Source organism: Nicotiana attenuata, unplaced genomic scaffold, assembly GCF_001879085.1.
Source record: "Nicotiana attenuata strain UT unplaced genomic scaffold, NIATTr2, whole genome shotgun sequence".
Classification (NCBI taxonomy): Eukaryota; Viridiplantae; Streptophyta; class Magnoliopsida; order Solanales; family Solanaceae; genus Nicotiana; species Nicotiana attenuata.
The window spans coordinates 97037-159569 of NW_017672659.1; the positions used below are offsets into that span (position 1 = coordinate 97037).

The following is a 62533-nucleotide window of genomic DNA, read 5'->3' on the forward strand; positions in this document are numbered from 1 at the left end:
CAAATTAGAGGGTCAAAAATCAGACTTCCATTCAAAAGCATATTGATTGTTTCAACTGAATCAATGTTTATTTCCAGTGGTACTAGGTCGTTCTGCTCCGCCAGTTGTAGACCCCATATGAGGGCCTGAACTTCTGCCCTTGTGTTTGTTGTTTGGGGGATATTGTCCATGTAGCCCAATATCCAATCGCCATTGTGGTTTCTGAATACTCCCGAACCTCCTATTTCTGGGTTTCCCCTTGCTGCTCCATCTGTATTCAGTTTGTAGGAACCTCTGGATGGAGGTTCCCATTTTAACATGATCTGGTGAGTTACCTTTGTTGAGTCATTCTTTGTAAGCATAAGGTACTCAGTTGCTTTCGAGATTGTGTTATTGGCATTGATGTGCTCTTTCTTATTATTGAATACATTATTGTTTCTGGTTAGCCAGATGTGCCACAGACAAAAGGAAATGAGGTTGTCCCAGCAGATGTAGTTGTTGAAAGGGACATTTTTGAGAGAGTTCCATGTTAATTGCCACTGGAGGCTATTGAAGACATGGTGATTATTTGAACTATTCCCTGTAGATTTGGATAGAATGTCATTCCAGAAGTGGACAGCATTAGGACATTCAAAGAAAATATGGGCAATGTTTTCCTGCTCATTGTCACAGTAGTGGCATTGAAGGACACAGGTGATTCCAATAGAGTGGAGGAAGCTCCTAGTTGAAAGTCTCTTATGTGTTAGGAGCCAGATGAAGTATTTTATTTTGTTGGGGGCTTGAAGCTTCCAGATCCATTTGAAGAAGCCTTCCTCCCCAGAATGGAGGCTGGTTGAAGTCCTGCTTAGGAAAGAGTAAGCAGAAATATTTGAGAACTGGCCATTAGGGGTCAAGTCCCATATAAGATTATCCTCCTTAGTTGTAACATGGGGGATGAACACAGAGTTCAATAGGTTCAGAATACTTGGGGGATGTTAATGGACACGGCTGATGTGTCCCAATTGCCCGTGTTGTGGATTGAGCTAACCTTAGCCTCAAGGTCATTTTGGGTTAATGGGCCTTCAATCATTTGTCTGATTGCTGGCTGATTAGGGATCCAAGTGTTATCTAAGAAACTGACCCTATTTCCTTTGTGGACTACCCATCTGCTTGCTTTGTTGCATATCTCCCAGCCCTTTAGAATACCCTTCCAGGGTGGAGATTTTGGGTGTTTAGGGTGTCTGAATGCTCTAACTGGTCTAGACATGTTGCAATGTTTGTGAATGAGAACTCTAGCCCATAGGTTGTTAGTATTCTTATAGGTTCTCCATGCCAGATTTGTGAGTGAAGCTTTATTCTTGATACTGGCCTTTTGGAGCCCTAGCCCTCCCTCAGCCTTGGTCTTAGTGACTACCTCCCACTTGATCAGGTGTAACTTCTTCCTTTCAGTGGTGGTGCCCCAAAGGAAGTTTCTCTGAATTCTATCAATCTAATTGGTGATTTTGGTGGGTAGATTTATGTATTGCATAACATGACTTGGGATGTTGTTCAAAGAAGTTTTGGCCAGGACTGTTCTACCAGCCATATTGAGGCATTTAGTTTTCCAACCAGCCATCTTGGATTGCATGTTATCAATAATGAATTGGAAGTCTGCAGCTGATTGTTTTTTTTTTTAGAATGGGGAAACCAAGGTATTTTCCAAAGGATGTTGTGTGCTTGATGGACAAAGAATTGGTGAGATGCTGAATGACATCTTGAGTGATGTTTGAAGAAAACATGACTCTTGATTTGGTGAGGTTGATTTTTTGTCCTGACTGCTCATTGAAGTTCTGCAGTATTGAAAGAATGGTATTGCAGTTCCTGTCATTGGCTTTAGCAAAGAGAGTGAGGTCATCCGCAAAGAAAAGGTGGGAAATTTTTGGTCCAGACCTACTTATACTTATGGGGTGCCATTGGTTATGTAGCACTGCCTTATCAATAGATCTTGATAGTCTTTCCATGCACATAATGAATAGGTAGGGAGACATAGGGTCGCCTTGCCTAATGCCTCTGGAGGGTTTGAAAGACTCTGTTTTTCCACCATTGACAAGAATAGAAATGGATGAGGTACTGATGCATGACATGATGACTTTGGATAAGCCCTGGGGGAAGTTGAAAGCAGCTAGAGTGTCTCTAATAAGGGATCATTCCAGCCTGTCAAAGGCCTTCTCTAGGTCTATTTTTAGGATCATGTTGCCACTCTTCCCCCTCATTTTCCTGAAGTGAGTGATATACTCTTGGACAATGATGGCATTATCACAGGCTCTTCTATTAGAGAGAAAGCTCGCTTGGCTAGGCCCAATGATGTGGGGCAGGATAGGCTTTATCCTGTTCACAATGATTTTTGTGACTGACTTGTAGATGGTGTTACAAAGTCCAATGGGCCTGAAATTTTTTAGCATTGAAGCTTGGGGGCATTTAGGGATTAGGCACAGTAGAGTTTGGTTCATGGTGCTATCCATAGAGCTTGTAGAGAAGCATTTTTGGCAGAAGTTTGTGACAGAGTCCCCTACTATATCCCAATACTTTTGGTAGAAGAATGGGTGAAGGCCATCAGGGCCAGGAGATTTGAAGGGTTTATGGGAGAAGACTGCCCTTTTAATCTCACTCACATGAAGAGGTTTGTCCATAAAAGCCCTTTGGCTTTGGGATAGAATGGGTTCCATGGTGGAGTGGTCTGTGGGATCCCAAGGGGATTCAGTATGGGATGTTGTGTATAGATCAGTAAAGAAGCCCACAATTGCTGAATGGATGCCCTTTTGGTCATGAAGCCAATTTCCATTCTCATCTTTAAAAGAGAGGATTCTGTTCTTCCTTCTTCTATTAAGGGTGGATGTGTGAAAAAATCTAGTGTTAGCATCACCCTCATTTAACCAGTTGATTTTAGACTTAAGTTTCCAAAAGCCTTCTTCATTTTTGAGGATTAGGTTGAGTTCAGCATTTAGCTCTGTTTCAAGGTGTAACATGTAACTATTGAATTGGTAGCTAGGAGATTTTTGGATTTCAGAGATTCTTGCCAGAAGTCTCTTCTTTTGATGGAAGATGTTTCCAAAGACTTCCTGGTTCCACTTGGTTACCAGAATCTTGAAGCTTTCATTGGATTGAAGAAGGGTGGAATGGTTAGAGAAGGCCCTATTGATGATGTTAGGGAAGGAAGGGTGACTAGCCCACATTGACTCAAACTTGAAGGGCCTTGATGGTTTGTTGTTTGGATGCCCTACCAAGTTAATTTGCAAAGGGCAATGGTCTGAGTGGGTCCTAGGGAGGTGAAGTACAGAAGCTTCAGGGTACTGTTCAATCCAGCCTTCATTTGCGAAGCACCTATCTATTCTTTCCAAAATTAGAGAGGTTTTGTTACTGTACCTTTTATTAGTCTAAGTGTATTTGCTTCCTTTATAGCCTAAGTCTAGGAGGTTACACTCATTGATACAGTTCCAAAACAGGTTGCTATGGCTCAGGTTTATGGGGTTACCCCCAAATTTATCCCTGACCTTTAAGACTTTGTTGAACTCTCCACCTATAAACCAGTTGGTTTTTATGTTTTTTTGATATTGTGATTAGGTCCTCCCGTAGGAGTTTCCTATTTGCTAAGAGATTTCTAGCATAAATAGCAGAGAAAAGCCACGGAGGATGGTCTGGACTTACCTTCACCATTGCATGGATGCCTTGGGGGGTAGTTGCCACTTCTTCAACAGCCACGAACTCCTCTTTCCACATAAGGACAATACCCCCAGATGGACCTATTGTCGGAGACTGGATGATCATATCGAACTGAAGTTGCTGGGCTAGGGTCTGGTGGTCTGCCATCTTCGTTTCAAGCAATACAAGCATGGCAGGCTTGTGAATTTTCACCATTTCTAAACAGTGCCGTTTGAACTCGGCATTGTTTCCACCCCTAACATTCCATATGATGTAGTTTATCATTGGAGTTGGGGGTGATTGGTGAGTTCTTTCTTGAGGGCTCTTTGATCCTTGCAGACCCGACATTTGAGGTGGGGGGACTTCCTCTTGAGACTCAGGACTGGAGTTAGGTTGAGAAGGGGTTTCATCGGACCGTGTGTTTGGGCTGAGACTAGGCTCATTCCACACTTGGTCATTGTTCTGGGGCATAGTACCACTACTATCTCGCTGGTTTCCGTGCTGAACTCTATCGATCTCACCGAGTCCAGGAGAAGTGAGTCCGTTCTTGGTGTGGCATAAGGCATTTCCTATTCTTCTGAGGCATTCTTCTTCTTGAGGATCTCCAGTGCTTTGGAGATTCCTTTCTGGATATTCTGAAGAGGTGGGGAATTGCTCTTCCCTTTTGGAGTAGAAAATGATGGGTTGTTTTGGGTTGGCTGGTCGATCATGACGAAGACCGGCTCCGCTGCTGGGCCCTCTTTCATTAGATCTGGGAAGAAAGGTAGGGTTTGGAAGATTTGTAGAATGTGATTGTTGAGAGCTTGAGGGTCCGTTAATGGGGAGCTGCTGTCACTGTTGACCATCGATTGCCATAGGAGAGGTCCAAAAGCTGCCAGCGCTTTGATCAGTGCTTCCACCGTGACTCTAGCTAGGTGGGCTGGGTTTTGCACTATCAGGGTCACCTTCTGATTGGCCAGGGTGAAATTGTTCGAGAGTCCCTGACCTTGCAAAGCAACCTCCAACCAGGAGGCCGGTTGGTGGTCCGGTGGTGGTGTTAGGGAGGTGGTGATGCTTGGTTGAGTTTCTTTTGCCATTTTTGTGTTTCTTTGTCTTGCTAATTTGGGTAACAAGGGGGTAAAGTTAAGGGTCTGTCGATCCATCAGAACACCTTTTGGTGTCACATCTTGGACAGTGGAAGGGTTTCTGGGCATCGGAACTAGGGGGTGGGATGGTCATTAATTGGGGATCTAATGGAGGTGACGGTTGTAGTCTTTTCATCTGGAAATGGGCGGGTACCAGATAGGGCACTCGATTGTTGTTGGTTACTGTTGATATTTCTCCATTAGAGGTTGTTTCAGGCGTGTTGGTAGGGAAGGCGTAGGTTTGTGTATTTAGGTGGGGAATTGGGCTGTCAGTGGTGCCTTTGTTGGAGTGCCCGTTTGGGGAAAAGGGATCGGCCCCATTGTGTGCGTCACCAGTCTTGAGGATTGTGGTCTTGGGAGTTGGGTTAGAGGCCCCTTGGACGTTGGGCTCATGATTGGTGTTGGTGGGGTCGTCAGTAGTTGGCCCCGTCTTTTGGCGCCTGTACTGGGCTGCATTCGTGGGCCTGTTTTCTGCTCGTGTTGGGGCATGTCTTCTGTGTTAGCGTGGTTTTTATTTAGTATTGGGCCGTTGTGCCTCTTTTGTGTATTTTGGGCGGGGTTAACTTTTTCTGAATTATAACGAAGAGATTGAGTTTGGAGAAATTTACCTGAATTGGCGTCAAACACATCTACCTGTATCTCTTCCGTTTGTGGAGTATGTTGTGGTCTATTCATTCTATCATCATTCGTGATTGTTGTTTTTGCTTGTCCTTGCTTGCGTCTTCTTGGGAAGGTGACAATTTTCCACTCACTTTCCTCCGAAATGACTGCTTTCTTTTGATGATCATCCTGTGGTTCGTGGGTTGCTTTGGGTGTGGGTGCCCTATAGTTGCAAATTTGTGCCGTGTGCCCTATTCTGCCACAAGCGGTGCATAGAGTCCCCTCTCCTTCATAGATCACAGCCTGCTTATAGTCTCCTATTATTACCGATATTTCTACTGGGGTTTCCAGTGGAACTTGAATACAAAAACGGCATATCTTCCCCTTAGGGTAGAGGATGTACATTGGTCTATCTTGAGAAGTTTACCCAGCTTCCTACCAACTTTCTCCAGGATATCTTGATCATAGAACTCTGTTGGTAATTGGGGTAGCCGGATCCATATGGCAGTAGAAGTAAGAGTGGCTTCTTGAGGAACAAACTTTGGTTCCCATTTACGTACGGATAGAAAATTTCCAGAGATGAACCAGGGGCCTAGGTGTAGAGCCTTAACCATACTTTCTTCTAAACTAAATTTAACTATGTAGAAGTCTCACCCTAGGTCAATCAAGATTAACTGTTCGGATGGCTTCCGTAGGTCGTTTAGTTTAGATCGAAGGAGATGGTGGGGCATCTTTTGCTTGAAAACTTTGATGATTACCGAGTAGCGCCATTGAAAGTAGAGGCGCTCTTCGTCATCTTGTGAGAGTGGAATTGAACCCTCAATGTGCTTCCTTTTGTCCAGATCTGAAATTTGTTTGTCGTCAATTTCATAGTAATTTGTTTGGTTGCTTGCTGGTTTGTCCAAGAGCATTTCCTTATAGGAGTGATGAGGTATTTCTACCTTCATTTGGATGTGCTTATCAAGCGGTTCCGGTGGGAGTGGTGGCTTAATCGGAGGGGGATCCATAGTATGGGAATAGTACTCGCAGAGAGAATAGAGAGAGAGAAAAAAAATAGATGACGACTTAAATATGTGGTAATCATGAATACTATTGGGGCAATTGATTTTTCACTTCTCATGTTAACTACGTGAATGAAATTCCTCAGCCATACGTCTATTTAATAAAAACAATTGCAATAGTTACTACTTACTAGTATTTGTTTCGTTGATACTATATTATTTTTATTATGATTGACTTAAAATAAACAGGTTATACCATAAAAAATTCAACAAATCACAATCCTCATACTTGTTTTGAAATGTTGCGTTGTTTAGGACAAAAAATTAGATAATTTTTCTATTTCTTTTTATTTGAGTATAGATTACAGATAGGATATCGCAGTCAAATAACCCATCTTATTAAATTAAATATATCGTTATACAAATTAAACACAATTAAGAATCTTACAGCCATTAGTTATTTACTAATGACCTGCTCCGTAAGTTCCCGCAATCCAAAGCACAAAATTTAATGAAACATTAATAAATTCTATTACTTTTTTTTGGTTATAAATTATGTATTGTTTTTGTATAAAGATAATTTGTAGATATTTTTATTTATTTTTAAATTGATTACAAACTATGATACTAAATTTTTTTATTGCAAATGTTTACTCGCTGTCACGACCCAAACTACTGTGTCGTGATGGCGTTTATCGTGGTACTAGGTAAGCCGACTCTTTATCAAAAACAACACGTATTTTAATTTAAAGATAACTTCAAGTTGTTCAATAATAAAACTCCATAAAGAAATTCTAAATAACGATAGTGCGGAAAGAAAAGCCCGACATTGGGGTGTCACTAGTCATAAGCATCTACTAAAATCTGTCCAAAAATACTGAGACTAACACAGTCCGAAAATGTAACTACAATCAACTATAGGAAGATAGGAGGGAGAAAAGCAGGGCTGCGATCGCCAGCAGCTACCTTGCTAACTCCGAGAAGCTCTACAGCTGGAAGAGTCAACAGCCGCTACCGGGTCCTGATATACCTGGATTTGCACACAAGGTGTAGGGAGTAACGTGAGTACGCCAACTCAGTAAGTAACCAAAGTAAATAAAGGCTGAGAAGTAGTGACGAGCAATAAAACATTTAAAGTTCATATCATGAAATCTCAGTAATATACAACAGGCTTTTAAAATCAGGTTGAATCAAATCATATCTTTTTAACCCAGTTCTAGTAAAATCATTTAAAGATATTTTTTTCAACAGTTTTCAAACTAATGCTCAATGCAGAGGTGAGCAAAAATGATGATATCATAAACAGCCCATCGGGCAAAATATCACTCATATACAGCCCCTCGGGCAAACCTCACATTCACTCTTATACAGCTCATCGGGCATACCTCACCATCACTCATGCCTCCCAGTCACTCAGCACTCGGCACTCGGCATTCGCACTCAGTAGCTACCTGCGCTGGGGGTGTGCAGACTCCGGAGGGGCTCCTTCAGCCCAAGCGCTATAACAAGCCAACTCGTGGCATAAATCAATCAGACCCTCGGCCTATATCATAACATGTTGCGGCGTGCAGTCCGATCCCATAAATATCCTCACAAATCAGTCCCTCGGCCTCACTCAGTCATAAACCTCTCAAGCCACTCGGGCTCTCAGTAAAACAGGGTACTCAGCCCAAAACAACATTTATATGCATCAAAACAGAGTAACAAAGACTGTGTTATGAAATCAGCAAGTATAACATGACTGAGTATAGATTTTCAATCAAAAACAGTGAGAGTATAGTAAGAAAAAGGCCCCTAAGGGTCCAAATAGCTCTGGCACAAGGCCTAAACATGGCATTCATCCCAATTTACAGAAATTCTTTCTAAAACACACAAGTATCATATAGTCTTAACCAAATATGCAACTTTACAGTTGCTACGGGACGGACCAAGTCACAATCCCCAGCGGTGCACGCCCACACGTCCGTCACCTAGCATGTGCGTCACCTCAAAAGTAGTAAAACGATACGAAATCCGGGGTTTCATACCCTCATGACTAGATTTACAATCGTTACTTACCTCAAACCGATTAAATCTCTACTCCGCGATGCTCTTGCCCCTCGACTCGGCCTCCAATCGCTCCGAATCTATTCACAACCAGAACAATACCATCAATATGCGCCAATGGAATGAATTCCATAAGAAAAACTATCAACTTAGCCACAAATCCCGAAATCCACTCAAACCCGGCCCCCGGGCCCACGTCTCGGAATCCGACAAAAATCACAAAATTAGAAAGCCCATTCACTCACGAGTCTACCCATACTAAATTCATCAAAATCCGACATCAAATGGCATTCAAATCCCCAAAATTATCTCTCCAATTCTCTTCCACCCCCCCCCCCCCCCAATTTTACACCCCAATTCCCAATTTAGATGATAAAAATCAAGATACAATCATGGAATCTAACCAAAATCAAGTTGTCACGACCCCAGTTTGCCCTCCGTAAACTATCGTGACGGCACCTAATCTCTACGACTAGGTAAGCCTAACAAATGCGAAAAAAGAAACAATTGCAGAAGAAAGTAATTAAAAACCGAGATAACAAAGTTAAACAGTATTTAAGATGCCGCCTGGCATATAACAGTACAAGAATCTCAATCTAACACTCCCAAAATCCGGAACCCCATGAATCACAAGCTAAAAGATTACACAATAAGCTCTAACTCCAGAATGTCTACCAACAAGGGAAAATACAGAAAGAGCTACACTAGTACTGAGAATAGAAAGGGACTCTTCGGTCTGCGGACACGATAGATATACCTCGGAGTCTCTACAAAGCGCCTCGCCTCAAGCGTGATAAGACTGAGTGGAAGTACCTGGATCTGCACATGAAAAACATGCACAGGAAGGGCATGAGAATACCACAGCGGTACTCAGTAAGTGCCAAGCCTAACCTCGGTCGAGTAGTGACGAGGAAGGTCAGGGCCAAGGAAATACAAGATATAACAGTGTAGAATAAGACAGTATACTTAAGTGCAACAGTAAAAAGTAACATGGGATAAAAGAACAACAGCAACTTTAACAGAGACATAGAAAATCACGGAAATAAATACAGCTCAACGCAGAGATAACAACCGGGGGATCTCTCAGTATCCCGAGGATCTCTTAGTATCCTCAATATGTGTACTCGGGATCTCTCAGTATCCCGAGGATCTCTTAGTACCCTCAATATATATGCTGGGGATCTCTCGGTATCCCAAGGATCTATTAGTATCCTCAATATACGTGCTGGGGATCTCTCGGTATCCCACACTATAGTCCAAATCAATATAGGTGCAGGGGATCTCCCGGAATACGAATCCGTAGTCCCAAAGTAAACAAGCAGGGGGATCTTCCGGGATACCATCCCGTAGTCCCAAAGTAAACACACAACAGCAACACGAAGAATACCCAATTCAGTTCTAATTTCATAACAAGGTAAAAACAGGTATTTCTAACCTAGCATGCTACACATAATCCAAATAAGGCAGTTTGAGCAAATAAGGCAATTAAGACAATTAGACATGCTTCCCCAAGCTAATAGCAGACTTAAATTACACACAGTATGAACAGGAAAAAGGAAATCACATTTATAGCTACTTAAAGAAAATGGATTTTCAACAATTAGCACAAGTACGCACTCGTCACCTCACGTACAAGGCATTTCAATTATCAACAAACCAAATCCTAAGGGGAGTTCCCCCACACAAGGTTAGACAAGCCACTTACCTCTAACCGGCTCAAAAGCAACCCGAAACCACGTTCTTGCCACGAGTATCCGACTCCAAATGGCCCAAATCTATTCAATTAAATTGCATAATATAAATAACACTTCAAGTAATTGATTCTACAAATAAATTCTAAGCTAATACGCGAAATTAGGTAAAAAGACCAAAATGCCCTCCGGGCCCACATCTCGGAATCGGGTAAAATTTATATTTTCAAAATCCGCATACTCTCACGAGTCTAACCATATCAAAATTATCCAAATCCAATGTCAAATTCCCAATCAAAACTCGGAATTTAGGTCTAAGAACTTTCTCTAAATTTTACCCCAATTTTCATCTCAAATCCGAAATTAAATGATAAAACTAACAATAGATTAATGGAATACAACTAGAAAGGGATAAGAAATTGTTACCCACTGATTCCCTCTTCAAAAGTCACCCAAAATCGCACTCTCCCGAGCTCCCAATCAATTTTTCTAACTTTTGAACTAAACCCTCGTTCTGCCCCATTTTCTTACCAGGGATTTCGCACCTGCGGTCCAATTTACGCATCTGCGAGACCGCTTCTGCGGTCAAAGGACCGCTTCTGCGATTTCCACTTAAATACCCTTCGCCACACCTGCGACCCAGAATCCGCATCTGCGGTCCCGCAGGTACGGTACACCTTCCGCTTCTGCAGTTTCAGCTCTTCTTCCCCTTGGCCGCTTCTGCGGCTTGATTCCGCATTTGCGAGAGTCGCACCTGCGGCCTCTCAACCTCAGATGCGGTTATGACAGCAGTCCTAAACTTCAGCTGCAACTCCAATTTCCCAATCTTTCCGTCAACTATCCGAAATCACCCCGAGGCCCCCAGGACCTCAACCAAAAGCACAAACAAGTCAAATACCACTGAACAAACTTATACAAATCTTCAAAACACCTCAAACAACATCAAATCAACCAATTAGCATCAAATTCAAGCCTAAGAACTTCAAAACTCTCAAAATACGCTTTCGATCAAAAAGTCTATCAAACCTCGTCCGAATAACCTGAAATTTTGCACACACATCACATTCAATACTACGGAGCTACTCCAACTTCCGGAATTCCATTCCGACCCCGATATCAAAATCTCACTATCGAACCGGAAACTTCAAAAATTCAACTTTCGGCATTTCAAGCCTAATTAAGCTACGGACCTCCAAAACACAATCCGAACACGCTCTTAAACTCGAAATCACCCAACGGAGCTAACGGAACCAACGGAATTCCATTCCGAGGCCGTCTTCACACTGTCCCGGCTACGGTCCAAATTCTAAAACTTAAACTCTCATTTAGGGACTAAGTGTCCCAAAACTCTCCGAATTTCCAAATAAATCTTCTCGGCAACTCACAATAGCAGAAACAAACACGAGGAATGCCGTTAATAGGGGATCAGGGCATTAATTCTTAAAATGACCGGCCGGGTCGTTACACAAGTGAAGAACACTTACCCCAATCACCTCTCTGAAATTCCCTTCAAAATCGCCCAATTCCGTGGTCTCTAGCTCAATATATGAAAAATGGGCTCAAAACCCTCGATTTTGAATATAACACTGCCTGCCCAGATTTTGCTCTTCGCGAACGTGGTAATGCCCTCGCGTTCGCGAAGCACAAGCTGCCTCCGACCTGGAATTCCTCCTTCGCGAACGCGAGGACCCACTCGTGAACGCGAAGCCTACGCTGGTTGACCCTACGCGAACGCGGGACCCTCCTCGTGAACACGTAGGCTTATACGCCTGAAGCTCTAATGACCGTTGACTCTACGCGAACGCGATGACCTGGTTGCGAACGCGTAGCCTTAAAGTCCTACACCTTCGCGAACGCGAAGAACAACTTAGATGCCCTTCTCAAATTCCTTACGCGAACGTGAGAGCCCTCTCGCAAACACGATGAAGGAAATCTCTGCAACATCACACCAGAAAAATCTGCCAACTTCTAAAGACAAGAATTGATCCGTCAACCACCCGAAACTCACCCGAGGCCCTCAGGACCTCAACCAAACATACCAATACACCCCATAATATTATTCAAACTTAGTCTAACCTCCGAATCACTCAAAACTACATCAAAACACAAAATTACCCTCGGATTCAAGCCTAAGAACATCTAAATTTCCAAATTTCACAAATAACGCCGAAACTTATCAAATCACATCCGAATGACCCCAAAATTTGCGCACACGTCACAAATGACACTACGAACCTACTCCAACTTCCGGAATTCTATTCTGACCTCGATATTAAATTTTCCACTGCCGACCAAAATCGCCAAATTTCCAACTTTCGCCAATTCATGCCTGATTCGACCATAGACCTCCAAATCACATTCCGGACGCGCTCCTAAGTACAAAATCACCTAACGGAGCTAACGGAACCATCAAAATTGGGTCGTTTACTCATAAGTCAACATCTGGACAACTTTCCCAACTTAAGCCTTCACAAAAGAGACTAAGTGTCTCAATTTACTCCAAAACTACTCCGCACCCGAACCAACTAACACGATACGATCAAAATATAGCTGAAGAACACAAAAGGAAGCAGAAATAGGGGAAACGGGTCTATAACTCACGAAACGACCGGCCGGGTCATTACATCCTCTCCCTTAAACAAATGTTCATTCTCAAACGAGTCTAGAAACATACCTGAAGCCTCAAATAGGTGTGGATATTTGCTCCGCATCTCCCACTCGATCTCCTAAGTAGCCTCCTCCACAGGCCGACCTCTCCACTGCACTTTCATTGAAGCTATATCCTTTGATCTCAACTTTCGGACCTACCGCGCCAAAATAGCCACTGGCTCCACATCATAAGTCAAATCACCATCTAACTGAACCGTGCTGAAATTCAAGACATGAGACGGATCGCTGAACCGTACTGGATGCACACCCGATAAGCTAGGTGGCAAAGCAAGCTCATAAGCCACCTCCTCAATCCTCCAAAGCACCTTGATAGCATTACAAGAATTGTCCTCTCCATGAACCACGATCTCTTGCCGATCCCACTCAAACTTGACCATTTGATGCAAAGTAGACGGTACTGCCTTTGCGGCATGGATCCAAGGCCGTCCCAATAACAGATTGTAGGAAACACTGACATCGAGCACTTGAAACTCCATCGTGAATTCCACAGGTCCTATTGTTAGCTCCAACACAATATCTCCCACTGTATCTTTCCCTCCACCATCAAACCCCCGTACACAGATGCTGTTTTTATGAATTCTTTCCCTGTCAACTTGCAACTTCTCTAGAGTGGAAAGAGGCAAATGTTGGCACTAGACCCATTATCGACTAACGCCCGAGTCACCACGGAATATTCACACCTCACTGTGAGGTACAAAGCTCTATTATGTTCAGTTCCTTCCAATGGTAACTCGTCATCAGAAAATGTCACCCTATTTACCTCAAAAATCTTATTCGCAATCTTCTCAAGATGATTCACAGTAATTTTATCTGGCACATGAGCTTCGTTTAGAATCTTCATCAAGGCCCGGCGGTGTTCATCTGAATGGATCAATAAGGACAATAATGAAATCTGCGCCGGGGTTTTCCTTAATTGCTCCACAATCGAATAGTCCTGAGCCTTCATCTTTTTTAGGAACTCTTCAGCTTCTTCTTCAGTAACGACTTTCTTTACCGGTGCCGAATTGTCTCTAGCTGCTTTAACCTTCCTCAATTCTTCAGGGGTAAAGCACCTCCCTTATCTAGTCAGCCCATGAGTTTCACACACTTCTTCTTTAATTTCCTTCCCTTGGTACACCACAGTCACTCTGTCGTAGTTCCACGGGACAGCTTTCCCACTAACCACGGGCAATTGGGTCACCGGTTTGATGATGACTGGCTCTGTTCGAACGCCTTTTACAACCAATACAGGCTCGACAGCTGCTCCTGGTATTGTTACCTTAACAGGCCCTGGTTTTATTACCCTCACTGGTTCACTGACTGTCCGGCCCACTGCGACCAAAGCTTTCTTGTCAACCAAGTCCTCTTTTGCTTTACTTTCGCTTGCTTTAATTATCATCACAGTCTGCGACGGCTTCTTGTATTCTCCCTTCTGCACTATCTCGATCATGTGAGCCTCATGATGAATTGGTAGTGGATTCTGAGTGATATTGGGAGTCTCCGGAGCCTGCACCTCGATTCTGTGTGTATCAATCAATTCCTGAATGGCAGTTTTCAGATGCCAACATTTCTCTGTGTCATGTCCAGGCACTCCTGAGCAGTACTCACAATTTACTGAATGGTCCAGGTTCCTTGGGGGTGGGTTTGGTAATTTAGGTTCGATAGGGTTCAGCATGCCCAACTGCCTTAATCTGTGGTATAGGCTCGTATAAGATTCTCCCAAGGGAGTGAAAGTTTTCTTCTTCTGCGACTTATCTGTCTTATATGCAGGATTGGGTTGGAAACTGGCTCCAGCAGTATTTCTGTTGGTTCTTTGGGGTGGGTAAGTGTTTTGGGGAGCGGGTGCGCGCCATTGGGCACGAGTGGGAGGTTGTGGGTATGTTTGGGCATGATGGACAGAGAAATGGGGAGTAGGAGGTAGGTAGTACTGCTGTGGTGGGCCATATGAGGTATGCGGGTAAGCTTGGGGGTGAGGGCGAGGTTGGTGATAATATGGTGACGGACCCCTGGACCAAACCCTTGACTCCACTACTGCCACTTCCTCTTTCTTCTTCTTGCCTAGTACTCCTCCGATGCCGCTTTGAATGGCCTGCGTGGTTGCTTTGAATGCTGAGTAGCTCATAATTTTGTTGGATTTGAGACCCTCTTCTACCATGCTTCCCATTTTTACAACTTCGTTGAAAGTTTTCCCCACAGCGGATACCAGATGGCCATAGTAAGTTGGCTCTAAAGCCTGAAGGAAATAATCCACCATCTCATTCTCTTTCATCGGGGGATCAACCCTTGCTGCTTGCTCTCTCCAGCGGAAACCATATTCTCTAAAGCTTTCTCCGGGCTTCTTCTCGATTTTGATCAACGACAGACGGTCCGGGACTATTTCGAGATTGTACTGAAAATGACATGCAAAAGCTTGAGCTAAGTCATCCCAGGTGTACCACCGAGCATGATCTTGTCTAGTGTACCATTCCAACGCCGCTCCACTTAAGCTTTGACTAAAGTAGGCCATTAACAGCTCATTCTTTCCTCCAGCCCCCCTCATCTTGCTGCAGAAACCCCTCAGGTGGGCCACCGGATCGCCGTGGCCGTCATATAAGTCGAACTTGGGTGGTTTGAATCCCACTGGCAATTGGACGTCAGGAAACAAGCACAAGTCCTTGTAGGCCACACTTACTTGACCCCCGAGACCTTGCATGTTTCTGAAGGACTGCTCTAAACTTTTGACCTTTCGTATCATCTCTTCTTGTTCCGGGTTTTTGGGAGGTTTCTCTTCTTCAGCTGAGAGATTAAAATGGGGAGTGTAAGAGTATGGTTCTGGAGGTTTGAAGGTGGGTTCGGGCGGGTAATAATGATTTTCCTGGGTTTGGAACAGAGGTTCGCTTGAGGACCTATGTAATGCGGTGGGTGGAGGAGCCACGAATACTGGGGCGATGGGTGGTGGTGGAATTGGCTTGGAGGGTGGCAGTGGTGGTGTCTGAGAAGTGGTTCCGTAATATTGCTGGTGATTAGGAAGAGCAGGATATGAGTTCGTTGCGGGAGGATCTTGGGGTTGAGTGGGTGGTGGGAGATAATTGGGATTGGCAGGATAGGCTGGTGGGGGATGTCCCTTCGACCAAGCCTGGTACATTTCGGCCATCTGCTGCTTTAACTTATACATCTCCTCTCTCATTGTATTCACATCCATTGCCTCCTCTTCTCTGGATGGATCAACGATGCTTGCTTCTAGATCTTGATTGGCCATTTTCGACTTGTCTTTGGAGCGTGTGTTGTAAGAGTGGGTTGCCAGAATGCCAGTCAGCTTATCACCTGCCTGGACTCATCAACAACAACTTGTTAGCGGTTAGGGCATTTAACAAATAGGTAACCGCACATTGATGGATGGATGCACCTAAACAATCAAACGTTGCTATTATGTCGCTGTTCGACTACATGCGTCATCCCGGCTTTTATTTCTTTCTCTTGCCAATTAGTTCCCACTCTTATCTTTCCTTCTTGTTTTTCACCCTTGCCTTTGTCTTCTCTCGTTCCTATTTCCTTCCTTTCTTGAGTTTTGTTTTTCCGCTCTTTTCTCTTTTTCTTTTTTTTTTTCTTTTCTCTTTTCTTCTCTCTTTTTTTTTTCTTTTTCCCCCCTTTTTTTTTGGTTATGGTCGAATCCTATGGAGATTGCCTACGTATCACGACCCCGCGTGAATCAGACCGAGCGTAGTTCTTGAAAAATAAATGTAAAGTAAAAGCAGAATGTTTTTTGGGAATTTCCAAGTTTATTGATAGCAACTACGTCTATTACAAAGATTCAAGATAGACTCTGATGCAAAAAGAACTACAGACTCCACATCACTATCCTAGTTCAAACAAAGTACAGACTCAATCCACTGACTGTCTTTTAGCAAAAGGGAAATACAAACTCCGACAGAAGAAATACGAGCCCAAGTGACCTAACTCCATGAAATACAAACTCAAAAGGTAAACTCTAGCAGACTCACAGACAACTATGAATACATTAAAGTCCCTGGTGCCCGCGGGACATCGTTCGGTCTCGCCGCGGGCCTATATGCAAGTTCCCCTTGGAGTCTGTCTAAGTCATTCATTATCTGCTTCGCGAATATCATGATTGATGCAAAGAAGGTGGTACTGGTCATGTTCTCGCACATCTGGCATTTCCGGGTAATAGAATGAGCAACGGTTAAAATTTTCTCTCGGATTCTTCCTTTCTCTTGAAGCAACCGCCCTATCTGCTGGGCCCTAGCCTCCAAAGTCTGCTCAAACGCATGGCTTTGTTCTCGAAGTTGTTGCAAGTCCATTTCTAGCTGTGCTAATGCCCTATAACAGTGTTCTCTCTCGACTTCGAAGTCCTTTGCCTGTTTAATCATTTGGTTTTCTGCGGCAGTGGCCTTTTCCTTTAATCTTGCGACCTTATTGTCATATTCTTCTTTTAACTGCTTAACCATGCGAGCCCGTTCTTCTGCATTTTTAGCCAACTGTCTCCGGACCCCAACTAATTCCTTTTCTGCTTTGTCGAGGTCAAAACTGTAATCATTCACCTTTTGCCTTAGATTTGCTATAAGCTTTGTATCTTTGGCACTTCTGACGGGGTTGTCGGCCTCTAGCTTCATCTTTTGGATTTGGGATCGTAAGACTTCATTCTCTTTGGCCAATCTTTTTCTCTCACCTTCGTCAGCGGCGGCCTGCAAGCTATTTTCAAACCGGAGGTCTTGGACCTGTTTTTCCAATGCTCCTATGCGGGCCCTGTACTCGTTTTCTTTAGCTAACCAAGCCCACTGTTCTTGCGATGATTCAGCAAAGTCCTGGATGTGTGGTCTTTTAGCTGGCCTTTCGTGCTCACATTCCCTTCTATACCAAGCAAGATATCCTGGCGACACTTCACCTTTGGCCCGATCCCGTACGCAAGTATCCCTTTTTAAGTATTGGCATTCGTTCCAAATCTGGCGAACTATTGTTTCAGGGAACTGGCCATCAGGGCCAATCTCAATCACTTGCAAACTAAGATCTTCATCCTTGGGCACTATCTGGCATCTCCCCAGCTGCCTCAACACTCGATACGGGGTGTAAGGCTGAATGCTTCTAAGCCCCATTAGAAGGAAGTGTGGTCGGGCTGCCGGCATATATACGATTTCATCAACGGGTAACCATCCCAGTGTCCACTCTATTCGGCTAGCCGTGAGGGACCGGAAATATGTTGTCCATCCCGTGACTCCTTCCGGCAATTTGGCTCCTTCAGTCCTCGTGTAAAATTCTTCTATGCATGTTTTTTCTGGAGACCCGTAGCTCAAAAACTGCGGGCGATGACACAGATGCTCGATCATCCACATTTGTAATAACAAGTTGCACCCCTCGAAGCAAGTTTCCCCGGTTTTGCAAGCTGTAAGAGCACGAAAGATGTCGGCCAATATCATAGGTGCAAGTGTACTTTTGGCCTGGGTAATTAACGTGCTGACGACTCCGGCTATTTTTATATCGATGTTCCCATCCTTCCTCGGAAATACTAAAAGCCCCAAGAAAGCCACCATAAAAGCGAAACATCGATGCTCCTCCCACTTCTGGCGGTTTCCTTTGCTACATATCTTACTTTCTGGGTTGTTGAACCCCCCAATATGACCATAGCGATGATATATGAAGCTTAGGGTACAAAAACCATTTGCCAGGTCTGTGTTACGGACGGCCCTGACTATCTTCAAGGAGTCTAGAAACTTGTGTACAGCTACAACTCTGGGAGCAACCAAGTATTTGTGCCTCAACGGAACCTCATCCTTTCCAATGTAGCCAGCTATTTCCTCCAATGTCGGGGTAAGCTCAAAATCCGAAAAATGGAACACATTATGTGCTGGGTCCCAACACGTAACTAATGCTCTAATAATATCTCCCCGAGGCACAATATCAAGCAAACCGGTAAGCCCTTTCAAATGTTTCTTGACCGCATCTTGCCCTTCTTTGCCCAAATCGTTCCACCACAGACGCAACTCCAAAGGGATTTTATGCATGATTGAAAAGGGTTCATTTTGAGTCGTGCTCATCCTGCACATTTATTAAGGTGATTTAATAACTTATTTGACCTAAAAAGAAAAGCAAATAACACTATTTTTGTTCAAATTTCCAATTTTAAAACAAACGGCCGGTTTTGCAGTTACGGCCTTTCAACACTTCGGGGAGAAGATTTCAAGGCTGTGCCTGCTAACCGCTGAAACTGACTCAGGGTGGCTGTTCTTGCAAAAACAGCCTTCCGGCGCCCTTTTGGGACATTCGGCTTATTTTAAACAAGAATGGCATCACCCGACTTATTTTGTGACAAAATTAAAATTTTTGTATTTTTGGCTATTTTTGCAAAAGGATGGTTGGACCCGATGAGGGTTGCCTACGTATCTCACATCCGGTGAGAATCAAACCAGCGTAGTTCGGTCGAATAAATCTAACTGTTTTTGAAAACACCCCTAATTTGAAAATAAAACCCCTTTTTTTGTTTTTTTTTTCTTTTCTGAAAGCAAGACTCTTTTTGTAATTTCTTTTAGCGGCAAATAAACTAAGCTAATTGGAAAATAAAACTCCTTTTGCTATTCCATAAGACAAACTAAAAACAAAACTACTTTTCTTTCTTTCTTTTTTTTTTCTTTCATTTTCTCAAAAATCCGGCAGCATTTCGGCACTTACTTGGCCATTGGTTTTTCTAGCATAGGTAATTAACTCTCCACACTGCTATTTTCTCTTTTTCTCTCTCTTTTGTTTTTTCAATATTGCCCAGATATTCAAAGCCGGTCAGCATGCGAGTCCAACACAGATAAATGCACAAGTAGGATGCATCAGGATGGTCCATTATTCCGGGTACACCTGTCCTAGACGGACCCAACCCCTGTGTTGAGTCCCCTAAGTCAGAATGCACGTGATGCAGATAAGCGTTCCTACTAGGGATCCGGCATGAAGTCAAGTCTTCTAGGTTCAAAAACCTGGGTATGTGTTCTAGACTGTGTACCCGAGCGGACAACTCGAGTCGAGGAGGGGGCTACGTACCGGGGACCCGCGGGATCGTCCGGCTTAGTAACTTGTCCGGCCTCTTTCTTATTTCAAGGTATGACACTAACAGAATAGGGAGTCTCCACCAGTGAGCACATCCCCGTGGGGTGAGAAGAGAAGGGTTTCGGCACAGTTCATATACAGTCCAGATAATATCAAAGCGGTAAAAAGCAACATTTTGCACATTTAGTATGAAACATGTAGGAAAATCAGATAAAGCCAAATACAACAATATATCTAAGCTCGAATTCTGAACCCTGAACCAAAGTTCTGGGTTCTAATCCCCAGCAGAGTCGCCAGAGCTGTCACACCTCCTTTTTCATTTACTACACCCGCAAAGGCGTAGTAAAGGGAGTTATTTCCAACTTGAAGTGACAATCGAAACGGGATTTGTTATTTTAGAGAATTCAGAGTCGCCACCTGGGAGTTTTATGGTGTCCCAAGTCACCGGTTGAATCCCGAATCGAGGGAATTATGACTCTGTTAATAGTCAGCGAACCAGAAATCCGAGTAAGGAATTCTGTTAACCAGGGAGAAGGTGTTAGGCATTCCCGAGTTCCGTGGTTCTAGCACGGTCGCTCAACTGTTGTATTTGATTTTATCTGATTTCGAAACACATCCTAGCTTATATGCCTTATTAATAAACCGCTTTTTTAATTTTTATTTATTGGATTTTTAAAAGAATTGCAACGTCGTGAAAATGCGTCTCGAACCACGTTGCACCAGTGCACCCGTGATTATTAACACATTTCGACTTCGTTGAGATTTGGGATTTGGGTCACATAAATGTGCACCCGTATTTAGGAAGGTAAACTTATTAAAACACGCGCCTAAAGCGACTAACGGGTTATTATCTCTATGGGTGACCGTGGAATTTGCTAAACGGCACGCCCCAAATTCTAAAGAGTTAAAATTAATTAAATGAAGGCCATGCGTCTTGGGATTTTGATTGGCGAGGCTCATCTCTTTTATTACTTAAAGGCAAGCCTAAAGCAATCTATACTTTGTTACTGTCTCTAGTAGCTAAGGGGAGAGCCCCAATTGATTTGTTATTTGATTGCAATAAACTAGAGGTGGATTTTTGTATTTAAACCGACTGGGCTTCCAAAATGAGCCCAATGAAGGAGGATTGCATCTAAGTCTATATCAGAATCGGGCCAGCTACAGACCTTGGCCCAGGCCCCACACGAAAATTGTAATCTGATCCGAACCTGGGCCACTCGCTTAAACCACTAAGGCCCAAAGCAGCACAACAAGGCTGTTAAGCCTTTAGTTCATCGGCAGCAGTTATTCAAAACAAAACTCGATTTGTACTTGCTGCGACTTCGATTATTTCACGATGGCGTGGCTAAAATCCTAGTTTTATATTCATCGTGTTTAGACTATCTAACTACTGCAGATACCAATGGAAGTTCACAAATTAACAAAGCCAAATTACACTTATGTTGAGGTCATGCCTCAAGGATATGGTACACATAAAAAAAAAATCCCTAATTTCGAATTCCAGTCACATAACACTAGCAGTATAAGCTGAACCAAACTAAAACCAATACTGCAGAATTCACATGCTAAGCAGTCCCCAGATTCAAAACAGTCCCAACAATTGCTAAGCAGTCTGTTTATACAGTCCAGGACTTATACGTGTAAAAGATTAAACTGACAATGTACTATGAATTTAAGTCTAACGTCTAACAATACAGCATAGTCCAGACGGCAAAACAAGTAGATATTTGCATTCCATTTCGAGCTTAATATACAGCAGGGCAGATTCAAGGTGTACCTGGTAATTGCAAACGAGAGAAGAGAAAATCAGTAGCAGTGACAGTGTGCAACAGCAGCCCAGGAAGAAGTTAAAACTGGTATTAACTCAGTTCAACACAGCACAATAATTCTCAACTTAATCAACACAGCAGGACCAGAACATCAACAATTGCAAACACCAAAAGTCCAACACCATATTGACTACCCAGATTCAGTTTAACAATTTAGATGGGGTAATCCAGTTGTTCATGACTTATCACTGAATAAATATCACAACAGCTACAAAGATTCCCAGGATTTTCGATGGAACAGTGTTTTTCCTTTATATTTTCTGTTTTTTTAAAACTCTAATTCCTCTCCAAATTTCAGAAAACGTTCTGCACTCAAACTTCTCCTAATTTCAGACTTCAAAACTTTTGCAAAATTTCAGAACCTCCGAAAACCTCCTCCTCAAGGCAAAATGACTGCCTATTTATAGGTAAACTAAGTCCAATTTTCAGATTTTCTTTACCCCCCTTAGTCCCTATTCTAATTTCAATGCTTACCCTTCTATTTCCTGACTTATTACTCAAGTAACTACCTTAAGTTATTAGAATCTACACTATAGCCCTTCCTAGAAGGTTCTATTCCTATCACAATCCCTGTTCTACCCTTAAACCTTTTCAAAAACTACCAATCCTAAAGAAAATACCCTTTTCCATGCCTAAACTACCCTCTGCATCTCCTGAAATTACTACCCAAACCAGAATGACTTTAGCCCTCTTTCTGCCCTAATTGAGCCCATCTATTATGGCCAAATTCAACTAATTACCACTAATTGAACCAGGCGTTTCATTGAATCATTGTTAACAGCAGTCACTGATTAACCTAAAAGAAGTACTAAACATATTAAAACTGAAACACACAAGATTGATTGAAGCTGATCAAAGATAATAGACTAATAGGCAAATTATTGGATTAACAAATCGACGACGACTGTTAACTACACCAACAGAGGCATAACTCAAGTCACAAACAGGCACTCCCTAATCGACATGAACACCGGGTCGAACTAACAATCAAAAACAGAATTAAAACAGATGAAGGATCAAAACAAAACAAGGCATTTGACATGGGCACAACAAACAAGAGAATTAGGCTATACAATTAACGGTTATCCGATTTCAAAACTAGTAATTACAGGCCTGATGTAAAACCTAAACACACTAACTAACCTAATCTTAACAAAAAATCAAACACCAAAGAAAGAGGACTCATCTGTGTAACTCCCAAAGTCACATGACTCTTCAGATTTGAAATTCAACTATTTCTGGTGCGATTTGAATGCTAATGCCAACAAATTCCTCATGAGGGTGGTGAAAATGTCACGTGGTACCAATTTGGTGGGGTTTGGAGCATTTAGGGTTTTGGCCGAATTTTTGATCGGATATTTGAGCGATTCCGGCCATATTCGAGACACATGGCTATGGGGGTTGGGTAGGGAAGATCAAGGCGGTCCTATGGTATTAATTTGGGACCGTTTGGCATAACTTGCGACTTGGCCGGAAAATTTCGAATGGATATTCGACGGGTTCTGGTAAGATTTGGAGGCAACGGATAGTGGATTTGAGTAGAGGAAGAAAAGGGGAATCTGGGGTGTAAATTTGGTGGTCATCGGAGCATCGCCGCCGACAGCAGCGATTTCCGGCCGGCGGCGGACGGCGGAGGGACGGTGGTGGGACGGTGGGGTACGATGGTTTAAGGCGGAGTTAAGGTTTTGTACGAGGAAGAAAGGTTTGGTCTCAAAATTTCTGAGTAATTCGGACAGTTTTATGTAAAATTTGAGATTAAGTCTGGGCCGTTGGATATGGGGAAATGAACGGTGGTGATTAAACGACGTCAAACGACGTCGTTTTGTTATGGGAGGGACTGGACCGGGTGGGGTATTGGGCTGGCTTGGGCTGGGGTATTTTTGCTTGGGGCTTCCTGATTTTAGCCCAAATATGGTCTTTACTTAAGACCATTTTTAATATTTCTCCTTTTTTTTCTTTTCCCCTTTTTTTTTATATTTTTCTTTTGTATTTATTTATTTTTTGATTTATAAAATGCCTAAACAAAGCAAAGACCTAATTAAGCTATTTTAATTCCTAAAATTTGCTTGTAACTCTATTCGACACCAATGCAAAAACTAGTAAGCAAAAGACTATTTTCTTGCAATTTCTTTGTATTTTATTCTATGACTAATTAATACTAAAATTGTGAAATTAAATCCCTAAATGCTAATGCATATTTTTGGTATTTTTTATGGATTAAATGCATAAAATGAATGCAACAATTACCAAAGAATGCCACAAAACTCACACAAAATTATAAAATATTAGCAAAATTATTTTGCTTGAAATTTGGGAATTACTGCTTAAGGCAAAAATCACATGCTCACATAATGAAACTTGGATTGACATCATTTTAGACATATTTCTAATAATTGGTATTCTCTACTTGTTAATGGCACTAGGCAAGCTTTTTTCAAATCTGAAAGAGGTCTAAGACAAGGAGATCCTATCTCTCATTCATTGTTTGTTATTTGTCCTGAATTTCTTTCTAGAAAATTAAATCTACATTGCTTCTCTTAATGCTTTTAAAGCCTTTCATATGAATAAGAAATGCCCTATTATTAATCATCTTGCCTTTGCTGATAATATCATTCTCTTTTCTAGTGGTTGCAGGAAATAATTAGGACAACTAATGGAGGCTCTTACTGATTATGAAAGAGTTTCAGGTCAACTGGTCAACAAGCAAAAATCTTGTATTATTCTAACTCCAAATGCTCAATTAGATGAAATTTCAAGGGTGGAAAGCATCACTTGGATGGAGCACAAAGCTTTACCTATCAAATATCTGGGATGTCCACTATATGTTGGGAGGAAAAAGATAGTTATTTTCTCAAATTGATAACGAAGGTCATCAACAAAATTTCAGGATGGCATGTTGGCAGAGCAATGCTGATTAGACATGTTCTTCTGGCACTACCAACACATCTTCTGGCAGCTATTCACCCACCCAAAGGTGTACTTAATCAAATAGAAAAAATGCTTAACAGATTCTTTTGGGGTGGGTTTGCGGAAAAGAGAAGATATCATTGGTCTTCCTGGGATAAACTGTGCTTTCCTTATGAAGATGGAGGAATAAATTTCAGAAAACTTCAAGATATTTGCAATGCCTTCACAACAAAATAATGGTGGAACTTTAGGACTGGTCAGTCCCTATGGAAGAATTTTCTTATGGCCAAATCATCAGAGAGTCCATCCTGTTATGAAGTGATGGTATTCAGGTCTCACAACCCTGGAATGCCATGTGCAAGATCAAAAAGGTGGTGGAGAAACAAATACTGTGGAAGGTCGGAAGAGGAGAAGTGTCCTTCTGGTTTGACAATTGGTCTGAGCTTGGTCCTCTTTATGACTACTTTCCTCCGGGCCATAAACCTAATAATTTGAAGCTCTCAAATATGTTATTGAACAATCAAATTGACTGGGAAGGGTATGATCAACTTCTTCCTCAATATATTGTACTTAAAGTCAATAGTCTCCGGATCCAACTGAAATCATCTACTCTTGATAAAGCAATATGGAGTGCGGATAACACTGGGACATTTTCAGTGGCCTCGGCCTGGCATTTGTTTAGAAAAAAGCAACAAAAGGCTTGGGTTAATGCTATGAGTTGGCAGAAAGGTGCTCCCTTCGAGATGAACTTCATTGCATGGAGGGCTTTGAGGGACAAGATACCAACTGATGCGAGAGTTTCTAAGTTGGGTTATTCTATATTCTCTAGATGTTGTTGTTATGGTTTTCCATGAGTAGAAAATATTGATCATTTATTCTGCACTGGCTTATTCGCAAAGAACATATGGAAATTATTATGTGGTCCTATAGGAATTGCATATAGTGATATATCTTTCAGACAACTTATGATGAATTGGTAGAGGTGCAAGGTAAATAATTCAATTCAAGCATTCATATTAAATGTTTGCCTGCCATTGCTTCTTGGGAAATCCGGAGAGATAGGTGCAATGCCAAATATGATAATATTAGAGCTAATATGAGAATATCTCTTTCTTTGATTGCTTTCTCTGTTGCACAACTAGTGAACAATCAATTCCAGCAGTTTCAGTTGTGTCCACATTAGGATGATATCAGTCAACTAATGAGGAGTTCAATTCGCTTTGAAAAATCCATGGTGGTTAAATGGATCAGGCCTACCATTCCCTTTCTTAAATTGAACTCTGATGGTAGTTGCAAAGAAGAAAATTGTGGTGGTGGAGATGTGATTAGGAACAAAAGAGGGTGCCTAATTTTTGCCTACTCCTTATCTCTAGGCAGATGTACTAGCAATTGGGCAGAAGCTTCTGCTCTTCATTATGGCATAAATGGTGCATGTTAAATGGAGTGCAGAACATCAATGTTGAGAGTGATTTTAAATTGCTTGTTGAGTGTATGAATGGACAGTGTACAGTTCCCTGGAGGATATCTAGATAAGTTGAGGAGCTTAAAGAATCAAGATTCAATCAAACTATAGTCTTAAGCATTGTTACAGAGAGAGCAATCAATGTGCTGATAAACTTTCCAATTATAGCCATACTCTCGCTCATTCTAAAAAATTTCATGAATTTGCTGAACTCCCTCCTCGAGTTAGAGGCCTGATGAACATGGATATATGGTCTTTTCCCTTCCTTTCGAGGGATCAAATTGAAGAAAGACAACATTTCATTTCAACCAAAATGATCATCATGTTTTTGTATAGTAGTAGATAGTTAGTACTAGAGGTAACTTTTTTATAGGATGGAGTATTTTATGCATACTTCACAATGTTATTGCCTTCCCAGCTCAAATGCATTTACCTCATCTCAAAATGTAAAAAGATAGGTGTGTATATCTTTCAAGATGAACCAGGGAAGAGATGTTGCTATTCTCTTAGCTCAACGTACTCTTTTGAAGATGAATAAAATGCGTTGTTTGTTAAAAAAAATAAAAAAAATATGATTTGCTACAAATATGGCATATAAAATAAAAGGAACTTACCTATCATTGATTTTTTTTAACCTTGTTTTGATTGAATAGAACTATAGAAGGAACTTGAAGTCTTTACAGGCATAGTAATGTTAAATTATTTATGGAGGATCAATAAGACCTTCTAAGCTAAATTTCTAAAAGTTCCAAAGAACAAAATTAAACGCAAAAGCATAGTTCTTACTAAAAGGGCCTTAAATCAATAATAAAAACACAAACCCAGATTTCCACGTTAACTTTCTTGGCTTTTCCGCTTTACGGTGAAGAATAGAGTAATAAAGAAATTGCCCAATAAAGAATCATGTACCCCGTGCATTAATGCTTGTACATTTTAAACCAGTACATAACAGCGTGGACGAAGCTATTTTCTTTTTCACCTCTCTTCCCATTCCACCACCATACACCAACGCCACCACCGCCGGCGAGCTCACTCTTTAGCTTTGAATGGTCAATGCCTGCTCAAAAGCGTTCGTACGACACTCCTCCTACTCCTCCTCCGCTACCGGACGAAAAAAACGATGATTCGTTACAAGGTAATCAAAATCACGACGAAGAAGCCTACGACACCGACGGTACGTGTATACATAGAGATGCGTTGTATATAATTATCTGTAGATTCTTATGTTTACATTTTATTTGTATATGCAAACAATTTTCAGCAGTGACTCGACTTTCACTCAGCATATCATGATATTTTTGTGATATTTTGCTCTGTGTTTTGACTTTCAGATTCGGATGGAACTACTTGTTCGAGCGGCGGCGAGAAAGATGAGTAATGCACTCTTTCTCTTTCATTTTTCCATTTGTATATGTTTTGGTGGAATAATGCATTTTATATATACGTAAGCGCGATACGTATACGATTATTTCCCGTTGTAGTTTTGAATTCAATGATGTGATTTGGTGGTTTAAGGACCTTGTGGAATGTTAGAGATGGCGTATAGTTTGAGATCTACTAGTTTTGTTTTGTAATTCAGTTTGTAATTTTGCTTCTCATGAACATTGCTATAAGGAGCTCTGTAGCTTCTTCTTCCCATGGCTTTTTTGTTTTGTTTGGAGGTTGGAGAGTGATTGATAGTATTTGTTTGAAAATGGTCAGGAAATTTGAATTTTGATCAGCTTTATTTTATACATAATATTGTTTGCTTGCATGTGGCATGTCTAGATGCAAGTGGAAGCTATAATTTGCTAGGGTAAATCAAGTTTGGTTGGATATGATTATAAGAAAACCTGCTGCTTGAGTTATTTGAAGATATTGTAGGTTTCAGTCATGAACTTGTGTGAATTAGATTGTGCAAACTCAATTTCTTAGATCTGTTTTGCATAAATCTAGAATACTCCACTCATCTTGTCCTGATTCCATCTGTAACCTGCCATTTCACAAAATGCTCATACACATCTCCTGAATCATTAATCTGCTCTCTTAAATCACATCTTTGTGAAAGCATTTGCGTTGTGATTCCTTATACATGAACTCAGAAAATATAGACTCCTTCCATGAGCAGATTATTGACTGGATTCCAAAATGATGTATTCTTTTGAGCCAAGCTATTCATATCTTGTCATGGTTAAATAGACAGAAATCACTTCCGGATCGTAAACATCCTCTTGGATCTGGAACCATTTCATGATAGAATTAGAATTGACTCCATTTCTTTGAGCAAAACCAAGGGTCCAGCTTTAGCAAAAGACATGGTGTTCATTACTTTCTTCTACGCCTCCCTGTCTAGGATTGCTTAGCATAAATACCAAAATTGTTCCTTAAACTAGAAATTTAGTTATTTCAATAACAAAATTGTATGCTTTGACCAAGTTGTTTTGTTCTTGAATCTTGATAAATTTGGGAACTTCCAGCTCATCACAATTACATAATAATGAATCCTGAAAATGTAGTTTAATTTCACCTCCATCCCCTCTCCCCCTCCCCTCTCCCCCTCCATCCGACATTTGCTTTTTTTTTTTTGTTTTTTTTTGTTAAGTTAATTTCATCTTATCTTTTAAAGCTGCCTGCTTAACAATTATACTCTGTACGTGTATTTAGCTATTGTAGAGAAAAATCTATTCATGTCCCTATTTTTCTTTACGATTTTCATATTATGTACTTTTCCAAAAAAAAGTGCATGTTTCCTTTACAAATTTCAATTTGAAAATTGTGGCAAATATTACTAGTCTTTTATGCAGAAAAATTGCACTGCACTTACTTATAGAATTTCATTTGAATTCTAGTTAAAATAAATGTATTGATGACTATAGTACTTGGTCCTCCTTGATCTGGTGATGGATGTGTGATTACCTAGAACAACTGTATGGGTCATGCAGTTGGCTTCCTAATAATTCCTCCAAAATAGCTAATTGTGTTGCGAATACTTGTGCTTTCTGGAACTTGTGCATTTTACAGAGAGTTAGAGTAACAACTTCAGGAACTAAGATTCGAATCTCAGCAGAGGCGACACTAGGTGAATTCCTTCCATGGGTAGAGTTACCCAAGCGATCTGGTGGATTAGTTGTGGTGCTCGCAAGTTGGCATGTATACCACCATTATCAAAAATACATAAATAGAAAAATAAAATTGTGCTTTCTGGAAAATGTGCAGTTTACAAAGAGAACAAGTATATGATACTTCTTACACATCTATGGAACGCAAAGTTAAAGTTGGTTCCCCTAGTTGATATTAAGTACTGAGCCCATGAAATATTTTTATTCGCCAACCTGGCTTTGGTAGGAAAGGAAAGGAAGCAACAACATGTCTTTTGTGTCTGTTGAAGGAAGGTGCTGAATGAGATGTAATTGCTTTGGTTACTTTTAGTGTTTTTATTTGGTGACCTTAAAATTTCCTATTTTTCTTTCCGGCAACTTGCTCACTTAAGCGTTTCAACTGTTTTTTCAACTTGGGCTTTTGACATTTGGCTGGTGACTGTGAAGAAGTTTTATTGCTGCTACTTATCAATAAAAAATCCTGTAGTTGCTGCACTTATATTAAGTTGAGGCAAATTGGTAATGGGTCAAGCGCCTTAAGTTTCAATGCTTAGGATTCTCCTATGACTTTGACAAGATAAATATAGTTTGACATGACAGTGCAGGCACATCTCAGTTTTTTCCTTGTGTGGATTTGGTAGTAAGCAAAGTTGCTTATAGAAGCATGCAACAATACCTTTTTCAACTAGCTCCTTATTAAGTTACGACCTCGAGTTTTACATGATATCTGATTTAGAGAATGATAGCGGGAGAGAAACTTGTGGATTTTCTCAGAAGGGGGGTATAAATACTTCTCTGTATGTTGTTTTATTCAACTAAAAATCATTACTTCCCCTTCTTTCCAGCTTGAGAGAGGCTACAAAGTCCAGGTGGTACCTTGTTCCTCTTACTTAACCATTATTTACTTCTTAACCAAACAAAGAAAGTAGTGCACATGATGCTTCTTTTACTTTCTCACCTTCTACTATTCCTCCTTTTGCAACCTAACATATAATTCAATAATATAAGCTTTGTAAACTACCGAACAAATTGGGAATAGGGTGCACAACCAACAATACTGCAGAGAATGCGCATATCAGGAAATGCTTATTGTCAATATCAAAGGTAGACTGACTTTTGATAGAAAATAGCCAGATGAATCTCATAACAAAATGGCTCAACAACTTTTTGTTGAGTCAGTCCCTTCTAAGAGTATTCTTGTCGACCTAGGTTAGCGCTAAGGCCCTGTTTGGACAGCTTTTTTGGGAATGTTTGGAGATATATTTTAAAAGTTCCGTGTAAAAGAAAAAAACAATTATGATAGCTGTTGTCTAAAAAGTTTTCTTTTGACGCAAAGCATTCTTTAGGAAAGTGTCTCAAGGCTATTCTTAAATGCTGGAATATTCTTCCAACAACAGATCAGACAAATACATTGCGAAGTTCTCCAAAGTGGCTAAGTGGTGTCTCGTTAACTTGTAAATACATGCTTTTGGAGAACAAATGAAGAAGAATGTTGCAGTCTTTTCTATTAAAGGAAGTGTACATAATCTTCTGTACCCCATAATATAAACTGTGTATTTGAATAAGCGCCAGTAAGTTTGTTCTTATACAAATGAATTACAACCAAAGATAATAGGAGGGCTGGTAATAGTACATCAACGTGGTGTGGATGTGGGGGATGCACTCTGATAGAAACAGGAAAGAGCTTTTCAGTTTTGGTCATGCTCTATGTTTTACTACCACAAACATGCCCTCAAATACTTAAAAGAGAGGTGACTCGATTCGAGTCTGTTAGTGAAGACATTAGATGTTTCATTCAAGATAAAGAAGTTTTAAAAAGCATAAAAATATTAAGCCAACTGGAAGAGAATGGAAACAATTTACTGCTCTGAGAAAGATAGACAGGTAGAAGATTGATAAGGTGTGATTTCAAGCAAATTCAAGTGCTTTCTTGTTACGCTACAAAAGGAATTAAACCTTTTAGTAGGTGTAGGTAATTGTTTCCATTTGGTACATTATGGTTAATGCAAAAGAAGAAGGTATTGCTCCAATAGATCCATACCATTAGTTAAGATTACGCATTTAGCATCTAGGATTGATACTTCTGTTTCATACATCAATTAAGCACAGCTTTCTGGATTGATGATCTATGTACCTAAACTAGTTGGAAAAGGCAACACATTAGTCTAGGTTTTGGCTTAACTGACAATAGTTACATGTGCATACAGATATCCAGGCTAAACCTAGTTCTGGTCATATTTTGTTCATGTTACCTATCAAAACAGTGTATGTTCTAGTAAAAGTTTACTTTTAGTATATAAGATTTTTACTTGGTTTCTAATTTTGTTTGACATCATTGTCCTGTAACGGTGTATCGGAATATATAGCGGCCGGAATTAACCTTTTTCTTTTTGAGAATTTTCTTGATAAGTAAAATCCTTTTCCTTTCAAGAATTAAATAATTTGAAGCTGATATTATTGAGTTTGTAAAGGTTTTTGCTGGTAGAAGATTCTCTTATATTGTAAATTTATCTTTTAAGCATATCATATGTCATTGTTCTGACTACTGACTATGTTTAGTTGTATTTGGTTGGGGATCCATATAAGTTGAAGCCCACATGAGCAACAAATTGTTGAAAAGACAAGGTGGTAATATTAAAATTAGATATAAACATTGGTGTTCTTTTCTCCTCTTTGCCAGTATATTGTTTAGCACTCAAATGTTATGTTATTAATATATGATAGTTTGCAGAGCCATCTGAGTAATAAATACTAAGACTAATATTTTCTTTGGCACCTGCACCTGACCTTTCCTTCTCTTCTGCTGCCGTCCTGTTATACCATCTTTCCAAAGAATACTTTATTGTTTTGCACTTTTTGTTTATCTTATAGTGAACTATTTTTAATTCGGAAATTGTTTGATTATTAAGTTATTGGAATATGGGGTCCTGGATTTTGCTTATTGTGTTTACTTTTGCTTGCTTGCAGGTTTATCACTGTGAGACTTTCAGAAATTCGCAAAGAAGTACAGTGCCCTATATGTTTAGGTCTGGGTCTTTGCTCTTTCTTAATTGCTTTTTTATTATTAATAGAACTGGATACACCTGGAGAGTATTTCATAGGCAAGACGTGTTTATGGTCGTACCACCTTATTAAATACTGCATTTCAAAGAACCGTAAAAAAATGCATGTCAGGATATGTGGTTTTTGGAAGTCATGATGCACATAAATATGCTGCCTTCATTGTCCTTTGCATATGGTAGAGGTTGGGAGAGGGAGAATGTGAAGCTCTCATCTATAGTTATGTGTAAATGTTATGATAGTTCCCCCCCGGGATTACTAATGAATTCCTTTAAGCCCGATATGAGATTCTAAGAAAAGATCACATTCAACTGTTCTACTTATTTTTCTCTATCTAAAAGCTTAAAACTATCTCTAAGTTATTTTTTCATGCAGTTTCTGGATTTTGTTTAGTGAAATGACAAACATGGCTCATTGAGACTGGGAATCTGAGGACGGCTATGTTAAAAATCCTTTTTCTCTATCCAATTTTTGAAAGGCAGTATCAATAAAATGGAGATTTTGGTCGGAAGCAAGGAGTTAACCTACCTTCCTTTTATGTACCTAATGAAACAGCATTTCCAGCTCTATATTATGAAGTAAATGTTTCTCTATTAACCCAATTTGCAGTCTCTGCTTCATCTCTGCAAGAAACTTTGCTAATTGGGGCTTCTCTTTCCTGTTAGGAACTGATATATGTGAAAATATTTTTAAGTTGCCTACATAAAATTTTCCTGTCGTTCAGATTATGATTAGGATCTACTATCTGGATCCGGTACATGCTTCTTCCTGTTGATTGAGGAACATATAATTTTAATGGCAGAGCCATCAGGGGAAAGATATCACTTATCTGAGAAAACATCGTTAACACATATTCACTAAGAAAAGGAGAGCTACATTAGTTCCTGATGATCTAATAGAGGAGCTATTTTAACTATGATTCAAGCTATATGGGGGGATCTCTTATAGAACATAGTGATAAATCTCTGTTTCTGTAATGTATGCCTACTGCCTACTGTTACTTACCGGTTTACCACTGTGACATGGGCAGGCATTATTCGAAAGACCAGAACAGTTATGGAATGCTTGCATCGCTTTTGTAGAGAATGCATTGACAAATCTATGCGAATGGGGTACCTGCTAAGTGCTAAACTTATCTTTCATTAGTTGAGAAGTAACCTGCGTTTGCTTATCCAGTTCAACATGTCAATTATATTTTAGGAACAATGAGTGTCCTGCTTGTCGTACCCACTGTGCTAGTCGCCGTTCTCTGAGAGATGATCCAAACTATGATGCTCTAATTTCCCTTCTATATCCAGATATTGATAAATATGAAGAGGAGGTACTACTATGCTTAAACTCTTGTATGTCTCATGGAAAAGGTCTACCATTGACCTGTTTCAGGCCATGGACTTACTCTTTTGTGTATCACTCAGGAATTGGCTTTTCATGAAGAGGAGAAAGCTCGGAATAAGCAGGTAAGCCAATGCCAAGTTCAGCGTCAGAGCTGTATTCCATGCAGATTATTGACTTCAACAGCAGATCTTCTTCGTTCCTGTAAAATTGTCAGATACGCCCTCGTAATGGAGGTGTGGTTGATTCCACGTGCAATGTCAAAGAGAAGTGTACATTTCTCTCAATATATATTGGTGGGGTTATATCTATTGCAGTGTTGAATTTGGGTGAAGTTTATCCTCTGCTGTAGGGGACTTTAGGTTATTGCAATGTGGACCATTGGGTATTTCGTATTTTTTGAAACACATTGATCTGAATCACCACCTGAATGCCTGCATTGCAGCCAACCGAATCACATGCCTACTCGAGTTTGCTTTTCTTTTTGCACCAATTCATAGTTTTCATACTCTTTGAACAGATACAAGCTTCAATTGCACAGACATTACGGCGACAATCAGAAGCACTGGGAAGGAAACGGACCGCTAGAGCTACAGCAGCAGCTTTTGCGAGGAGATCTCAGGGACGCTATCGAAGTTTAAGGGGAAGAAGAAATTTTCAGGGTGCTGAACACCAGATATCTGATGAGGAGGAAGATGGTAATCATGATATTGGCAAAGATTCTTCCTCTGCTGATGAGCGCTCGATAGAAGTCAAACCAAAACGGTACAAAAAGAGGGGAGGACGGCCTTCTCAGGCTTCAGCAGCTAGTGACGAAAATGATGCAGAAATAAACCAAGAATCACTTGGCGCATGTAGTGGACTTATTCGCTGTTCAGAGATTCTTGCCTGGGGAAAAGGTGGCATGCGAAGTAACACGAGACATGGGGGTCTTGGGGGAGGCACTGGCAAATTTTCCAGGAATAGCCGAGTCTCAAAGCTAATTGATCGTCTTTCTTGTTCAGATGAAAATGAAGGGAAGGTACAGCAAATCAATCCTATGTACCAATTGGATGCTATACTTTTGAATATTTCCTGTCTGTGGTTGAGCCTGAAAGATATTGTTTTCTGAATAGTTCTGTACATTTGAGATGATCTAATACTCCCTCCTTTCCTTTCTACTAGTCCTCTATTTGACTAGGCACACCCCTTATGAAATCATTTATTAAGGGTTTATTTTACTTAGTTACCCTTGTTAATGCTTATTTAAGTTGTAACTAGGAGTGTGGGTACTTAATACTAAGGGTAATATTGAAGAAAATAATAATTCTCTCTTGATTTGCTAAAATAGACAAGTAGAAGGGAAAGGGACTAGTAAAAGGGAACAGAGGAAGTATACACTATTGCTATTTGCTTGTTGCTTTCTATGACTGAGGTGATATAGATGGATTTTTTTGGTTTTGCCATGGATCTTAAAGGAAATATTTTGTTTTCTTTCAGTTGGATGTCAGACTGAAACTTGTTCCCATGTCTGAAGAAGATATACCATGTTTGCAACGACCTTACCTTTGCTGCCGGCCCACTATGGAAGTTAAACATTTGAGCCAAGTAAGTGTACCACCATAAACCTTTTTCACACTTTACAAACCTAAATCATTACCAGGAAAATTTATGTCTGCATGCTTCATTTGAATGTATACTCTATGCAGTATGTAGCACAGCAAACGTCCATAGAAGTCGGCAAAATTGACATAGTGCTGATAAAAGAGCTTAACCCTAGTGACAACTCTTCAAGTTCTGATATCATGGCTATTCCCAAACTCGTTGGAGATCCTTGTATTGAAATCCATACGGTAAACGAGCATCAGACATTAGGGGAAATCCAAGAGATGTGTGGTTTTAACCAGCGTAATCTGGTAAGCTCCCTGTAAGACAACGTAAACTATTCCACAAACATGTCGACAATTTTTTTCTTCTTCTTTTGGGGCAACTATTTTCATTACCAAAATGAAAGAATTACAACTGAAAAAGAAAAAAAAAGAAGACAACACTGGTCTAAAATTGGACATGAAGGCCCAACTTTAGACAATCTTATATTTGATAGTCAAATAGCTGCGTTATATTGTGCTCCTCCTTTAGTCAACACACACTGTTCCTGAAAGATTCCACAATATTCCATTGATACTCTTCTTCTTGGCTTTATCTTGAGTATACTAATTCGCATGCTGTCTTTCAGATCTTAGCATACGGATGCAAGTCAAAGAATAGGACAGACCATGATGAAGGGAAGGTGACCGTGTAATTTGAATATACACAGAATATAATACCCGAAAAGAAGTGTAATTTCAACTGGGGCGTATCTGTAAATCCGTATAGAAAGTAAGTAGCTTAGTAAGGTGTATCATACACAGATGTAGTTCATTATCCAGGAAATAATCCCTTCAACTACATCAGTCAGTTATGCACCTTGAAGTTCACATTAGTGTAACGATTTATTTACCTCTTTATTCACTCGTTTCATGTAATGTGATCCAAGTGCTTAAATATAGCCTTAACTAGCCAAGATTTTGCCTTGGTGCTTCAATTTTTAAGATTAGAATGGTGCTACTTGTGTCACATTTGACTAATCGCGACCATATTGTTCTTTTCTTGGTTATAGACTTATAACAATCATAAAGAGGACTTGAACCTTTCCTTTGCAACTAGTATATGAATTAACCTTAGCTTCTGTCTCTTGCTTAAAGGCATTACAATCCAAGAAAGTCTGCTGATTTATTTCTAAAAGTCTATTCGTAGTCTCATGCTTTGCTAGGAAGGTGCTTATTGAGACTTTTGTTTGCGTCTCTACCTTGTTTTACCCAAAACAGTCTCATTTTAGGAAAACCTTGGGCCATGCAACACATCCATCTCGTGTACGTAGGAGATGATGATCTAATGTCGACGTAGATCAGCCAGTTTTCTCTTTCTTTGTATAACCTTTGGGAAAGGGAAAGGAAGCCATTTTAGATTTCTTTCCTATCCTCTGTGAACAGTTAAAAGGGAATGGTAAACGAGAGTATGGTGGATCTTAACAAAATTGTTCTTCCTTTACTGTTTTACTCGGGTTGCGGGAACAAATATCTCGAACCTTATTCTTTGACAGTGAAATCTCCATTATTTTAAAACTGTGACACTTCTTAACAACAAGTACTCTCTCCTATCCACAATAAGAGGATTTTTTAGTTTTTAGCACTAGAGGCGGACCCAGGATTTTAACATGATAAGACACCACTATTTTGCTCAACCAGTTAAAGGCTTTTAGTGTTCAGGGTGCCAATTACTTATTTATATAATCATTTTCAAAATATACGCATGTACATAAACAAGATTTCTGCCGAAGTTTACGGAATCCGGTGACTCCTCAACACTGCACATAGGTCCGCCTCTGTTTGGTACTCCTTAAGAAAATGCAAATTCCTAGAAGAAAAAATGTATTTATTAAAGTACCCTTAATTAATTATTACCTTGATACATTGGAATATGTAAATAAGGATAAATTTTAGAAAAATAAAATTAATTCTTTTTTGATTATGCAAAATGATACTACTTATTTTAGACAAAAGTAAAAAGACCAAAAGACACATTATTTGACAATTCAATCTCCTACTTTTCCAATGCTTAGAGTGGACAATGGGCCCGTGCCAAGTTTCATAAGAATAATTGTTACTCCAATTGAAAACAGATAAACATGAACTTGCAAAAGGATAATTACGCTTGACCATATAATAACAAAACAAAAACATCACAATATTTATAACAGATATTTAATACACAAAACAAACATCATAACAGTGGTCTACCACAAACATACAGTAGTAGTAGCAGCAGCATTTGGAGCTGGAAAGCCACTGATGGCCATTAAAGCTCAAGTTAGCTTGCGAAATCAAACTAAAACATACTACTAGTTGCTTAATACACAACAGAAATAAAGATAAAAGTCCAGTAATCCATGCTTCATTAGCGAAGCAACTAACAGGAAAAAACACTATTTACATAGGTTTCAATTTGTTGCCACCCAAAAACTCTCAGCACTTCTCGTGATGCTTAGATCTGGTGTTCCCATTGTAGAGCCTGCCATTAAAAATTTAAGAGTTAAGTACTCTAAACTGACGGTGTACGCTATCAGGTTAAAATCGATATATACTCGCGATCTGTAGGAACTGTGATATGATTGAAGTGACAGTGTAAAATACTAACACAAAACCAAATGATACTTCATCAAAATCATTTCGATCATCGTCCATCGATCAGAAACCCAGTAAAACAAATTAAATACTGTATATCTTTCTTTGACAACTTAACAAATTAAAAAGAATATCCCTGTCATCGGAATCCCAGTAAATTTAAGAACTTCAAAAGTTCATGAGTTATGTGATCTGAATCATGTACCGTGTACGTAACAATTAACATACCAGTCATAAACAGTGGGAGCGTTAGGGTGAGAAGGCTTGTCAAAGACTTGAGCACCAATTCTCTTGGTGGCAATATTGCTTCCTGGGTGAAAAACACTCCTCCATACGTTTTCTTTACTTGCCGTCGGTGACGGAGTTGTTGGTGTCGCCGGCGTTCCTGGCGTCGGCGGACCGGTCGGCATCGAGAGAGACCTCTGGTACTTGCTAGATCCTTCTCCAGATTCCCCCCCTACTCCATATTCATAACAAAACATCACATAAATTAAAGCAAGAAAACAACAAATGAAAACTTTAATTTATATATCCAAAACATATTGCATGGCAGCATCTGTTTTAATATATATCCTTTAAAACATATGTATAAGAAACTTCAGAATTTTAATTAAGTCAGTGGATCTATGATTCTGTTTGTATATATACTTTGAGTTTATCTTTAATTAGATATTTATGAGGATCAATTTGAATTCAACGGAACTCATTGCCTGTATATATATTATAGGAGTACTATATGCTTTTGAGAATTATATATAGGAGTACCAGTTTGAACAGTGAGGCTTTTTCGGAGCTTGCCAAGGCCATTATCAGGTTGAGGTCCAGCCATAACATCATCCCATAATTTATCAATCAACACCATCTTCTCTCTGATCTTTCTTTCTCTTACTTCACTATTCTGTAGTCAGACTTGAGTTTTTCTAAGTCTGTGGTGTAAATGCTAAATGTTGCGTGCTCCAATATATAGAGTGTCTTTTGACACTCAAAAATATCTCCTACTCAAATCTCTAACTACAGTTTATCTTTTTTATTTTCCGTACATTAATTGTACTACTTACAAGTGTCAAATTGGAAGGTAGGAAATCCCAAATTTGTTTTGAAAAATCTGATTTGGGTGAAGTTTGGTTTGAAGATGATAATGTATTTGGACATACGTTTTCAAAATATATTTTCCAACTTTATTTCGGAAAAACATGTATATAATTCCCAAGTTTTGGGATTTTGGCCCAATAGCTGATTTTGGGATTTGAAATTTGGGATTTGACCAAAATATGGGCAAAATTTATGGCCAAACATGAGTTTTGAAAATAAATCCCAAATTTATTTGACAAAACTCATGGCCAAACGGAGCCTTAATCAACAGTACCACAATCAATATGGCTGTCTCTTTGTGACTTTTAAGCCTAAGTCATAAATTAGAAATTTTAGCTTTTCGCTTATTTTTAATTATTTTAACTTGAAAATAAATGTTTAAATTTTTATTTTATTTTTATTTAAATACTATAAAATAACTTAAAATTTATTTTGGTTTAAGAACACTTAAAACGGACTCTAGGTTCTATACTCGAGAGCGCCCACCGTTTCCTTCCTATATCTATTGACTATTGGCAGAATAAATAGTACTAAAACTTTTATTTCAAAAACTATTTAATTATAGTATTTTTTTCCAAATTTTAGTGTGTTTTAGCAAGCAAGTGTTGCCTCGTATAGAATAAAAGTCTGAAGAAAGAAAAATTGGAAGTGTTTATTGGAAGCAAAAGGTGGATAAGGATGAAGACTAAGCAAAATTGTGGGACCCATGAGGCTGAGCAGGTTATGGGTTGCTATCCAAGTGTCCGATTATTTAAATTATATATATATATTGTCGTATTCTTTTGGTTATAAAAAGAAAAAATAAATAATAGAACGTGGGGCCACCATGATGGGATTAATTTTGGTCTTATAACAATGAGATATTTTGTATCATTATTGGTTTGGTTTTGGGATCATATTCTATGAACGAGGTAAACAGATCATCATGTTGCGATTTTCACTGACGTTGGTAATTTGATTCGGGTAAAATTATCAACTTTCTAATAATCAAGATTTTAATAGTTCTCTCAGGAAGATTATTTAAGCTAATTAATTCTTCGGTTGTCCTAATTTGAATCTCATTTTTTCTATACTCTTTAAGTTTCAAAATGTTTGACATCAATTTACTAATAATATAATTCTCACATATGCTGGAATTCAGATATTTTTTTCTATTTTATGTTCGATTATCGAATTTGATAGTCATTGAATATGTTAAACTCGGCTTGCAATCAATTGGTGTCACATAAGCAAGAGGAACGGGGTACATTATTGGAAAAATAAAAATGTATAGCCGTTCTCAAAATAATAATCGAAAAATAATATATTATATATATATATATATATATATATATATATATATATATGTTTTGTATGTTACGTAGAAAAATAAGTTTAAATATAGCTAGATTGACAAGTGGTAATTAAAAATAGCCACAGTTTCAAAAGTAATCGAAATTTAGCCACTTTTCATGTAAAGATAAATCTGAACTAAAACATTGTTCAAAATTCGAAAATAATTCCAGCATAATATACTGGAGTTCCAACTTTTTACATGTAAACTTCCAACATAATATACTGGAGTTCTAGCATAATTTGCTGGAAGTTCATACACAAGTGCTCCAATCTCCAGTATATTATGCTGGAACTTTCCGTGTTGCAGCAAAATAGTGATTACTTTTCAATGACTTTGCAAACGCTGGCTATTTTTCAATACCAATCCGAAAATTAGCTAGCCCGTGCTATTTTACCCTTTTTCGGCTATCGAATGTAAATAGTTTCTGGCACGGGCTAAAAAAAAAAAAAAAGTTCTACATTATTACTAGCAAAGGCCTTAGTGTTATAGTCGGACTTAAAAAAAGAGGCCCGTAAGCGTTTAGTGATCGGCCCATCGGAGACCTTATACTCCCGGCACATTGGAGAGACCTTGTACTCCCATCGTCACACAGCATAGATAGTCATTCTCACGGATGTTATTTGAAAATTAGCCCGTATTTATTTTGTTCTAAAATTTCAAATTAAAAATCTTAACTTCAGGACAATTCAAAATATTTTTATCCTGAAAAATTAAAAGAAAATTAAAATTCAAAACGCACCGACTAATTTCTAGACAGTAGTCTTTTAATATGGCTACCTAGTGTCATTTCTACGATAAACTTTTAGTTTTGGACGATCTAAAATGTTGATATTGTTCTGCTAATAATATTGTTCTAAATAATTTACAGAATTTCGAAGAATTCAAATTCATCAAGCGTGTCGACTTGACATTATGGTGTTTTCTCTGTCAAGCTATTTTTCCAACCATTATTTTATAATTTATTCTTTTACTACCGCTAACATAATTAAAACAAATCGAACTATCTTAAACTTTATCCAATCAAATAGTCATATAAAATGAGATTGGGGATTACTAATTATTCACAAGGTCATGTATGAAGCTACTTCCAATTTCATCCCTATCCCTTATGTTATTAACGTATAATTTGTCTGTTAATATTTGTACTTGTCGCAAGACTTTGGGTCAAAATTAGTCGATAACTACGCTGTTCCTTCGAGCTAGGACGGTCCAACAAATGAATCAAGTTATCAGAAAATACAAAACCAAGGGCAACACAAAAATGTCTCATCACTCTCATTTTCAGTTTTACTTTGTAATATCCTCAAAATCATATAACTCCACATCACAGTGATTCAACTGAGAAAGTGACTACCAACAAATGTACAACTAAAATATACCAAATTAGGGTGTGTTTGGTATAACGGAAAATGTTTTCCGTGAAAAATGTTTTCTTGGAAAATAAGTAGTAATCTTATTCATTTTCCGGTGTTTGGTACGCAAATTAAGGAAAATGACTTCTCAAGACAACAACAACAACAACAACAAACCCAGTTTGATCCCAACAGGTGGGGTCTGGGGAGGGTAATCTTATTCATAAATAATTTAGATATAATAAACATGAAGCCATAAACTTTCAAACTAACAACCTTCCGAATCCACAAATTTCATAAACTTTTGAAACCACGGAATTTCGAACCCGTAAACTTTATAATTTCTAAACCCGTAAACTTCCAAACACATAAAATTCCGAACTCATAACTTTGGTACTTGTAAACCGATAAAAAAAAACTAAAACTGAAAAATATATTTAAAAAATATTTTTTCGTGGGGGTGGGGGGTGGGGTGAGCGGCAGAAAATGAAAAAAGCAAAAATTTGAAATTATAAAAAAAAAATAAAAAAAAACATTTTTTTGTCCGGGGGGGGGGGGGTCTGTGGGGTAGGGGTAGGGGGAGAGTGGGGGTGGGTGGTGCAGAAAACGAAAAACAGAAAATTTGAAATTGCAAAAAAAAAGAATAAGGTGATTTTTTTTTTTTAGCGAGAGGGGTGGGGTGGAAGGGTAGTAGGGTGGGTGGTAACAGAAAAACTGAAATTAAAAAAAAAATATTTTTTGAGAGGGGGAGGGGGGAGTTGGTGGGGGGTGGGAAATGTTGAGAAAGAGTTTTGGAAAATATTTCCCTCCAATTGAAGGAAAATGAGTTGATAAGGAAAATATTTTTCAAAACATTTAAGCCAACCAAACATGGGAAAATTGAAAAATATTTTCCGGAAAATGTTTTCATTCGTACCAAACACACCCTTAATGTTGCAGTCAGTTTCAATGTTGGTTCCAAACGGCTCCATTTCTGTACAGAGAATGGAATTTACAATTCTATCGAGGGACCAATGTGTGTATAAAAGACCAGAGTCTGGTATCCCAGTTGTTCATTAAAACAATATCAAAGCAGCAAATATGGCGAAGAAAAAGTCACCAGTTCATGATGCCAGAGATTCTGTATCAGGCGATTCACTCTCCTTTACAGGCTTGGTGTGTATTCAGGATCTACCGCCGGTTCAAGCACAGAGCAATTATAACATCCCTTCATCTCTAGCCAAAAAGGAATCATTTGAATTTGGTCATGTAACTCAGAACACAACAACTGTGTGTCCAATTAATAGTAACTGCCCAGCTGATATTTTGTTCTACAAGGGTCAGCTCTTACCACAGCCGAATCAAGCTCAATCGCTCAAGCAATCTAATTCAGTAGGAAACAACAGCAAGAGATCAGGGATCAATGACTCTAATCTCAACAATGGTGTCAGCCAACACAATAACGGTCATGCCAAGATGAGCACGAATAAAAAAGAGGCAACTGCAGGTCAATCGTTTGGTCAGAAAATTTTACGGTTTGCGACCCCTTGCAGAGATTGCCGTGCCACTGAAACAATTCCATCGACAAAATCACAAGCACTAAGATGATGAAACACAAACATAGTTCCACATTCTGCAATCAAAATGTGTTTGGTATGAACTTCCTAAAAAATGACTTACCATGGACAATGTTTTTCAATATTTCATTGAAGAGTCAATAAAAATATTTTTTAGAACAAATCATTTACTATGTAAGATTGAGAATAATGTTGGCAGATCAACTAGTTTTTTAATTTGATGAAGATTTAGAGTATTAAAGATTGATTGGAGTAGTATATTAGGAAATGAATTTCGCCCAAAAGTGATAAAATTCACATACGGCCGCACTTCTCAGTTTATTTCAAGAGATGAGTTGTGCAGTGTGTTTAAACATTTATGCCAGAAGAGTATGACCGTTACTCAGAGATGAGGTTCCTGGTTTTCCGAAATTTCATCATAATGGGATTCATTTCTCAGATGAACGCCTCTTCCACCTCCAACAGTACAACTAGCAATACTGTATTCATGTAACTGCAAGTCAAAATTATGTTTTGATCGATCAGCAACGAAATACTTATTCCAGCAGCTTGCCGTATAATTACCAAAAATCAGTAAGCTCTTGGATTCCAGGTGCAGCATCTTTAAGAAAGGAATCTCCAAGATTTAACATTCACATGTTCATTAGGCTATAAGACTTCACATAACGCATATATAGAGAGAGACCACCACGATTTGGTATTTCTTGACAAAGTAAGAGCAATATTGTTATGAATCATCCCAAATCAAATATTGGGCCGAGAAGGGTTATTGGGCCAAGAAGAAGCGAGAGGACTAGAAGGCCTTTAAAAAGGTTAATTTGGAATTCAGGCCCAATATATGCAATCGGTTAAAAGTAGAGATTTTTACATTCCTATACCATATAGGAAATCTTATTACCCTCAATGTTTAAGGTTTGATGTAATTACATTTAGCATACCAAATTACCAATTTTATACCATAGTGTATTTTAAGAGTACAATTAATGCAGCGTATATCCCTCCTTAATTCAAGGTACCGTATATCCCACCCCTCCCACGTTTCTCTCTCCCAAACCCTCACCCTCACCCACTTTTAACCAATGAAGACGAAGAATGCTCCAGTTGTGATCCAAAGTTCTCTCTGTAGAGGTTTCAAGAAAATCCAAGCATTCTTTATCTAAGATAGTGTGAAATCCACATACTTGGATCGGTTCTCTGACATGGTCACATCACCTACAACTGCATCATATTCCTGGTTCAAGAAGATGATGATTATTACTAGAAGGAATTTCCCTGGCAATTATTTTTGTTTTTATCTCTTTAGGGGTGTGGATGTTGATTTTTAAAGTTAAAACGAATTTTCGACATAATTGCGTTTTTTGCAGAAGATTTGTAGAAGTTTTAGTTGTTTTTGATTTGTGAAAACAGAAAACAAAGCATCTACAATCAGAATACAAATAATCTACAATTTATCTACAAAATATCTACAAATTTGGTACATTGAATTTTTATATCTCAATTCCCATTCAATTGTAGCTTAATTGGTATTTTCGACATACTTGCGTTTTTTGCAGAAGATTTGTAGAAGTTTTAGTCGTTTTTGATTTGTGAAAGAAAACAAAGCATCTACAATCAGAATACAAATAATCTACAATTTATCTACAAAATATCTACAAACTAGGTACATTGAATTTTTATATCCCAATTTCCATTCAATTGCAGCATAATTGGGATTTTTGACATAATTGCGTTTTTTCAGAAGATTTGTAGAATTTTTAGCCGTTTTTTATTTGTGAAAACAGAAAATAAAGCATCTACAATCAGAATACAAATAATCTATAATTTATCTACAAAATATCTACAAATTGGGTACATTGAATTTTAATATCCCAATTCCCATTCAATTGTAGCATAATTGGGATTTTTGACATAATTGCGTTTTTTCAGAAGATTTGTAGAATTTTTAGCCGTTTTTATTGTGAAAACAGAAAATAAAGCATCTACAATCAGAATACAAATAATCTACAATTTATCTACAAAATATCTACAAATTGGGTACATTGAATTTTAATATCCCAATTCCCATTCAATTGTAGCTTAATTGGTATTTTCGACATACTTGCGTTTTTTGCAGAAGATTTGTAGAAGTTTTAGTCGTTTTTGATTTGTGAAAGAAAACAAAGCATCTACGATCAGAATACAAATAATCTATAATTTATCTACAAAATATCTACCAACTAGGTACATTGAATTTTTATATCCCAATTCACATTCAATTGTAGCATAATTGGGATTTTTGACATAATTGCGTTTTTTCAGAAGATTTGTAGAATTTTTAGCCGTTTTTTATTTGTGAAAACAGAAAATAAAGCATCTACAATCAGAATACAAATAATCTAAAATTTATCTACAAAATATCTACAAATTGGGTACATTGAATTTTAATATCCCAATTCCCATTCAATTGCAGCATAATTGGGTATTTTGACATAATTGTTGTTTTTCAGAAGTATTTGTAGTAATTTTTGACCGTTTTTTATTTGTAGAAAACAGAAAATAAAGCATCTACAATCGAGGAATACGAAATAATCTAACGAAGTTTATCTACAAAATATCTACAAATTGGGTACATTGAATTTTATATCCAATTCCCAATTCAATTGCTAGCATAATTGGGATTTTTGACATAATTGCGTTTTTTCAGAAGATTTGTAGAATTTTTAGCCGTTTTTTATTTGTGAAAACAGAAAATAAAGCATCTACAATCAGAATACAAATAATCTACAATTTATCTACAAAATATCTACAAATTCTACAATATGTCTTCTTCTTCTTCGAGTTTAAATCTGAAATTCAGTCAAAACCAAGTCTAATATTCACCAAAACCCCTCAAAATTGAGATATAAACTCCAAACCATATTCCCGATTATTTCAACAACACTCAATCCAAACAAATAATAATTTTTGAAAACCCAAATTTGAATTCAAAGCTTTCAAGCTTTTTAATGGCTGTCAATGGTGGAAAATATCTGGAAGAATATTTACTTCCATAATTGTAGCGCGCCTAAACAGGAAGATCTGGAAGAATATTTAGTTCCAGATTTGTTGCGCGCCTAATTAGGAAGGAATCAGCTCCTAATAATTGGTATTTAATGAATGGTATATATTTTGTAGAATAACTGTGAACATGGCGGGTAAATATGAAACTATGCACATTTTTGATAATAAGGTTTCATATATGGTATAGAAAGAAAAAAGTCTCTTACAGAAGTACTAGGTGTTAGCAAGGATAGATTATGCAAAGGGTAATTTGGAAACTCCTATCTCTTGGTCTCTCTCCGTTGTCTGTTTCTCTATCCCCTTTCTTTCTTTCATTCTTTATGTAATCTTCATTTTCCTCTATCCAGTTTTTTGAACCGTACCTTGTAATAGCTTCTTCAATATATCAGTAATCAAATCACATTTCTTAGGCTATTGTTATTGAGGGTTGATAACAAATATCCACCAAAAGCACAAGATAGTTTGACTGTATACTTTAATCTAAAACGTATCATCCGAACAGCCACAACACCATCCCCTTGGAAACATCACTCTGAATACATAAGAAACTACCAGAATATATACTTCAAAAGTATAAAGGCAACTCACTGAATATATGAAAATGCATTTACACATTGCTATATATATGCCCACTGACCTGTGAATTTCCTATAGAACACAAAAGGCAACTCATTCAATATATGAACACATCCAACTTAGATAGTTCCTCATTCCATAACTCCATTAATTAAGTTGCAGCACACATTTTAAGATAAGATAAAGTAGGATGTGAAGTTCCAAAATACAAATTTCACACAGCTTTTAGCCTATTTTTGTAAAAGGTATGTCGCCCCACATTCTTTCAACATGTCACAACACCAAGATGTATATAAAAGAAGCATACTCTCTACCAAATGAACATCATCACAATTATATGCTATTGCACACACACAAAAAAAAGAAAAAAGAAATATTAAAAAGGTACTAGAAAAAAAAAGTTTCATTAGATTCTTTAATTCGTAGTACGTTTACTTTTTCCTTATTTTTCATTTTTATGTTCTCCATCAATGCCTGTATGGGGAATGGGATATAATTTAAAGAAGTTGATTAAACTTAAAATAGAAACCAGGTAGGGTTGTTTGCTATAATAAAATTAGAAAACGGTAAAGCTAATACATAATGGACCAATTCATCTGTTTATAGATTACAATATATTTTTGAACACAAATTATGAAAAGGAGAAATTTTGGTGTAACGTTTAAAACACGAGAGAGACTGCATAACAAGTCAAAATCTCACATAGAGATATGTGTAATTCACTCTAAAAAAATACTCCTATATAAAAGGTAAAAGATTGGAACATAAAGCGATATTTGAGCTGTAAATAAGGAAATATAATAATCAAATCCCTTTATTCAGAGCACATCTTAAGAGTTAAGAAACTCAATTGGAGAGGAAATCGGAGTAATTCATGGCAGCTTGGCTCTTTGATTACAATGGAAGGGTCTAAACTGCAAGAGTCGTGGCATTTTGAAGTCTCAAATGTCAATTTATTTTATTCTTTATCGTGGGTAATATCTGTAATTATTAGAAAATCACGGGGCCTAACTCACTTTTTAAATTAAAATTTTCTTTCCACGTTGGTAGCTATTGTCTTCTAATGGAACAGAAGAATATGTAAGAAAGCAGTTAATCGTTCCCGCAGGTCCATGCTATCCCATGCACTCGCATCACGTGGCCTTGTCGAGAAATCGATATTAACCTTAACATAGTTTGTCTTTGTGATATCCACTATTTATATGATAAAGAGTTAATTCAATTTAATTAATATTATTATAACTTTCGAAAATTTAAATAGCTTACATTAGAAATTACTCCAACAAGTTACTAAGTTTACCAGCAAAATTAAAATAATAAGTCCAGTACAATAAATCCAAATACTAATCTATATATAATTAAAAGGAGAGGAAAAAGCCCTCTCCTTAAGCCAAGTGGCAACCTAAAAAAATGCCACATGGCATAATTAGTTATTTAGTTTATAATTAGTTATTAGTTATCATTTTTGAATTTAAATATATATATATATATATATTAATTGGTTACTTTATTTGAATTAATAAATACAGATATCTTATAATTAAATATATAAAACAACGAAAAATAAATATATATAAAAAATAACTACACATTCAAATGGGGTGGGAGTACTTTCAAGTTTGAGTTTTTAAATTATTTTAAAAAAAACAAAAAAAATTTACCAATAAAAAAAAAGAAAAAAAAGAAGAAAAACTATCCATTCAAATCATGAAGTAGTTTCAAGTTGGAGTTTTAAAATAATTTTAAAATAAAAAACGAAATTAAATAAAATAATGAATTACTAATTCATATTGGGGAGTAGTTTCAAATTAGAGTTTTAAAATTATTTAAAAATAAAAAAATAAAAAATCTATATATATATATATCATAATATAATATGTGTATAATATATAATATATATATATATATATATATATATATATAATAGGAGAGTCAAAGAAATCTATATCTATTTATATATAATATGAGAGGCAAAGAAATGTTATAATGACAAGTGTCATAATTTTNCTTAAGAACTCCGGGCAGTGCTTACACCAAAATGTATCACCATATTAAACCAAAGTGCAGTGTGGAAGGGCCAGCCCTCAGGTGTCCAAGTTCAGAGGGAACTCAAGGTCCCAAGGAAGGCTCACAAGAGGGGGGACAGAACTTAGGAACTAAGAGGGAGAGTGCAAGTGGAGAATTCCAAGAGGGAAAAGGGAAAGGGAAACAGTACACACAGGGATATAAGGAATGGGGAATTGTAAGAGATAAATGCAGGATAATGGGCATAACCCAACAATGAGAGATGCTGGATAATTTAATAGCAACGACACACATTAATTTGTCAAGAAGTGCATATCCATATTTTATTTGTTTGCACTTAACAAAAATTTGAATGTTAATCATTTAAATTTTAATCATATACTTATCAAGTATCGAATATAGTAAAGGCTAATTTTTTTTTTCTTTGATTAGTTGATTCCACATGGTTTGTCTTATCAAACAAAGGTCAATCAACAACTTAATTGTATTAAGAAACAATATTAGTATTATCATAATGTTTTATGATTGAAGCTTTGCGATGCACGTGACAATTCATTAGGCAGCTGGCTTCACGGTAAGCAAGTAGACTTATACGTGAGAAATTCAAAAATAGTCAGATTTATAAGTGATCATTCAAAAATAGCCACAGTTTTAAAAGCCATCGAAATTTAATCACTTTTTGTGTAAAGATAAATTTAAATGAAAATACTGTTCAAAATCCGAAAAATAATCCAGCATAATATATTGGAATTACAGTATAATATACTGGAGTTTGGAGTTCCAATATACTTTGCTGGAACTCTAGTATACTATACTGGAGCCAACAAAGTATACCGGTCCAGCATATTATGCTGGAAGTTCATACACAGGTGCACCGAACTCCAGTATATTATGCTAGACCGGTCTCTGTTACAGCAAAATATACTGACTATTTTTGAATGACCAGTCCGAAAACTGGCTATTCCGTGCTATTTTAACGACTCTCAAGCATAATAACAATGCCCCTTCATTTCACGGGTCAATATCAAAGAAGAAAAGATAAAAAAGAATTAAATATTCGACTTTCCTTTACTCTCTTACCTGCATAGCTAACTCTACTACAGATTATGAATTTATGGCAAGTGCCCACAAAACCACAAGGGAAGTACAAGATTTGAGTGTGAATGCAATGAGTTTGTAGGGGGAAAAACAAGAAATTGGAGGAAGCCAAAAAGTAGCATTTGGAGTTCAAAATGCTGAGATTCCATTATGGTTTCTTCTTCCTTTGCTTCTGCGTGGGTCTTCAGCTTGTCTGCTCTCGCCGTGGTCAGCCCCTTTTCTTTGTTTCTAGTGTGAAAATGGGTCAAGTCATTTTACTGGTTATTTTACTATGAGACTTGTTATCGGATCTATGTGGTTTAGTTACTGGACTAGAATTTACTTACTTGCAAGTAATTAGTTTTTTATTTTTATTTCTGTGGATTTGTCTAGAAGTAGTAATATTGTGGTTCTCATTGATTGTGATTTTGCAATGAACTTGCTTCGCTTTTTTTCTATCGTTATTGATTTTTTAAAATAGTTTGAAAGTACTGATTTTAGCTTAGTTCTGCTGCTTTTGTTCCTGAGTTTATATTTTGGATCGTTAAACTGTTTTTTTTTGTGTGTGTGAGACTTTTCAAGCTCCAGTGATCCTTAAAAGATGTTAAGGGTAGTCTATCACTGCGGTTCAATTTCGTGAATCAGTTTGGAACAGTTGTGGTCAGCTATATAAATCTTTTATATTTGTTCCACTCAGGGGCATACGCAAAACTTTTCGTAAGCGGTGTCACAATTAATTGATGGCCGGTGACCCGAAGGAGTTCGGGGAGATGACGAAAATGAAAAGCAAGTATAGTAGCAGCAAACCAACATAAATAAAAATTGCAAATTCAAGGAGGGGGGTTTTCCGAATTGAGCCTTTAAAAGATGTTAAATAAAATTGTTGTTGCTTTGCCCATTGCAAATCAGCATCTGTCCCATTGATTTATACTTCTTATTTTATTGGGGAGGCCAGAGGTTAGACTCCCCAAAAAATTTCAGCCCCTCTTTTTTAGAGAAGCAGTCTAAAAAACAAAAAAACAAAAAGTAACGTACGCTCAAGGGGGATCATTGATCAAACCATGGACCTTTGCTATCTTTATCAAAGGCTTGACCATTGAACTAACAGCTGAACGTTGTTAAGCGGTGTCACTTTAAATTATATGTACTCATTTACTATTCGCGTGTCATCTACACCAAAAATATTTGATTAAAATTGCTGATGAAGCGGTGTCACGTGACACCGCTTCGATCTACCTGCGTCTGTCCCTGATTCTACTCTCTTCAGGTCCATTTCATTCCAATACTAGATCTTTTGCCTTTTAAGTCAATTTGAGGGGTCTTTTGATCTCACATTTGTCCCTACACGGATTAGTATTCTCTAAATGAGTAAACTTCCGTAAATGCTTTTGTCATTGCTAGGTGTTGCACTTAGTTGATTTAGGTCGCCTTTTTCTTTGGGTCTTTTCTCGTTAAAGGTTGGAACTGAAGTGGGGTGTGAAAAGGAGTAAACATGATATTTTCAGGTGGAAACGAGCAAATAAGGGTAGAATCGAAAACCTGTTAAGCCTACTTAGATCTACTTTCCGCTTGGTAACAATAAGCTATTAACTGCAATCAAATCAAGGTAACATTAGTGAAAAATAAATGTTATTCCACCTCAAAAGTTCAAGCTGCTCCTGCTCCCTCTTAAGTGTATAGTCTGAAAAACTTGTCAGGTACCTTCGCGTGTACCTTTTTGTCCAATAAGAATAAGCTTTCAAGTGCATTCAGTCGGTGTAGCATTAGTGAAGATTAAAAGTTAGTCCGTCGCTGATATTCGAGTTGGACTTGTTTCCTCTTTAGCGTACCTGTTCTGTCTTCTCTGGATAGCTAGCGCTTTTATTCCATGATATTCGTAAACCTGCTACTAATGATTAGGCTCTTCAAGTTGGTATTTTGTTCACTAACTGTTTATTCACTGCAGAGCCATATGTAATGCGAATAAGCTGTGGAGCTCGACATGATGTTCATACTGCCCCTACAAATACCCGCTGGTATAAGGATTTTGCATATACAGGAGGGATACCTACCAATGGAACTCGCCCAAGTTTCCTTACGCCTCCACTCACTACGCTGCGGTATTTCCCTTTATCGGAGGGACCCGAGAATTGTTATAATATCAACAGAGTGCCCCATGGCCACTACTCAGTGAGAATATTCTTTGGATTGGTTAAAGAACCAAGCTTTGATGACGAACCACTGTTTGATGTTTCTGTGGAAGGCACCTTGGTTTATTCTTTGCCATCTGGTTGGAGCAATCATGACGATGAACGAGCATTTGTTGAAACAGTTGTTTTTCTTGATGATGGTACTGCCTCTCTTTGCTTCCACAGCACGGGTCATGGAGATCCTGCTATACTTGCAATTGAAATTCTCCAAGTAGATGGCAAAGCATACTATTTTGGTCCTGACTTTGGTGAAGGGACAATTATTAGAACTGTGAAAAGACTCAGCTGTGGTGCTCAGACTTCAAGGTTTGATGTTGACTACAGTGGGGATCACTGGGGTGGAGATCGTTTCTGGAGTTCAATCAAGACCTTCGGTCAGAATTCTGATCGCCCCATTTCTACCAAGAACAGTACAAAATTAGCTTCCAAAGCACCAAACTTCTATCCAGAAGCACTTTACCAAACTGCTCTTCTTAGTACTGACAATGAGCCAGAATTAACATACACAATGGATGTTGATCCCAATAAACATTACTCTGTTTGGTTACACTTTGCGGAAATTGATCCTTCAGTTACAGCCGTGGGACAGAGGGTCATGGACATCTCTATCAATGGTGACACTAAATTTCAAGATGTTGACATTGTGAAGATGGCTGGGGGTGTTAACAGTGCCGTTGTGCTGAATACAACAGTTGTAGTCAGTGGAAGGACCTTGACAATCACATTGCATCCAACAAATGGGACTCATGCCATAATTAGTGCCATTGAAATTTTTGAGATTATAATTGCTGAATCTAAGACATTACCCGACGAAGGTAAATAAGTTAAAGTTTTACACTTCACGTTTCTTGGATGCTTGTTCAGCGCTTAAAGTGGGAAAGAAAGATGTAATCTAAAGTTTGTACAAGTTTTACCAATGGAATAGCTTTCTCACTTTGTTATGCTATTGAAAGGGGCCAAGAGTAGTTCTGTATTCCTTTTTGACTCATTGGTTCAGCTTGTGCCATTAACATTCTACTGCTCTGATTATAGAAGTTACCTGACCTATTATTGATACTATTTTATCCTTCTTTACTTCTGCAGTCAAGGGTTTGCAGTCTCTAAAGAATGCACTTGGACTTCCCCTTCGACTTGGATGGAATGGTGATCCATGTGTGCCCCAACAACATCCCTGGAATGGAGCAGATTGTCAATTGGACAAAGCTAGCAATAAATGGGTCATCGATGGGCTGTACGTAATTAAGCTCTCTTTACAGAAGTTTCTATCTATATGTATGCTTTTGTAGTCAGGCATACGGTGTACATACGGGCATATTTCGACATAACTTACCCACACCCATCTATTTTGCTTGTATTCTTCATTCAAGTTCCCCACCTCAATCTATAGGTTTTGGTTGATAAGTTTCTGGACGACTTGGTGAATTATCTGAAAAACAGAATTATGAATTCACCCAAGTTAAATAGCCTGCCCCCCCCTCCCCCCAACCCCCCACCCAAAGAAAAACAGAAAAAGAGGTGGGGGCAGCTTTAGATTCACTTTTCTTAATTATAGAACCTCGCACATGTAGAGATTTTTCATCGTGTAAACATATGCTCTCAAACACTCACACAAAACACTCATTTTCTTTGTATTCTTTCCTCAAGTTCTACACCCCAATATTGTCGGAATTTATTTAGAGTGATTCAAAAATAATGTGCCTGCTGTTGAAAAGTCACAACATTTTCTGAAAGATATATCCAATTTATAGGACATAGGACATAGGACATATCTATTCACCAATTGAAGAGATGTATCAATCCTTGTAGGGCAGATCTATTCATTAATTGAAGAGATGTATTCAATCCTTGTTTGTTGATTAAATGTTCTTCTTAGTGTTCCATCTCTAAAATTTTTTTTAAAAAAAATCTAACATGTTTCTAGTGGTAAGTTGTTTAACGACTTGTCTTTCTCTGCTTTGTGTGTAATTCACTAATTAACACGTTCATTACACAAAGTAGGGAAAGCCAAGTTGAGTGTGTAAAAGGAAGTTGTGACAATGAGGTTGAATATTGAGATTGTAAGCAAAAGCCAAGGACTACGGGGATGCCAGAAAGGGGGCTGTGAAAGAGGATGGTGAGAAAGAATGGTGGAAGTGGCCAGAAAAGGGGAGTTGTGGCAATGCGGGAAGGCTTGAGTAATATATAAGAGGGGGATGAGGAAGAGGAGTTAGCTGATTCATTGTGGAGATGCAGCGCGCATTCTCTAACTAGACCAGAAAGCCCATGTGGAATTGGGTAAGAGCGTAGCAGTGAATTAGTCAGGACATCTGGTTTACTTTGGTTTTAGCCTTTTAGGTGATGTAGTGGTAACCATGCTTAATACAAACTGTAGGGATGGGCTGATTGGTCCTTTTTTATGAAGTATGGATTTTATCGAGAAGCATCCAGGAGACGCAGAGAAGTACAAATGGTGATCAGACTACATAAAGATGATTAGCTCCTGTACAAGTACGCTTTAACTCATAAATTTTAAGGAGCTAAGAAAATCCATAAATTGATCTAATTTATTTCCATTGCTCAGCTTACACCAATAAAAAGATTTAGAAGTATCTTGCCTTGAAAGAGTGGCTGGGAGCCTGGGTGTTGAAATCCCAGCAAAATATCTTTGGTTTTGATCTTATTCCATATACACCAAAAATGCAGGTTGGTACCATCTGTTACAACCTTTTGATGTACATTCCAACTCTTCATTGTCCCATCCATTGTATGTATCTTTCAATTTGTAAGGCATCACCCAGTATACCACAGAAAGATTCTAGAATATGTCCCAAGCATCCTTTGCAGCAGTATAATGAAGGAGAAGATGACACACATCTTCAGACTTCCATGCACATATAGCATCTCTGGCCCAAGATAAATCCTCTCTTGCTGTGGTTAATCCTATGTTAGGCAGGCTTCTGGCTCAAGCTACATTTGCTGGTACCTTTGTTTCCCATATCAGCTTCCACTGTCACTCGTCAACTATCTTGTGTTTTGTTGAATGTTATAACTTATACCATGCTTTCATAGTGAACTGTCCGGTATCATTGCTGTCACTTCATCCTGTCTTTCCTCTGAGAGTTTATTGTCACCTGTCCCAGCTTGGTCATCAATTCCATTAAGCCACTCAGTTTCCAGTCTGGCAATTACTACTAAATACTGTGTTCAAGAATTAACGCCTTTACATTGTATAATACTGGCCTGACGGTATCTCACAAACGGGAATAATTCAATGAATTCCTCTATTTGTGGGTTGCTCCCGACCCATTTATCATTCAAAACACTGATATTTTCACCATTACCCACTTCAAAGTAGACATTTAGCTGAACTCCTCCCACAATTTACTTATATACCTCCAAGGTGCTGCCCCATATGGAGATGAAGTTATATTTGGGCACCAGTGACTCTCCACCATATTTAGCTATGATCACCCTCCTCCGGTAAGCCTTATTGTCAATTATACTCCCACAGCCACTTCATTTAGCAAGCCTCTATTATGGATTTCTAGGTTTCTAATCCCAAGATCTCCACTTTTTTTGGCAAAGTGAGTACCCATTACTCCATTAGATCACATGAGCTGATCGTTATGGAGATGCAGATCTAATTCTCTAAGTAGACAAGAAAGCCCATGTGGAGTTGGAGGAGGATAGCAGTTGAATTCGTCAGGAATTTCTGCTTTTCCTGGGATTTAGCTCAGGCAAAGTACAAACTACTCCACCTTTAAAAAGTTTGCCATCCCTAGCTGTCATGTCAAATTTGTATTTGAGCATCAAATTATTATTTTTAATCTATTACTCCTATTTCCTTTTTAGTTTATCCGTAAAAGGATGGCACCTTTCTATATATAGAAACAAGGCCAAAATCTTAGATAGCCCCTTAAACTTGACACCTTTTGTAAAATAAACATATAAACTTTTAGGGTGACCAGATACACTTAAAATCGGCCAAAGTGTAATTTTTACACACCTCTGTCCATCTTGGCATACTGCGTGTTGTATGTTTACTGATGAGTGCGTGAGAACTAATTTAAAGTTGTTGACTCACAAAATTAACGGTAAAAAAGTCTCTTTATATAACCCATACCCTATATACTTTTCCCCAACTATTAAAAAAAGCCCTAGCCCCTAATATTCCTCTTCACCATTGCTGAAAACACCATTGAAGCTAAAAAAATTACAGAGGTCATTTTGTGTGTTTTCTTCTACATCTATCTTAAATTACAGTAAAAGCTTCCATATATTTTTCAACCTGTTATCTTCCTTCTCCAAATAAGTTGACGATGAGACTAAATAATGGGGCTATGCTCTGTCATTGTGGGGAAAAAGTAGTATTTAATCATTTTTTTTTGTTCTTGTTTGAAGAATGTTTCTAATCCATGTGAGGATATTTTGTACTGCAACTTTGTCTTTAGCTTTTTGACAGCAGCAACAATAGGCATTGTTTACTCCCTGCAAATTACTTGGTTTTTAATATCCAAAACAACTAAAGTTGAAGAAGCAACATAATAACATCCTACATCAATACACACTGGGCATAAGCACTTAATTTACATAGGTCTATCATAAACTAATTCCAAAAGGTCTAACCACCACATCTTTACTAGGTCATTCTTTCTTTTGATGAAGTAGCTTTNTAGATGATAGCTGATAGCTGATTGCATCATTATGGCTGTTGGGGATGTTTTAGCACTTGCAATAATATTTCTGTGATGTTTGAAGCTGGAAAGTGGTGATAGCTTTCTTGCCCTTCCATTTGAGACCATGAGGTATTATTTGGGATGGGAGTTGGGTCTCAGAAAGCGAAGAGAGAGAAGATGAGAAGACGAGAGGTATTATTTGGCTTTAGACTATTATTTGCTAACATGGAAAAGGAAATACACGTGTTAATATATTATTCGTTCATTTGCCATGTAAGTGGCGTTTGGACCTCACGCACAATCTCTAACATAGAGTGGTGCTTGAAAGTTACACTTTGGCCGAGTTTAAGTGTCTATCTGGTCGCCCTAAAAGTTTATATGTTTATTTTACAAAAGGTGCCAAGTTTAAGGGGCTATCTAAGATTTTGGCCTAGAAACAATTTAACTTTAAACTTCCCATTGTACCTATAATGAGATGATTTATAGCCACACAAGTGTCTATGGCATGTGTTAGACCAAAAGTTTCAAAAGTCTTCCTCTCTTCCTAAAACTCCGTGCCCTGGCAAACACCATCACATAAAATGGGACGAAGGGAGTAGGTCTTTTGAAATCTAAAATAATTCATGTGATATCGATAGTTTAATAGGCTTTTGTTTGTGATACTGATAGTTTCATCTCTTTACTATAACTTCTTACTTTTATAATTGGCCAGTTTTAAACAAAGTAAGATGAAGTGTTAGTTAAACCTTCAACTGTTACAATTCTTTTAATTCATATATTTTTTATCTCATTTCTTGGTTCCACTATGACAATATAATAGTGTATATTGTTATCAAGAATCTCAATCCCTACTTGTAATTTTTTCATTAACAAAACGTATGTTGTTATAAAGATGCGTTGTTTGGTGTTCCCGTTTCCCAAAATCTGCAGGGTTAGCATGCCTATGCTTTCATATTGTGTGGTATTTTCTTGCAAGCTTTTGTGTAATGAATGTCTTCGGAGGAGCCACATATTTGTCGCAAATCCTGTTATTAGAATAGTAAAGCATGGTGTCTCCATTGCTTCTGTTCTAATTCAGTCTCTATGAACTTTTTTTTATAAGGTAAAACACTTGATTGGTTCATTTCAACTTTATTTTTCTTGAAGTTTGCGTTAACTTTGTTACTATTTTCTAGATAAAATGTTCCCTCTTGTAATTTAACCGCTTCTGTCTGAAAATGTTCCCCTTTATCCCTTCTCAAAAAAAATATTCCCCTTTATCTTTACATTCTTCAGTACAGGTTTTTGACCAAATTTTATACTTGTCTACCATCTATATTGGCTTTTCTTGACACTATGTGAGTGGTTGAGCATCTTTTGTACGATCATTATTAACTCCATTTCTTTTTCCAACTGTTTTACCTGCAAGGTCAGTGGCTTGGACAACCAAGGTTTAAGGGGTTTCTTACCAAATGAAATATCTCGATTGCGTCATCTTCAGAGCATGTAAGTTAGAAACACAGCTGGCAAGTGCCTTCTGTTTTCTGAATATATGTTGCCAAAGACAAATACATGTTAAGAGGCAGTACATGACAGTTCCCGAAACATCTTTTGGCACCGCTTCCTTCTCAAATCTTCTAAAGCATCCCACTTTTCTGGATGCTCTATTCTTACATGTAGCATTGGAACGACCATTTCTAAATATGATCTCTTTTGACCATGCTTTCCTTGTGTGTGCTTTTACAGAAATCTAAGTGGAAACAGCATTCACGGGGCTATTCCCGTGGCATTAGGAACGATAACTAGTCTGCAGACATTGTGAGTAAAGCTTTCAGAGCTCATGTGCTTTTCACAATTAATTTCTGTATTCTTTCTGCCAGAGTAATTGATAATCAAGTTTGAAAGTAAGGAGTTTCTCAATTTTACCTTTTGAGGAGTGTTAAAACATATGACTGGTTGTTCTCTTTCAGTAATACCATAGCCCATTGTTCTTAAAGTGGTGCTGGTTTTTGCGCTGCAGTATGGTTATTCATTAGGAATGAGCTTGAAGATTAGGTTCCTAGTTTTGCTAATAGGAATAAGGAATAAGAGATGATATCTCGTTTTCTCTTTGCTAGTAATGGTAGACTGACGATTTTAATAATTTTGTGGATTGTGAAATACCAGTCATATTGCTCATTGTTGTTATCTTTATGGGAGAATACATTATAGTTGTAGTTTTTTGATAATGGCGCACCAAGGTGGTAGATGAGAAGAAATAATCTAGTGTTATTTGTCTCCGCTGGGACTTGAACCCTAGTCTCACTACATTGACTACTCGGCGACACCCTTGGGTGCGGAAAGAATGCAATATTTTGTGTATTAGAACAGACAGTATTACTTTTATTGAATCAAAGTGCCTCTACGATTGCTCAAGACGTCTCTTTTCAACTAGAAACGACATAAGATCATCTTGTTCTTTATCAAACTAGTGAAGGATATTCCATTAGGATATTCGATGTGGGATAATACTGGGTATGTTGTTGTTGTTGTAATGAAAAAAGGTTGGATCTTACCTGGTGAGTGGCTAACAAAGATTTGCACTACAGGGATCTCTCTTTCAATTTCTTCAATGGATCAATTCCTGAAAGCCTTGGGCAATTGACCTCATTACGAACACTGTAAGATACTTCAGCTTTTGATCAGTTGGGGACAAAAGAATGATGATAAAGAGCACTAAATTACTGGTTTGTTACAGGAATCTCAATGGCAACTCACTCTCTGGAAGGGTTCCTGCTGCATTAGGTGGAAGGCTCTTGCACAGAGCTAGCTTCAAGTATGTTTCCTATTATCATCATATTATTTGGCACAGTGCTTGTTCTTTGTGAAGCATCCTTTTAATATTCTATCAGATATGTAGCATATACAGGTGTTTTCTTTTATGAATTTCTTGTAGTCGCTCTTATTCGCCCGTTTTGTGGTGCAAATAACTATATAATGCGCAGCATCATGATTCCTTATGCCTTACGAACATTGCTGTGCTTAGGAGTTGTCTGACCATTTTCTAGCTGTCCTTATCATGATTATGCTGCCTGGAATCTGGATAAGTTCCTTAGCCCAGACTGTTTGCGCTAGCATGTACCAGTTTTATCCAAAATATGATGGCCTCGACCTAGCCTTTGAAGTATCCCTATAGCTGCAATCAGCAACCTTGTATTTTAGGCTGAGAAATGTAATTAAAACTTCTAGGGGCGTGTACCATGTGGTTTAATTGAAAAGCTGCAAAATTTCTGGCTTGTTGTTTCAGTAATCTATGGCAAAAATAACTTACGATGGATGCTTCCAGTTTCACTGATAATGCAGGCATTTGTGGTATTCCGGGATTACCAACATGTGGAACCCATCTTACGGTTGGAGCAAAAATTGGGATTGCCTTAGGGGCATGTGCAGCTATCCTCCTTATTGCTACCTGCATAACATGCTGGTGGAAGAGACGACAGAACATCCTCCGAGCTCAGAGGATTGCTGGTAAGATATTCTCATTTCAAACATTTGTCGACTCCGGATTGGTTACATGTTATGCTTTAACCCTCAATTAAGGCCACCTTTCAAATACATTGCCTATGTTTTGTTTCTAATCTGCTGCACCTGTAGAAAAATTGGAATTTGACCTGCATATACATTGAATGTGAGATGAAAATGGGAAAATATAGAATCCATTTTTTTTTTCCTTTTAAAATATGCTTGCTTATGGATGGATCATTCTGCGTTAAAATGGCGTTTCCAATTTTATCCAGCGAGAGACGCTCCTTATGCGAAGTCAAGGACCAGTTTCAATCGAGATGTACAAATGTCAAGAAGCCATAGTCACGAACATACTCGAACAGCTGCTGAGAATGGACCTCCCTTGCTTACCTGACTGATCAGTAAACAAGATTGCCAGATGCAATGCTACCGAAGATTGTTTTTGTGACTGGAAAGATGTGAATACTGATCATAGAAGATAGTTCAAATGGTTTTGCATTTAATACGTATATCTTATCATCAGATACGTATTTACAGATTTGGAGGAATAGAAAGAACGTTGTATATTGCTCACACTTTCTATAGTTTTGATTAAAGACACCATGTAGCATATAACTGTTAATTTGATAAATTGAAGATGAAAATGCCTTTTTTGTCCTAGTAATTTTACTTCTGTTCTTGCTCTGAAGATTTTGTTGTAGCCTTTTCACCTCCTTTTTCTTCTAAGAGGAAACTGCGAACCATCTCAGTGCACACCTGCATCTATGGCAAAAATAACTTACGATCAAAGACAAAATAAACATTGAGGGGTCCTTTGATTATCGGAATACGAAGAGTAACTTTGGAATAAATTTTGAAATTGTATTTACTTTATATTTGATTAAGGATATTAATTAATATCGGTATAAATTTTATGCTAAAATGATGATATTGGTTATCCTGTATAAAAAATGGGATAACAAATCCTATGAGATAATATCCTTAGAACCAAACGACCTCTAAATGATTATACCTACTAATATAACTATAGAAATACGTTGTGTACTTGGCGAATTTATTCCCATCCTTTTTTCTTTCTATATATATATAATACTATTATTATTGAAAAGTCAAATATTTCAAACAAATTTTTTTAAATTCGTAGTAATTTTTCTCTAATTTCTAATGAGATCTTTGAAAAATTCTAAAACAAATGTCTAGATGTTATAAAATACACGTTACGGTGGATGTTCATAACTCATAAATGAATAATACTCATATTATTCTTTGGAATTTTTACATACCTATACACTTGATAATAGGTGAATTTGACTAGAATCACGCACCGAATAATCACCTTCTTGTGAACTTTTAATGTGGAAAATGACAACAAAATGCTCTTATTAGTGCTTTACATGATTTGCAGGTGAAATAGGTGTAAGGAAGGCTAAGGAGCGGTTTTGGAGTCAATTATTGATGAAAAGAGGCTAATTGTTGAATTTCCAAAGTAAACCATTCAAAACAGGCCAAAATGCCCGGGTACAAGTTCCACCGCGGTTCTACCGCGACCGCGGTGAAACCGCGGTGGAAGGCAGTCTCTGAAGGTTGAAGATTCCGCGAAGGCGTTTGACCGCGGTTCTACCGCGACCGCGGTAGAACCGCGGTGGGTACAGAAAACTTCGGGGACTTAAGTGTAAAACACGGGATTTTTAGACCTAAACCCTATTTAAAACGCTAGACTTCGCCCAAAAGGGAGAGATATTAATTTCTAAGGGTTTTTAGCAAGAAAAACAATTGTGAGAAAGTACTCTCAACATCTTTCTTCTTCTCTTTTGATTTTATGATGAATTCAATCTTAGTTTATTCTCCCATAGTCATGAGTAGCTAAATTCCTTGTCTAAGGCTTTGATGGACCCTATTGAGTGATGAACTTCTTGTTTATGTGAATACAAATTGCTAGTTAAATCTTTATTTGTTCAACTTCGTGTTCGTTGTAGTTAATTGACAGGATCCTCAATTAGCTGTGCCTATTTAGTGTGCATAACTTGGAAAAGAGTGCATATTTAGGGTATTGTTGAACAACACCACTCCTAGATTATTAGAGGAATCTATAATTGCGGGTTTAAAGGCGGGATTAGGAATAACGAAGCCTTGGGTGCAATTTAAATTGAATTGTGCGAATTTAAGCAAGCTAGTGTATCTCGGGAGAGTGCAATAGTAGATTACTGTGATTACTTGGGAGAGATTTGCGGTAAGATTAGCGTTCATGATTGCTAGAGATGTGTGGGTAAATTTGTATGAGCATAAACAGAAGGGATTTCATCAATAGGGGAAATCATTGCCTTAGCTTTTTTTCATAATTGTTTACAACCTTCTAATTTAGTTATAGCCTTTTATTTACTTGCAAGTTAGTTATTAAAGAACAATCAACTGAGAATTTGAATATTTGGGAAGCTGGTTCTGAAGACTTGGTGGGTCTGAAGGTAGCAGTTGATAGGTTAACTCTCTGTGGGATTCGACTCCGGACTTGTAAAC

General features: G+C 38.2%; 3 protein-coding genes across 3 annotated transcripts; 2 read left to right on the plus strand and 1 right to left on the minus strand.

The window, feature by feature from the left end:
* Positions 1–26838: 26838 nt before the first annotated feature.
* Positions 26839–36034, plus strand: LOC109214000 (putative E3 ubiquitin-protein ligase RING1a). Its single transcript, XM_019377853.1, has 10 exons — positions 26839–27142; positions 27300–27342; positions 32013–32071; positions 33136–33217; positions 33306–33426; positions 33521–33562; positions 33958–34458; positions 34917–35024; positions 35126–35332; positions 35653–36034. The coding sequence occupies exons 1-10, from the start codon at positions 27022–27024 to the stop codon at positions 35716–35718; spliced, it is 1350 nt and encodes a 449-aa protein (XP_019233398.1). The 5' UTR covers positions 26839–27021; the 3' UTR covers positions 35719–36034.
* A 1115-nt stretch (positions 36035–37149) lies between these two features.
* Positions 37150–38586, minus strand: LOC109214004 (dormancy-associated protein 1-like). Its single transcript, XM_019377855.1, has 3 exons — positions 38405–38586; positions 37868–38096; positions 37150–37526 (listed from the first exon to the last, which is right to left on the minus strand). Exons 1-3 carry the CDS (start codon positions 38499–38501, stop codon positions 37481–37483), a joined length of 372 nt encoding a protein of 123 aa, XP_019233400.1. The 5' UTR covers positions 38502–38586; the 3' UTR covers positions 37150–37480.
* An 11044-nt stretch (positions 38587–49630) lies between these two features.
* Positions 49631–60684, plus strand: LOC109213999 (putative leucine-rich repeat receptor-like serine/threonine-protein kinase At2g14440). Its single transcript, XM_019377852.1, has 9 exons — positions 49631–49920; positions 51638–52696; positions 52965–53112; positions 57950–58021; positions 58262–58333; positions 59104–59175; positions 59253–59330; positions 59841–60022; positions 60292–60684. Exons 1-9 carry the CDS (start codon positions 49848–49850, stop codon positions 60411–60413), a joined length of 1878 nt encoding a protein of 625 aa, XP_019233397.1. The 5' UTR covers positions 49631–49847; the 3' UTR covers positions 60414–60684.
* The last annotated feature ends 1849 nt before the right edge of the window (positions 60685–62533 follow it).

Coding starts and splice junctions, on each gene's coding strand:
- LOC109214000 (XM_019377853.1), top strand. CDS start 27,022: ATGCCTGCTCAAAAGCGTTCGTACGACACTCCTCCTACTCCTCCTCCG. Junction 27,343..32,012: donor AGCGGCGGCGAGAAAGATGA/GTAATGCACTCT, acceptor GCTTGCTTGCAG/GTTTATCACTGTGAGACTTT. Junction 32,072..33,135: donor ACAGTGCCCTATATGTTTAG/GTCTGGGTCTTT, acceptor TGACATGGGCAG/GCATTATTCGAAAGACCAGA.
- LOC109214004 (XM_019377855.1), bottom strand. CDS start 38,501: ATGGTGTTGATTGATAAATTATGGGATGATGTTATGGCTGGACCTCAA. Junction 38,097..38,404: donor AAGCCTCACTGTTCAAACTG/GTACTCCTATAT, acceptor AATATGGAGTAG/GGGGGGAATCTGGAGAAGGA. Junction 37,527..37,867: donor GCTCCCACTGTTTATGACTG/GTATGTTAATTG, acceptor TTTTAATGGCAG/GCTCTACAATGGGAACACCA.
- LOC109213999 (XM_019377852.1), top strand. CDS start 49,848: ATGCTGAGATTCCATTATGGTTTCTTCTTCCTTTGCTTCTGCGTGGGT. Junction 52,697..52,964: donor TAAGACATTACCCGACGAAG/GTAAATAAGTTA, acceptor TTACTTCTGCAG/TCAAGGGTTTGCAGTCTCTA. Junction 59,176..59,252: donor TTGACCTCATTACGAACACT/GTAAGATACTTC, acceptor GGTTTGTTACAG/GAATCTCAATGGCAACTCAC.